This window comes from Bacillus rossius, chromosome 11, assembly GCF_032445375.1.
Source record: "Bacillus rossius redtenbacheri isolate Brsri chromosome 11, Brsri_v3, whole genome shotgun sequence".
Lineage (NCBI taxonomy): Eukaryota > Metazoa > Arthropoda > Insecta > Phasmatodea > Bacillidae > Bacillus > Bacillus rossius.
In genome coordinates this window covers 6,775,256-6,847,344 of record NC_086338.1, presented here as the reverse complement: position 1 = coordinate 6,847,344, position 72,089 = coordinate 6,775,256, and the positions used below count along the sequence as shown (strand labels likewise).

Below are 72,089 nucleotides of genomic sequence, written 5' to 3'. Positions count from 1 at the left end.
CGCAGTGGTAAAATCTCGATTTATCTGCATTAATGGTGTTATGTCTAGCGGTTTGAAATGCTACGATTATATACCTTCTCTGTGGAAAAACTCGATTTCACATTCCAAGAAATTGTTTGAGTGTGTGGTAAACTAGGATATGATTCTATGCTCCATGATCGAAAAGCTAGGTCGATATTTTTTCCCTTCTCCACCAGTCTAAGAAGCCGTGTTCTTTGGGATGGTGAAACAGTGATCTGTGGAACAAGCCATTCGAAGCTATTTAGAGTTAGTGACACTTGTTGTGGTTGGACACTTACATCTACAATGGCATTAGTAAATGTATTTGCCAATACCATTTCACTAAGTCCATTTTCATCACTTGTGCGTGACAAGTAGTTTTTCACGGTAGATACAGTCCCCACATCTCGATACTCATCAATCTAAACACCATTCAGCTCATATGCTATCCGACTCATCATGTGCATTATTCCATTGTTTATAATTTTTGCATTATTCGGTGCTGTACCATCTGCCTTGGTGAAAGTGCCATGTATGCGTAGAATGCTCTTGGAGATTAGAGTGTATATATCAGCATTTTGTATTGAAATTCTTACCTCAGAGCTTGCTTCATAGGGACCATGTAGGAATGGCCTATAAGAATGTTATTCACTTTTGGTAATGTCATCATCGTATTGTATCGACTGTTCAATTTATAAAATACTATCGGCCATTTTGATTAACTTTATACCCCAAATTCTTAAGTAAGCGTACGTTGACACGTGTTAGTCGCTTGAGGTCCCGTGATCTACTGACTCTAGGTTTCGTCACTCCCCTACCTTTATACAGATTAAAGTATTTCACGCCCATATTTCCTCAGATGTAGATGTAAAGTGATTTGTTCGTTTCGAAAGTTAATTAGGTAACCGTCCTGGTCAACAACACACACAATCAGTTCCTGATTCTCTTGACGGTGACTGGAGTATAAATGAGACTTTTTGGTAGTTCCGTTATTTTATATCGAGGTGGTACAAGCGGAGCAAACTCATGTAGTGTGTTGTTTATCTTTCCGTTGAGAAAACTGTTGCCGATTATATTGGTTGTAATATGTATGACGTTCACTGGAAGGATATTCACAGCCAGTGTTGATTCATGTACTATTCCCTCCTTGTAGATTCCAGCTTCAAAGCCAAGCATGCTTCGTAGAGTATCGTTAGCACGGAAATATATTGCTGCATCACTATACATTGCACACTGTAGTGTGTTGGGGTTGCCTCTTAATGTGAAGGAGATATCAGTAGGTAGCATTTGTTTCACATACGCCATTTTCCACTCCCCTCCAGTAAGTTCTAGGGGAGGAAAAAGTGTGGAACATAGTTCCGAACTGTTTCCTGTTAGTATTAAGGTGATCGACATTTCAGGTTATACGATTACGTCTCTCTATGTGGTGCAACTTTCCCTCGTTTTTGAACTGTGAGCCTAAACTCTTACTGTGTTTCTTATATACAGAGAGCAGAAACTTTATGCATAAATGTCCACAGTTCCATGAGTTTATTCTCTGCTGTCTAGTATAGTTGTAGGTTATTTTAGATTATTTCAAATATCGCAGCAATTCTAATGGTGGAGGCAAATCTCCGAAACTATCATAATATGTAACATTCCGTCCCCTCTTACTAAAGGAAACCCAATGACTTCCAGGCCCTTCCGAGGAATCTAAATTAATTATAGCACATTCATTATGCCATGGTTTTCTTGGCAAGTTGTTCCTCATTTCTAAAGTATGGAATTTTTAATTTTTTATTGCTATCTTTAAGTCTACGTTGGTAAGAGGACGTTTCGGTAAGTTATTTATTATTGTTTCATGTTTCCCTTCTTCTTGCTTCTGGGTTCCTGCCTTCCCCTCCTCCCATGACTGGGTTAGGTTGCAAGAAGAGTCCGGACCCGTTTTTTGAATTGCAGGCTAGTGCCAGCATTTTGACTTAGCAATTTCACCTGGTTCTTAGCGGTGTTAACAGACTTGGCTATACCTGCAGCTCCACCAATCAAACTACCTAGCGCAGCCAGCACTGGGAAAATAAAGGGCAATAGTCCACCCTTCTTTGTGGGGGCTTTCCTTTTCTGTTTTTTCTTCATGGGTTTGTGCCTTATACCCGATCCAAGTGCACGTTTAACACGTATGATTTTATTTACACCCCAAGCCTCAACTTTCTCCCCCAATTTTGTCCCTGAATTCTTTGCAATTTGCACAACTGTGTCTGCTAATATACCATCGGTTAGGTGCCTATCACTTGGATTATTGCTTTGTGAATAGCTAATATCATGCTGCTTGCAAGCTTTGTCGAGAGAATTTATGCCTGGGTCACCATGTGCTAGTCGTTTCGATAATTTCGTCCCTGGTCCACACAGTATTGATAGCTTGGCAGGTGTAGTTCAATTGGTAGCTTGTTTATAACAGAATTCATTAACCCTCCACCTTTTAGTACCTTCCTTCTTGCTCGAGCCATAACAACGAACTGATAGTATTCTTTATAAGTATGCCTGTTTTATAGGTTTACACTAGTGTCATGGAGCTCGTAGCACAGAGCGAGTCAATACCAGTGCGCATCACTAATGATGATGAAGTCGATGCTTGTGACTCGCGACATGGGTCGTTATTACCCTCAACTGTTCGATGCATAATCGCAGGCTCATCCAACTGTGGAAAAACGTGTGTACTACTGAGTTTACTAGAGGAACCAAACGGTCTTCGTTTCGAAAACGTGTACCTATACTCGAAATCACTAGAACAACCAAAGTACCAGCGACTGGCTACGATTCTACAATCGGTGGATGGACTGGAGTATTTTCCATTTAGAGATAATACAGATGTCGTGTCTTCTGACAATGCAAGGGCAAATCAAATTCGGTGATTATTTTCGACGATGTTGCGTGCGAGAAGCAAGGCATAATTAAAAAGTACTTTTCCATGGGCAGACATGCCAAGGTAGACTGCATATACCTGTGTCAGACATATAGCCGTATACCCAAACATTTGCTCCGCGATAACGCGAATTTTATAGTACTTTTCCACATGGACGAACTTAATTTACGTCACGCTTATGATGATCATGTAAACACCGACATGTCATTTCAGAAATTTAAAGATATGTGTTCCTTATGCTGGAGCATTAAGCACGGATTTCTCGTCATTGTAAAGGCCTTTACAAAAAGGCAGATATCGCAGCGGTTTCGACCACTTCATAGTTGTGCATCATTGAAGAATGAACTATAGTGTCTCCAAGTTTGCTGGTGGGAGTCTTAAACAGGGTGTCCACCCAAATCCAATTCTGAAATTCCCTGACTTTTCCCTGTTTTCCCTGACCATTCATAAAATTTTCCCTGACTATTTAGAAATGCCAAAATTACCTAGATTACTCTGCCTGTAAACAGCTTAGTTAAAATCACTTGGAATTATCACAGAACTATGAGATTGGAGAACAGCTTTCTTTTTATGTATTATTAAAATGCCCAGCAGTTAACTTAAAACTTACCAATTTTACCAAACTTACCACAATATCCTAATGGCAAAGTAAGTACTTAAGATGTGTCAACAAATTATGCCCCTGAAAAACATTTATCCAGAAAAGTAATGTGAAATATCACACAACACATTACACAGCAGTAGCAAAAAAATTATGCCTACATTACATGATTAAGCAATGTCAGTGTATCCCCTTACGAACAGTCATTCCACACTGTCCAGAGTGAACAAAAGGATAATTTTTTAATAGGCAAATTATACAAGCATGTAATAAAATTATAGGTAAAATACTTGACACAGTTTTTGTTTCACTTGTTTAGAGCAAGGTAATGTATTTAAATATTTTTCTTTGCACAAATAATTTTAAAAAATTACACATCTGTACACTAATCACATACGTGTTCACTTGAACCAACACTGCATCGTAGACAAGTCTCTGTGCTATAAGCGATTCTTCATGAAGATTTTCTACGAGGATTTCCTTGTTTACGGAAAAACCCCGTTCCAATGCAGCATTTCCGTGAAACAAAATGAAGATCATTTTTAAAAATGATGTAAGTGCTTCAGACATGCCTGATCTTGTAAGCAGAAGACTATACAACCAGAAACTGTCTAGTCTTTCATTATGGGGTGAAAAAGTTTTAGCAACATCTAGAAATGTGTTGCTTGCACATACTTCCCTGAATTCTCTTTGAACCATGTCAGCTTCAGTACCTGAAATCCAATTATTGGAAACAAAAGTTTTTAAGGCAAGATTCAAACGCTTACCTCTAATGGCTGGTATTCTCGCTATTCTGGGTCAAAACAGGAAATTCCTTTGGTGAGCGTGAATTTAATTGGAGACTGTTCTACTAAAAGTTTACAAAAAACAACCATGGCGTTCCGGCAGTCCAAATGAAATTCCAACACCTCTTTTTCGTTAACTCCATGTGTATTACGAAGTGCTGCAGTAGTAGAATATCCTAGATCAATGTTTTTAGCAAAAATCAAGTTTTCTTTTTCTCGAATTCCACTGATGCTATGCTTTTGGCACGTTCAATCACATCTGATTTCACGAACCTTGATAAAACACATTTCATTGTGACTAATATTGCTTCATACAAGAGTGGTGCGAGAGGAGCATCTGACTGGAATTTTGTCAAGAAAGGTTCCAAGTCTGCTGCAAGTAACTGAAAAAAGCAAAGCTTTGCCTTCAGTAGCTTATCCTGAATACCCTTCGACACAATTTTAAAACTATTACATGATGGGGTTTTCCTGTCTTCACACCCTCAACATACTTTTCAACGTATGGAAGAATCTGCAATGCCCTAGCAGCTACACTGAAATTCTCAACCCAACGGATGGCACAATATTTCATTGGGAACAATTGTGAACCTGAATAGAAGTAATAATCAGCTCTATGAGCAGGTACATGCTGAAATAAAAAATGAAGAGCTCTGAGAAATTCTATAATGCACCAACCAGCTTTTTTTATTGCAGTTTTGTAAGCATTGTGGAGTGTATGCAATCCACATGTTCCTACAGATAGTAACATGGGAAAATCTGGATCACTGTTAAGTTAGGATTTCAAATCTATTAAGAATTTCATATTAACGTTAGGCCCGTCCATAGAAACATGAAGCATTTTTTTAAGATCAAGACCTTTCAATGCCTGTAAGAAACCATTAAGTAGGTCAAGAGAAGTGGAATGACCCAAAAACACTGACCCAAAATAACGTGTCGACACTGAGTTAGTGTTTGAGTTCCAAAAACGTATTACAATGTCCATCTGATTCTTTTGTAACACTTTATTCGACGATTCGTCGAAACCCACACAAAAATGTGTACATCTCTTGCACTCATCCAGAAGTTTGTCTTTGAAAAATGGAGCTATACCATGCAAAATTACATAAGCATTTTTTGTTTTGTGCAACTGCATCTTGGAAGCAACTTTGGAGTCTGGAAATAAAAGAGGAAACAATGTCACACTTTCCTCACTTGCCCGTAAAGAGAAATGTTGCATTACACTGTGCATGCACCACAGAACTTCTGCTTTCACCACACTCTCTTTGAAAATAAAACCTTCTAACCCTTTGCCTGAGTCCACTGATACAGTTTTACATTCTTGTAAAGTTGATAATGTAGCCTCCTTAGAAATGTCATTGGAAATATTTTGTTCTGAAGAACACGGTAGTGATGTTTGCATTGATGGCTGTTCTAAGAAGTAGCTCCGGAATTTTGTTTTAAAAAAAATGTACCTTGAATGACTGCAAGACTGAGTTAATGGCAACCTGATGTTTCCTTCCCTCCATGTGGCTTGTAACTGCCCGCCTTCCCATATTGCTGAGTGCAAAACTGGTTTTGCACACTGTGCAAAAGGCTCTCCATGGATCTTTTGGCATAGGTTGCAACCATGAAGAATATTTTTCATTCAGCATCCATTCAGAATTAAAGGAACATTTTTTTGATTTCGAAAGTGACATTTCTGTAAAGAAAATAACCACTGATGTAGACTTAATGTTAATATTTTCACTATTTCAAAAATAAAAAAAAATTAAACCCAGTTTAATTTAACACCCTTTCATTACTTTTTATATAACTGACGCAAGCAAACCACACTTTTATTTAACTATTTTCACGTACGATTACTTAAGGTAACATAACTAAGTCTTAAACCTATTTAAGTAATGTTATGCACAGCAACTTGAAAGTAGTTTACATTATTACATGTGACTGAGCACTATCACTTGTTTCATTCATACGACTTTGGTTAGGCATACCTGTAAATAAATATTTTTCCTTCCGAAATTGGTGTTTTCCTATGTAAAATGAACATACTTTCAGAAAATCATGGGAGCTTTAATGTATCTTAATAACTTTTTTTACAATTTAGGCTTTGACTTGGAACATAGCAAGCATTCCGGCGGTTTTTACGTGCAGAAAAACTTATTTTATTTGGAAATTTAACTGTATTTCAACGTAAAATTAAATGCATCTTTCGAAAATAATGTGTTCGATAATATATTTCCGTTAATTTTTACAAATTTACTCTTCACCGCGCGGCGGCCATTACCAGGTAATGTAAACACGTTGCCATCCGAGATCTTAATTTGGAGCATATGTTTTATGTTCAATAAAACCCTTTTTAATCTTTCTGTTTGGTTAGGTATGTTGTGTTAATTTTTTCTGTTAGTAAGACTGCTTTTTAGAATGCATTCCACTTAATTTTACGTTTACATTTGCAATATAGTTAGACTTAATGTAATATCAGCATATTTGTTACCTACGTTGCATTGTTTTCTGCGCCGCGTATGTCTTATGTTTAAGTGTAATTAAGAAATGGCCTAAGTTTATTAATGATAATATAAGATCGCAAACTAACTTGACCTAACCTGACTGTATTTATTGTTTCCATTGCCATATATAACATACATACGGACACGTCACGGGTCTAAGTTTCAAGAGATGAAGAGTAAATCGTAAAAACTACTAATACACGTAAACGGTCCCATGATTTTTTTTCGAAAAAGTACATTTAATTTTAAGCAGGAAAACACCAATTTCGGAAGGAAAAAACGTTATTTACACGCAAGCCCAAAAACTCGTAATTAACCATTCAAAACAGTCAAAAGTGTGATTCACTTAAGAACATTTACTGAAAAAATGCAGATTTCAGACATGTGAAATTTATTTACACTGCAAATTTTTTACACCCGAAATACAACCAGCTTGTCAATCCTAGGTAACTGTTTACGAGAGCAGCTGCTTTTCGAGTGACAAAAATACCTCATATTATTCTGTATAAACTTAACTAGTTTTCATTTCAAAGGCCGTATGTAACCTATTTTCAAATCGGAGTCTTTCCTATTTTACACTTAGCTCTTGCGGCAAAAATACTTCATCTACAGGTTAAATATATTTCTTGCAAATGTCTAAACCAGCGTGCAACACATCAATTCACTACTCCCGTATGCTACAGAATATGTTTAACAGACTCACAAAATATGCATACCTGCGGCTAGTAATGCGTGCTTGTATTTTCACGCAAATACACCAACATTATATATTCCAAGTTGTTCAAGTGCGATCATGATATATTTCACGTACCTCACACATGTAATGTATTTAATTCTACGCCATATTGCTTTGCTGCGCTGCTTTCCTCTGCGACCGTGCGACTTATCAAAAATTCATTCGAAATCGACTATTAAATTCGATCCATCAACAAACACTTCAGTACACGTTATCGGTCAACTAGTAGTGCCAATAACGTGCAATAAAGTATGTTTTATTACTTGTAACATTAAATTTTTTCATTAAAGTATGTAGATTATGTCTTAATGCTATAATCACTCATGTTTCAAGTAAACACACAAGTAATAAGTAATGTACAGTAAACTAAATTATTCAAAAATTTCCCAGACTTAATTAAAATTTCCTGACTTTTCCCTGACTGATGAAATTCCCTGACATTTCCCGGTATTCCCGGTGGGTGGACACCCTGTTAAACGTCAGTATGAGTCGTGTTTGATTCCTACATATGATGGACAATGCAGTGCGGATGGTAAACATTTGAAACGCGTGGCCACAACTAGAGATCCTGATAATGCTGTTAATAAAGGGAAGCCTACGACTCACGTAGTTTCGGTTCCCTGCAAGAATTTCCGAAGATTTCCGAAGTTTTCCATTTTTTTTTTTTTTTTTTTTGTGAAAAAGCACGGTTAAATTTGTGCGTGTAATGTTTACATAACTCATGACACAGTATAATGTCGTCATTGTTGGAATTTTGAAAAGACAATTTACAGAATTTCTTTAAATCAAGTAGATAAATCATTTTCTGTATATCTGGACACTCAAGGAAAATATGACAATTTTTCATTAGCTTTAAAAAATTTAGGATATTCATTTTCAGTTCGTGAAAGTAGGATTCATGAGACAGCATGTAGGTTCTTTTATGTAAAAAATGTAAAACTAACTCTAAAAACTTATGAAGCTTAAATTAATAGGTATTCATATTACCTAGCAAAAACAAATGTAGTTCACTTTGACTTTTATATCCGTACCTACACAGTGTAGATACACATAAAACTAATAAAAATATGGTTCAAACCACAGTGTTTTATTTTTAGTGTAGATGGGTCAAGAAAAGTAAAACTGTTAAGTACAGTACTGAATTTAATATTATTGTTACAAGACAAAGTGGCATTGAAGTAAGATGAATTTAGGATGCATTTAGGATTATCTGGGTTTGGTATTGATCCTTTCAACCCTTTATCTGTTTTTAACATGCATGTCTGAAATCACCCTAGCCAAGTGCTGGAACGGTATCTTATTGTAGGCCATGGCTAATTGCCTCTAATTTTCCCTGACTTGAAATGTATCTCTATTGACCTCAATGATTCATCAATGTAGCATAAACAGAATAAATAATGTTATCAGAATACCCCAAGAACATTCACTGAGCACTGCAGTCAGTCTCATATCCTACTTCCAAAAAGCAGGGTTAGGCCTCACCAGGAATAGAACACAAAACACCTTAGTAGCAGGGGTATTTATGGAGTTGAGTGGCACATCTAACAAAAAATTTTAAAAATTTCAAAATACTTTCAAATAACAGGGCTTCTTCTGAGATATTTTGGTTTGGATCTTTGTTATTAATTCTAAGAACAGCTGATAGGAATCCTCCTCACGAATATAATACATATAATTTTTTTACTGTTTATATATTTCAGATGAAGAGCAAACAAATAAAAGGATATTTTTCCAGTACAACTATGGGAACCATGGACCTGCCATTGGATATTTTGGGGAACCTTTCACAATAGAAAAAAAGACATACATGCAATGTTCACAAGGCCCCAAATATTTCAATTCGAAACAGAATGTTGAACAATTGGTAAGTTATGTGATTTTTTGTTATTTAATTGATAATTAACAGATCATCTTAAATGGTTAAATAATATGTTAAGTTTTAATCTCTCAAGAAAAAGGTTTTAACAAGAAACTACTTAATTTGATCTTGTTGAAAATGTAGCATACATAGGTCTACAGTGTGTACTATAAGTTTAATTATGAGCAGTAATTTCTTTACTGCAAAATAAATTCATAGTTTTGTTCATTGCAGTACTAAGTATCAAGGAAATGTATTTAAATTTGTTGGTTTTCTAATAATTGTTACTATATTTCATCAATTTCAATTCTGTTGGTGGTAACCACAATATCAATTTAAAATACTTATTAATTATATTCATATAATATGAAAATGTCTCTGCTGCAGTGGCGCACCCAGGGGGTTGTTTTGGAGGTTTAAACACCCCCCCGAAAATTTTAAATGTGGTCTGTACTACAAATTACTCATACTTGCTAATTAGAGACAAAACAGCTTAAATAGCATCATTTTGCACGCCTATAAATTCAAATTTTCCCGGGGAACGACCCCGGGGTCCCCGCTTTATTTGTGAAACCAGTGTTCATACAATTCCAAACTTCGAACACCCCCAAAAAAAATTCCTGGGTGCACCTCTGCTCTGCTGAAACACATTTTCAGTTAATCTGGGTCACTTGTGAATTGCTCAAATTTGTTGCTCAGCTTGCATAAAAATTACAAAATTTATTGTAAAAGTGTCAAAGCTGTTATAATTAATAGATATAAACATATATTTCCAACTAACTATGGGTGTAGGTGGCAAGGAGGTAGGGTGAAATTGTGGGAACCTGCATAATCTGGAAAAATCATATACTTTGGGCACATTTGGCGCCCTTCTCCCACTTCCTCAGAATCTTGCATACTTACTTGTGCACCTGTTTACAATATGATTATAGCATATTGAATTTCTTAAGATTGGGGATGATTAGGTACTTAATATGTAAAGCTGAACTTAATAAATTGCAGTACAAAATTTGCATTTGGTTTTCTTTTCCCAGCCTGACCACCCAAACACAACAAAGAAGAAATTCTTGATTCAAAACTCAAAGAAAATTGACTGCCCAGCAGTTATGACTGTCAAATGTGTAAGGGTCTACCCAGATTTTTCTTCACCAAACGTGAAGAAGAAGAAAGTTGCAGTAAGTTGAAATTATGTTAAAAATTCTTGGCTTCCATCCTAATTCTTTAAACCAAATGTGTTCTTTCATAAAGTCAAAACACACAACCTATATTATGTAATGTAATAAAAGAAAAATACAAATTTGCATATATTTGCATTTATTTTTCTTATGATATTTAAGAGATATTATGCAACATAACTGGTATATTCAACAATTTGTGTTACATCAGTTAAATTTTAATCATATTATCCCCTGTATGGGATAGAGGTTGAAATATTTTTACATTTGTAATAACATGACACATTAGAATAAACAAACTATCTTACGAAATGCAATTACCTACATCAATATTAAATTATATTGTACATGATAATGTTCGCAGGCTTTCGCAGCCCTTGTTTGAAGTAGCTTGGGTTCTGGGTTGTAGCCTCATCCTTGGCGAATAATTCATTTACGTTTTGGTTAACATTGCAGTCGCCATCATCAGGAAGCAGCTACCTACAATCCAGAAGTAAAGCTTCTTTACATTATGTTTTCCATCACTTCCATTCTTCCTAATAGGATCTCAATGATTAAGTGCTTATAGCTAAAGAATGCCATATTGATATTAACACCTAACCCAGCCAGTGTGTTTAAACTTGATCATATAGGTTTATGTCATTTTAAAAATTCAAACAGTTTATGGCATTTTATGACTCATAAGGGTATGCTAAAGGCACTATATTTATGCCCCATGCCTTACCTGGAATTTGAATGCAGAACCTCAAGTAGGGGAGTTTGCGCTCCATCCAACTACGCTACTAGGGTCAACATGCTAAATGAGACGCTTAACAGCCCTGCTGTACAATGTAAACTGATTATAGCTTGAATGCACACTTGTTCATATAATCTTACTAAATCCAGCTGCATCCAGAAATATTTGCATAAATTTGTATTACTTGTGTGTTTTTAGATAGTTTGGAAATTGTGCATGCACATACAATTATATTCAGTACATCTACGAGCATGGGCGTAGATTCGGGTGGAAGGGGCACAGGGGCCTATCCTTCCTGGAATCAAGAATTCTCTCTAAGGGGATCCACATGTGCTTGCCAGATTGTAACTGTAAAACGGGATTGATAGAAGTTATCCTGCAGGAATAATACAGATTTTCTGTCATGTGTACAAGTTACTGTATAGCACACCATTGAACAGTTTTATTTTGTATACTATACCAACTATGTGCAATCACTAATGTTATTTTTTTGGTAGATTACTGTGAATTCATTTGAATGTTGTACAATGTGTGTAACTTATGTAATAACACTGATTTCAGATGATGAAAAAACTGAAGGAAGAACTGCAGAAAAAATCTATCTTAAATAGTTATCTTCGTTATTATGTAAAAGTTAGTTGTGCAGAGGTGCATACTCATTCCACTACATGCCCGCATCTCTGCCAACTAACTCATTCTGATTTGGTAAGTGAAATAAAAAGAATAGTAGATGATGGAATCACTGCCACTAGAAGTTTATATGTATGTATTTTGTATTAAATATTTAATGCAACTTCCAGTTTATGAGAGATTGGAGGTATAGCCACAATGTCATCAATAAATGCAATGTGTTTAAAGTACATTATTTTCTTCTAAAGCTGTCACGTCTGTACCCAATTCCATGTGCACTTTAAAAAATACATATTCACTTGTATTTTTTTATAAAAACAATAAAATATATAGGTTAAAAATTTGTAATATTTATTAGTTTGCCACATCTGTTTTAAAACTAATGTTCTATGAATCATAAAAATGATAATATTGCACCCTGTTATAATGTTCCCGCTTATAGTGTTTTCATTCTTATAATGTTCAACATTTTCCCCATAAGAAAAATGTATTTATTTCCTGCATATAATGTTCCACAAATGGTGCATTTCCTGCTTATAATGTTTTCTTTCTGAAATTCATAAAGGTAAAATAAATAAAGTATATATATTTAAAAATCAAACAAAAATGTTTTATATGGCTGACAGAGTTTAATTTATTTCATTTTTAGGTAGGAATTTCATAATTACACATTTTCAATGGAAAAAGAAATTCTAAATAGGCATTCCCACTCTTAACGTCATTGCTATGTATTGTGAGATATTTTACAGAAATGTGGCAGTGTGTACTCAAAGACAAATAAAATATAAGCTGGAAGCACAACAAAGTTTAAAAATTGGTTAATCAAATTTCAGTATTGAATGCACACATCAGTGATTTTAACATTATATATATTGATTTACACAATTTTATGTGGCTGTTGACGAAAATAAAACACTTACAAATGCTAGATTGACATTTCCTGCTTATAACGTTTTCCTGCTTATAATGTTCATTCCTCATGGTCCCTTGAAAAACATTAATACAGGTTCTACTGTATATGATTAGAAACCTGCCCAGAATTTTCTTCACCAGATATCATGAAAGAAACCTGCCAAATACCAAGAGGAAATTTTAACAATTTTTTCATCTGCAAAACAGCATCAGTTTCCTTAAATTAATGTGTAACACTTAGGTCAATCTACAGTATATTTGACAAGGTTTCCTCACTGATAGCATCAGAGAAATTAATATTGACACTAATGTTGCTCAAAAACAAAAATACCTTGTAGAAAAACACCTTAATAATTTTTTATTTTCAATATTTTTTATTTAAATAGCAATTCTTTTCCTCTTACATGAAATGGTTTATAAATAATACACTTAGAGCAGTTAAAATGAGGATTAAATCACTGACAGTTTACATCTCCCGTCCAAGGAGATGATCGAAATCTACTGTTATTTTCTTCATGTGCCTGCAACAATGAAACAAATTACAACATATGTATTGACCATGATTAAGTTTTTTATGAGGTACTAGAGAGAAACTGATCAATAACCAGTCACATTCCAAGTCAGTTCCATCAGGCAACTCACAATAGCAACTATGCAAGACTTTCTTGAAGATTTTGTACAGTTGACGTAAATAAAAAAAGGTTTACTAACATTTGTAAGTTACTTCTTTATCATTGGTTACTGTCGAGTTATTAATTAAAGAAAAATAAATATATGAGCATTTGCAGCTTTTTATAACAATTTTATATCTGACCAATTTTTTGAAGATGAACATTAAATATGCCTTGAATTCCCCAACTTCACTGTAGCAGGTAAAACCCAGGGCACAAGGCCAGCTGAGGTCATCACTGCACAAACATTTGTGGTCGTTGTAGGTCAAATGTGGACACTATTGGTCAACAAATATTTTTAAATTACATATTCCAAAAGAGATTTATTTGCAGGTAATTCATACCAGCAAGCGTTTAATTGTCTTTCCTGTAACTACCGCAAATAATTGTATTTGATAAGTTGCAGCGAGACCCTACTGGTTAAGAAATAATCTGACAGAAAAGTGGGACAATGCAGCTACCTTCCTTTTCCAAAATATAAATATAAAAGAGGGAGGCAGCTCCATGTGAGCCAACCAACAAATCAAAACAAACATTATAAAGGAAATATACTAAGCCAACAAGGCCAGTTCCCTTAAGTTAACTAACAAAATCATTGTTCTGTAAGGTTCTGGAGCAACACTTTACACCAGGGTGGAGTAGTTTGTCCTGCTCGGCAGCTCAAAGTAACTTACATTGAACATGTGACCAACCGACCAATCACAGCATAGAATTCAGAACATGACCATAAAAGGAATTTCTCAAAATCAGTAAGGTTGAAACTGCAAAAGCGTAATTAATTACAAATGTAAAAATTTAAGTGTAAACATCACTAAGAAAATAAAATTGTAATAAAAAATTACTATTGGTGCCTATGCTTAATAGAAGAAACATGAGTATATATATTCATTATGAAACCTTGACACAACATGAGCAACACATCACAGTCTCAGTTAAAGTAAGTAGGTGGGGAAAGGAATTATGCTATATTACAACCTGATCCGGTGGTACGTGATGCTTTTTTTTTAGCAGTGAGGAGGTGCGGAAGCCTCACAATGCGTACCCACCAAAAAAAAAGCAGCATGTACCACCGGATCATGCAAACAGGATCAACGGTATAACATTCAACATAACATTTTAAACGTTCAAAACTCACGTCTTTGGGTAACATACTTCTTGACAACAGCAATACTTTTTCTGTGGCATATGTTGCTGGCAGTATTGCTGGAAATATTTTGGCACCGTCATCATGTGGGGATTGTAAAGAAGTTTTGGCAGTAGAAACACCTGATGTTGTTTTACACAAAATGCTCCGGACTTACTTATCCATCTGAACAACTCATAAAGTGTGTTAACTTGGGAGCACAGCTAAATGATAAAACACTTTCAAAGATTGCGCACCTTCAGGGCATTCAAGTTGCAGTTACAGCAGTATTATTGAAAGAGATCGACTTCAGTTGGTTACGTGGCTGTTCTCTTCATGGTGAACAACTTCATAGTGGAATTATTAGTGGTATGTGTCGTGTAACAATTCCATGGTGGTGCACAAGGTGAAATAGGGAATTATCAAAGTCCACCAAAGTAAAATCTCAGCTGAAGAAACTTAAAATTCTGCAACACCAGTAATAGTATTTTTGTTATAGGTAATTGCATTATGTGCCATCCGTGTTCACTCTATTTTATTAATGGCTTCATTGGATAACTGCAGGGTATATGTTTTTGCACAGATCAGGCTTTTTGTTCAACTTTTGTTAGTTTCATACTATAATGAAATCTATCAACATTTTACAGTTTGTAAATTTCAAAGATTTTTGGTGTAGACCAACTTTATTTCTTGAAGTTGGAACACGTTTCAAATAACCGTAACGAATAATATCACCATAGTAACTCAATGTTCTTTCATATTGACAGAGTGAAGTGAAACAGGTTGTTTCAAAGGAAAGAACCATTATCAGAAATACTAAAGGATGATTACCTTTATTAGGCATATTGTACGTTATTATTATTATTATTGATATTATTGACACAATGCACTTGTGGTAGAATATATAATTCCTAAATTTAACATTGACTTTTAGGTCAATCTGTGTAACACAATGTACCAAACGAACAGTCGTGTGTTGTAAAAATACCCTAGCTCCCAATTACTAATTAAGACCAATACAGTACTTTAAACATTAACAGAGGAAAAAGTGAATATGTGTTAAAACTATCTTCAGCAGGTCGTAGAAATGTTCAAGTTTATGTTAACCCACTATCCCTAACTCATGGTATGATGAGGAGGGTACATTTCTGCTTGTTCTCCATTTTTAATCCAAATTTCAAGTTTTTATATTAGCAAACTTTTTTAGATTTTGTGTCTTAAAAAAGCAAATTAAAATAGGTCTCATCAGATACAATATAATTGTTATTGTGTTCCTTTTGGTTTAAAAAGTGGTGTTATATCAGTTGGAACAGTTTCCCAGTGTGTTAATCTGTTTGTTGTTTGGTATTTGTGGATATTTCCTGTGTATAAAATTTATCAATTCCCTATATTAGGACATGCAATCACAGTATTGTAAAACACAGGTCATGTTTTTGTTATTGTATGAAACTGTAGTGTGTGTTTCCAAATAGGCTTTGTACATTGGTTAGCTGTATTTATTTGTACTAAGCACTAAATGGTGAATAATAAATATCATTTTTGCTTTTTCAGAACTGACAGTAGGTCAGAGATGGGTATTTTTTGAATATCAGTAATAGTGTGGTACAATGCAATGTATATGTTTCTACATGTTGAATCACTTCTGTACATTCTTGTTGTAACACATTTAGGAGAGTAATTTAACAGGCCAGTGTTTTGTTTTGCACTGCTTACGCTATATATATTTGCTTTAGAGAAAAATTAATACACTCACAAATTTGAAAGAACTGTTATTATATGAGTTCCATGAGTAAGTTACCAATGTTAATAGGAAAGACCAAGTGATACACAATGCAAAAAAATTTGTCTTCTATAAATATAATGATAAAAACTAATGATAATTGTGTTTACTATATTATCTTATGATTTAATTGAAACAGTACCATTGTGATGAGTGAGTAGCTATGTGTAAGAGGTGCACTTTAATTAGCACATTCTTTTCAATACAGTAAATGCAGAAACCAGGCGACATGAAATACTGAAGGGTTTTCTTCTGCTTCCTATTTTTTTGTTTTCTATTGAAGTAATTTCATTGCTGCAGATAGAGTGGGTACAGATATTTGCAAGGTGCTTGAAAACTAAGCCTTCTGTTGACATAAAGAATTACCTTGAAATAAATTAAACCTGGTGTGACCATCATAACTAGTGACTGATACTTGCAAAAAAATTATTTTGTTACAAATGCAATTATCTTTAAAAAATTTCAGTTCAGTGCTGCTGAGAAAATGTAAGTGACTAAACTGCCTTTCACTTAACCAAAAACTGCAAAAATACATCACATACAGGACAGCAATAAGAATTATATGAAAGGTAATAACTATAAAAAATTAACGTCTTATTGAAATAATGGGACGACTTGAAATACAAGAGGTTGGTAGTGTAGACAGGGAAGGGTTCAGGGCAGAGAGTGAACGAGAGAATGAATGCTGCGTTGATGAGGGTAAAGGTGATATTACACGGACCCGGATTCTGCAACTGCTTGTGCAAGGTCTGCCATAACAGCTGATATACCTGCCAAGGATGTGACCATCGTGGCATTTATCGCCAGGTATGGCAGAAACCATCACTGGTTTGGCAATTGGGCACATCCTATTTTCTGTTGCAAGGTCTCAACACAGATTTCGTACCTGGCCAATCATATTGCAGTATCCTAGCGCGGAGCGCTCTTAGTGATATTCAGTGGAACCAACAGTAGTAAACAATGGTAGAGGACAGGTGAACGCAAAAATGACGACGAAAATGTGGACAACCGAACACGTAATTGCACTGTGCGAAAATTATAGCCAACACCCTTGCCTGTTTAATTCGAAGCTGCCGAACTATCACAATAAAACTATAAGAACGCGGGCGTTGGACGCTGTAGCGCATAGCGTGTTTGTGTTACGTCCTGGAACGACAGTTGCCGACGTAAAAACAAAACTTGCGTCTCTGCGAAGCCAGTATGTGTGCGAACACAATAAGGTGACGGCTTCGAGAAAAAGTGGTGCCTCTACAGACCAGGTAACCTTAATCATATTTAAATGTATGTATTATTATAATATGTTCACGTGGCTTTCTAAGTTTCTCAGTCTATTGTTCAAATGTTTGCATTTTTGTACTATATTTTAGATCTGAAAAAATAGGTACCTACACCTATTCACTTAATTGTACTTTATATAATATTTTATTATCACAGTTTTAGATTAAAGAAAGTAAATACGTACGGTAAACTGTTTAATTTGAGGGTGTTTTGTGCAAATCGAGGTATTTTACAGTGCTAATAGTAAAAAAATCACTGACGGCCAAAGTTCCGTATCACGTATCCTATTTTATCAAACTATGTTTTATTCAACACAAGGTAATAATTAATTGTTATAATAAACGTATAATGTGCACGATATTTCGTTGTACTAAATTAAAACAGGATCTGTTTACAGGATAATGCCATCAGGATCAAGGGCTGAACTTGGATACGTGATACGGAACAATTACGTCACTGACAGATACGGAATAGTAGTTCAAACATTGTCGGCTATGTTTTGGTTATAGTTTATGAAGTGGTAATGGTAAGAGTTAGCAAAACTTAAATTTAAAGGTGCAATAATAAATATGTTGTGTACAAATGTCTTGAATCTTAACAATACATATAAATAAGTGGCCTAAATTATAAAATTTTGGAGACAAATATTTCGTAGATAGTTTGGTTTTATAGGGTGGAGGAAATTTATAATCTCTTCCTACACCTTCAGTGCTTGTGTCACTGCTCTCCTTTGAACATAAAGCCTAAGTAGGGTTTGATTTATGTTTCAGGTTTATGTTCCCAGTCTGTGGTATTACAAATACCTCACTTTCTTGTCTGAACATGTTGTGGCAAGGAAAGCCAAGGAAACTTCAATATGCTCAAATTTGGTAAATATTAATAAATTTTAATTTACAGCTTACTACAGTATGTAATTGATTGTCTCTGTAGAGAGTAAGTTAGGTCCTCTTTATAAAGGCCTACTTACTATTGCAAACCAAACATCTTAAAATATCAGTATTAATTGAATGGAACTGTTAATTAAAGGGGCTTTGAAAAATCTTTTGATAATGATGCAAATACTGATTTTCAAATTCAGGCAGAATACTTACAAAAAGTGTGTTGCAAAGGTGGTTTAATTTTGGTAAGGGATACAAAATCTACACTCCCACAATTTATTTGAGGGTTGACACCAAAGTTTAATAGATATATACTATTGCCAATTATACACAAATAAAGTTTTTTCTAGGTATTAATAACTTTAGATGTATTATTGTATGTATTATTTGTATGTAATTACACAATACTTAGGTAGTGTCTCATAATGCATCTTTTGATATCCACACTATTTCTGTCACACTGAAAAATGAAAACAACATGACAACTATTCCTGTGAAAAATATTTATTAATATTATTTCTCAGTAATATCATTAGTAGGGGTTTTGCACACTGGGAAGACATAAGTAATTGAGTGTAGCAAAAATGAGCTGCTTTTGTTGTTTGTCTATGACAGATATACATACTTTGATAACAGAAGAAAGGTTTGTAATGCTGTAAATTGATAGAATAAACATATACCATATTATGCATAATACTGTAGGTACTTGGCAAATTTATAGCAGATAAAAAATATTGATGTAGCAATGACTAATATGTAGATAGTGCTTACAACTATTTGGATTTTTAAACTGATGTACACTATACAGATATATTTATATAAAAGCATTATAAGGTTATTCATGTTACAGTAAAGTTATTTTGTATGCCATTAAAAAGGACATGTTTTGTTAATATGTATGTAAAATATTACATATTTTTAATACAATTATTTTTTTTCCATATTGTCATGCACAAAACCTCATTTCGAATAGAAGCCATAAAACCAGATCTTAGGCATAACTTGTAATGTTACATTAGCCGGAGTGTAGTATGCCTTTATATTTACAGTACATGTGCCCCAAACATCTGCGAACAACACAAATATGTTGTTTTTAAATAAAATGTGATTAAATAATTTTTAATGAAGGACACTGACTATATATATTTCTGTCACTAGATGTATTACATTTAACCAAGAACATGCAGAATACTTGGAGAGATAAATTTGTCAATACTTTAGAAATGAATAGCCATTAAAAGCAGGGAATGATAAAATAGGCCCCATGGCTAATGCTTTACATGTGTTTGCACTACTCAATAATTAAATATGGGAATAGCTATGTATAGGCTACTATATACTAACATGTTTATTTACAAATTATTATGCAATACATACGAAAATAAATTTTAAAGAATTATGAGCTTCAATTTAAAAAAAGTATATATTTCCTCCTTTATTGCTGTAGTGAGTAAATGGCATATAACAAAAAGTAGAAATTTTCAACTGTTAAAAAATATCTGTTAATGTTTCTTTTGTTCTAATAGAGCCTGTTATTGAAAACATTTGTTAACAGTTGAACAGGTAGTGTTTACTGTCTACAGGTAGACCAAACACCTTCGTACAGAAGCTGCACAGACGGGGAAGTACATTCACCGTCATTGCTCGAGGGAGAGGATCAGGGTGTATCCCTTCTACCTGAACTAGGGGGCAGTGATGATACGTTTTATGAAGGTGGCTGCATTCCGCTTCAAGTTTATGTGGAGCCTTTGACATTCAATCACCCTGAGTCCTGCAACTCAACACCACAAATGCCACAATCCACACCAAAAAGGAATGCTACAAATCCAGAAAAAGAAGATACCATACCAGCAATGAAGCATTTCAGAGGAAATGTCAAAAGAAAAACCTGTGATAAAACTTAAACACCATCGCAGGAAGCCTTAAAATCTATTGCAAAGGCTCTGGAAGCACCTGTAATTAATTCACCTCCCACACCTTCACAAAGCTTGGCATCATATATTTGTGGTGTATTAGATAACTTGAAAGATCCTGTGGTAAAAATTCAAACCACTAAGAAACTGTTGGATGTATTGACAGATGCTCAGCTGCAGGACCTGAGTACCAATAACAGTTTACAGCAACAATAAAACTGTAGTATTACATTTTCTTGTACATTTGTGGTATGTATTTTAAAATATAGAAAAGCTGTATAGGTTTTAAAATGCTTTCCAACTGAGTTTTCCCTAAATATATTAAAAAATTTGTTATTATGTAGGTTTGGTTTTCTCAGGACTGAATTTGCATAGCAAAAGGGAATATAATTTGCAATTTCATAATTTTGTGACATATGACACAAGTTATAGAGGAAAATTGTCCATATGATGTGATGTAAATTTAATCCAAATGTGATAGTGTAGATCAGATCTCACTAAACAGTATAAACTTACCAAAATGGTCAGTTGGCAATAAATTTGATTGAATGTTTTTATATGTATCAAAAATCTGCTCCTTCATTATACGCTATTTAATCAAGTTTGCTAAACGTAGAGCCGTTTGTAGAAACATTTGTTTTGAATTATTGTAGAATTTTACACAGTTCTGAATCACAGACAAAATGAAGCTACTATATTGAAATATTGACAAAACATTTGAGAAAAACTGCAAATATCACTGTTATCATTTGCAGGATTTGAGATTCTCTTCAGCATTTAAGTTATCCATTGAATGGCTGTTAAGCTGGTAATATGACCATTGTGTGTTATGTCTAGAGCCACGATTATATGGTAATGCGCGATAAAACGAAATAACACAGAAAACCGCTTGAAAACACGAAATAAAACGAAATTGTGCGAAATCCGCGATATGTCACGAAAGTTCGTCTATCCTGATTATTTACGGTTTTTTTCCCATTCTGTAAGGACAATTCACTACCTTCAGCACAATCAAATATTTCTTACAGTAACTAGCAGCCATATATATTATATGCGACGGTGATTCATTATAGATTTTAAAATGAAGTCTCGGAATTAACGTAATATTTTCTTTAAACGGTAATCATGTGTACCATAATAATTTAAGATGTTGATAACTATGATGCAATGGCCGCCGTTCACTTTCTGTAAATACAAAAATAACAAACGTCCAAAATATGTTTTTCTAAGATTACGTTTTTAATAATTAAAATATTACACACTAAAGCGCATTGCTTTTACTGTTTATTTAAAATAAAGTACGTAGGCTACGAAAATAAAATTAACCCTGCTTAACTTAACGATTGTAAATAATAAATCATGTTTATGTCGGTATTAATTTTCACGTACGTATGTTGGTATTCGGTATGCGTTTGTATTCGCAACTATTCTCCATTGTTTTGATCTTTCCAGCACGGCAAGTTTTTGCGTATTGAGAGGTTAAATTCTTCCTATGTGATTAAATTTTTTTGATAATGCCTAAAACTAAGGTTTCTGCCAGTGACCGATCGAAAGAATTTTCCAGTGAAGGATTTTATATCAGTGATAAAATTTTAATGTGCAAATTCTGTAACTGCAGGCTAGACTACGAGAGACGCGATACGCTTGTGAAACATGTCGCGAGTGAGAAACATAAGCGTTTGAGGCAAAACTCATCTGTTAAACGACATCCTTGTCTAAGAGTCTTTAATGCCATTAATTTGCGGTTCAACCCAAGAAATGTGAGTAGGGTTAGCATAGAAGATGCAAACCTACAGAAGTCTCTGCATAACTTGCCTTCTGTTTCCCATCTTCCCATTGATACATTCATACATGGCTATGTTGCTTTCAAAAAAATAATTGAGGATGAACTTTCATTGACAGAAACAAGCCAAATTGATGTTGCAAAGGTACTTTGCTCCCTTAAAGAGGACTACAGTGAATTTGCTCAAGCCAGTTTAAGGGCAATCTGGTTCCCAACATCAAATGTTGGTGCAAAACGTTCATTTTCCAGGTACTCACTGGTAGTTAGTGACAGAAGACAACGTCTCACTCCAGAAAATGCAGAAAATTTAACTATGATAGCATTTCAATAAAACCGTCTTAATAGTAACTTTGGAAGTGCTTAATTGTGTAATTTTGTAGTGTATGTGATTGTAATTAAGTCGTGAAATTTTTAGTAGTTATTTAAAAGTTTGAATTTATGAATTTGCAAATGAACTTAATTATCTATGAATTTGCAAATGAACTTAATTGTAATTAGATCATGAGGTTTTAGTGTTTATTAATATTTGTTTTAATAAATTTGCATGTCGTACAGAAAAGCAAGAAAATTTTGCCGTGGGTATTTTGAGCAAAAAAAATAAAACCATATAACACCGAAATCTTTATTTCTTTACACCGAAATTTGTCTTAAAATAACACCACAAAATCTTGACTCTAGTTATGCCACATTCACAATCAGGAATATTTTAGTAAATACAGTACCAACTTGTGACTTTAGTGCTAAGTATGGAAATATTTAGCATTAACAAAATTGCATCATTAAATTTTTGGGCTCGCATGTCATAAATAGCTAAGGTGGAATTCTACACATAAGAAAATTCACAGTACAAGAATTAATTCAGCAGGTTTATTGCTGTGAAAGTTATTGATAACATTTCTTATTTATTGAAAATCGGTTTTTCTCTTCATACTTTCACTTTGTAATTAGATTTTAAATGATTTTCAGCATTATAACAGTAAATTTTTGTGATCTAAACAAAACCAATAAGTTCTAAACAGAGTGAATAAAGTATATTTTGCTTAAATAAATCTTATGGTCATCTTGGTTTCACAGGTGTATACTCTATAGGTACTCATAAAATAAAAATACTTTTTTAAACATCAATTTATTATAAGTAAATAGTGAAATAGGCTCTATTTACCAGAATGTATGTTAGACATAATCACATATTTATATACCACGAAGGTGCTTAAAATTATAATATTAAACCTGTGTAATATGTTGCGAGCGAGGGTAAAATAAGTAACTAATTCTAATCATAAATAATTAAAATGTTCTACAAACAAATGCATTTTAAGAAATTAATTTAGTATACTGTTATGAATAGTTTGTTCATTAATATAATTACCACTGTCAAATTTGTCACCGGTAATAATTATAGTTATACTTATGCCCCTCTAGTCTATGAAATAAAATTTATGTATATACATTGTAGCACTGAAATTTTAATTTGTGTCTGTAAGGTTGTGAAATATTTTGGAAGCACTCATAAGCCATCACATTGTATGTACTTTCCCGTTTCTTATAAAATAATATAGAATTGCACTTAACAGGTATATCATCTGTTATGGCAGATCTTGCACTGCACATGTGTGTTTTCATTAAACTTTACTTAAAAATACTCGTATGGTTATTTTCCAATTGTTATGTTTACCAGTGCTACATTTTGTAAAAATGATTGGATTGGATTGTATATGTGTTTTGACAGTAATAAAGAAATTATGATCTTACTTCTCTACATATCATCTTTTATGTGATTATTGCTGGTTTAAGGTTATTTTATTTCTATATTTGGTAAACATGGGTAACACATTTGCCATGTAGGTCCTGTTAACTTGTGGCCTGGTGAAGATTTCACCAAATCATTAAGGGATGTAAGTTATACACATTACTCATTACAGATCACTGCCTGTGAAGCTGCTGTTGTAAATTAAAAATGAACTTGGACAAATTTCTCATTTAGGTAATGATATATCTTTTTTGTAAAACATATTATATAAGTGATTTAAACAAAATAATCTGTAAACCCAATTGCAATTCCAATCTAATGTGTTTCAGGAAACCACTTATAATCTGTTATATTGTTCTTTGGTTACCTAATATAACTGACATAAAACATAATTATACATTATTTACTTAAATTTCGGCGCGTGGGGTCTTTATTACGTGTTTAACTCGGTTTGCGTGCGCATCGCCTTTTCTGCTTCGAGCTAGTAAACCAGCTTCTGTCGTGAAATAGGAAAACTCTATACCGGCTTACATGGCAGCCAGTTCAACTGCTGTCATACTGGCCTTTGTAGGAGCTTGTGGCAGAACCCTGTACGGCAGCAGGGGTGCCGCAGGGAAGTGTGTTCGATCCTATATTGTTCACCATAATGTTAAAATTACATATGTTTGGAGGTAACCAGCAGGATAAGGTTGTTTTATGATGATTGTGTGCTACATTCAGTGGTTGGAGAAAGAGAAAGATGCAGGAAGATATTGAGTGGATAAGGTTTTGGACAGTTGTAAAACGATGAAGTTAAATTTTTTGAAAAACAGAAGTGGTACAGTTTTTGAGCAAAAGGTTGAATAGTATGAGGGAGGGGAGGAAATAAGTAAAACATCAGAGTAAAAGTTAGGAGTGGATATGCTGCAGCAGAGTGCAATAGATGGAGTAGGAGCAGTTTGAAGAGAATGGGGGTAATTCCATGCCATCAGTGATGGTGAAGGATGTGGTGGCATTGAACATTTAAGAACAGGAGATGATTGGGAAGACTGGCACAAGCCAGTAATGGGTGGGGTAACATCTGGAAAAGGGTTTGTAAGAAACAACAGTAGAATAATACTGTGAGTCTGGTGGAGAACAATGTTAAATGCTTAAAATTTTTATCAACGCTAACATAACTTAGAAGTTTGAAATTGGTATATTAACCTAAATATGTATCTACAAATTGGGTACGGTATTATATTGTATGCCACAAGTAAATAAAACTTAGTTGTGAAAAATGAAATTCTCATATCCAACAAAACATAGAGATTTATTAAGAATGCCAGGACTTCTCATTGTATGTTGTGTGTATAACACAGACAATGTCAACAATATGGGGATCAGATTGTAAATAGAACCATCTTAAAGTACCTATTGGAGCTATGAAGGGAAAGGACTTATTCAAAAACCACTTTTATAAATTACTACTAAATAGCTTTTACTATTGTGTTTTAGAATACATGTTTCACCAATCTTGAGCATATTATATGCTGTATACCTATCTACAATCATGTGCAAAATTTAGTTGTTACCTTTATGATGTATGTGTAAGTTTATTTTATTTTATTTTAGCCGTCACATTTTTTTTATGTAAATATGTAAAAAATTATTTTAACTTATGATGTCATAACTTATCTTGTATGCGAATAAGTTTAAACTGTTCATCAGTGGGATATGCTGTGTGCATGCAAACAACTTTACATTGACAGTGTTAGTGGGAATGTTTTGAACACCAAACAATTTGTCGATGGCACTGAAAAAACATTTAGCAGTTATCTTCGTCCTTCAGACTTTGAAGTTTTGTAAGACACTTCCAGCCTAGGCTCTTGAGGTCTTCCTTCACAGCACACTGTTTAACTTGTGTTGGGAGTTTATCAATTGCAGCAGAGGTATTTTCTCTGAATATGCCTCTGCTAACCAACAAAAAGTTGTTCTCCAAGTCGGCCAACATTGAGTACAATTTGTGACTGAGCAAATAATGGGATTCTTCAAGTTCCACAATGTTCTCAACAAGTGTGGAGCTGTGTTCTACGAGGAACTGTGCACAGCATATCACAGTGTCACGCATGGTGATACTCATGTTACTGAAGTATTCTGCAGCACTACCACTATCATCTATCTGCTTGAAGAACTCAATCAAGTCTTCAAGGTACTCTGCAATGTACTCAACCGAATGGAACCATGAGTTCCACCTCATCATTACTGGTAATGGGAAGAGAGTAGCTTTCTTTTCACCGCCTGGATACTTATTCTTAAGGAATGATGTGTATCTGTGTTTTTTTTTGCGTGCATTAAGAAATGCATGCTTTGCATTTTGGACACACATATTCAATTCGGGCAGTGATGTGCTCCACAAACTAGCAATGATATTAAGTTTGTGTGCCCAGCACTGAACATGAACCATACCATCTGAGAATATTACCCGTAACAAGTCCATGCACTTAGTCATGTAGCGGGCAGTCACTAACAACAGCTACAACATTTTCATACTTAATTTCGTACTGTGCTACTACAGACAAAATTGCTCATGAACAATCCATTCCATTTGCATTTTCTAATTCTTTAACTGCTCCTACAAATATACGCTGTGTACCGATGTCCGCAAGAATACGTATCAATACAATGAACAAACAACACCCCATTCTGTTTGTTGTTTCATCACTCATAATGACTATCTTCTGATTTGCTACAGCTTGCTTTACCTGTAGCGAGAGCTCCTCACTGATTTTTGGTACATAAGTTTCTCTTAAAACTTGGGCAGATGGTATGTCACCTGAACCTGAAATTAAAGTACTGAATATGGACATTGTTGACATAAATAAGTAACTATAAGTAAACATGTCTTGACATCATCCCTTCATATAATTTTAAATACAACAACCTAATTTATATTTTCGCAAATATACTAGTCCTAACATCAAAATAACAAACCAATTGACATATCATTATTTGTAAGTGCAAAATTTAAACATACCTGGAACATATTAAATAAATGTTATGAAGCCAGTTTTGCAGGCACTTGTTACCTGCCTTTTCAATTGGAATATTGGTTTCCAGCAACATGTTGGTGAAATCAACAATAAATTCCTGTTCATTTTGTTTTAATGTCTGACCTTTATCAATTGAGCTGACAATGCTCAGCTGTTTAGGAGTAGTATTGTTTTTGAGATGATATTCTTTTTTTTTTTGTGAGAGTCACCATGTACATGCTTTTTGCATGTGTCTTTGCGATGCCAATCAACACGACTGTCACAATACTTACACATAATTATTTGGTTTCGTTCATCAAAAATGAAGAAACCATCACTTTCGAATTTCTGTGCTCTTTCATGTAATGAAAGGAATTTCAGCATTTTGTAAAACTTTTCACCATAAAAAAAGTCAACATATAACAACTGCACAGATTAAAAAAATGCCAACTTGCGAGATATTACAGTTTGTAAGATTATCTGGTTGATACTACCAGGCTGATCCAACTATATGACAGCGCCCCCGGCTGACGTGGTATGGCCACTCACGTAAGGCTGTTCCAAACACCGTTCGCCCAATCATCTGCTTGCTTTTGTATTTATCTGGTGTCACTGTTCCAAGCTAACGTCAGTGCCCCGAGCGGTGTGTGTAGGCTTTAAAACTTCGCCTGTTTGTCTTATCTATCCAAACATTAAGCCAGAAAGGAAAATAAACGCCGTAGTTTTGTGTATTTTTACAGTATATATTTTTGGGTTTGATATTATAACGTGAGCGTGTGTAAGCTTTTGTTTGCTTTAGTGCATTTATGACTAATGTTCAGTGGCGGCCATGTTGCGGTGTTTGTTTACCAGTGACGAGAGAAGTCTTTTACCGAGTATTTAAATTTCGCGTAAAAACACTGTGATTTCGCGTTTTAATACTAAATTTTGTGTAAAAACGCTGTGTTATGGCGATTTCGCGTAAAAACTGTATTTTACTGTGATTTCGCGTTTATCGTCATTTAATCGCGATAGCGAAATGAACAGACCCCTGCATATGACATTCCATAAATTTTCTATTTGGTTTAAATCCGGACTTCTAGCAGGCCAGTCCGACAGTGAAATCCATTGTTGCTGCAGATATGTGACATGGAGCATTATCTTGATTAGGCAGATGGAATCATATTCTCCTGCATAGTTTCTATGTATTTTTGCGAATCCATTGTCCCATCAATGAATCTTAACATTCCAGTACCTTCTGATGACATGCAACCCCAGATCATGACTGAACCACCTCCTCCCTGGACAGCTGGTACAAGACAGTTAGGATTTAACTTTTCTGTGGCGGTTCTCTGAACTTTCATCTTTCGGGAACTGTAGAGTTCAAATCTCAATTCATCGCTGAATATAACTTTTCCCCAATGTTCCATGTACTAGTTCCTCTTCCCTTTGCACCAGTTTCTACGGTTCATCTTGTGAGTATTATTTAACAGTGTTTTTTTTAACGGAACATAGGAATACAGTCCTTTTTCCCTCAGTCGACGAGAAATTGTCATTGTTGATACTTTAATGTTTGTACTATCTTCAAATTCCCTTTTAATTGTACGTAGCGACGACTTACGGTTCATTTTAGCCGCTTTACAGATGACTCTGTCTTCACGCACAGTTGTTGCTCTAGGCCAGCCACTGCGTGGTTTATCCGTCACCTCACCCTCCTCTGTAAATTTTTTTATTGTGTTCGTTACACAGGTCTTACTCACACCTAACTCTAAGGCGATCGTTCTGTGAAACTTAGCGCATTACTCATACCAATTATTTGCCATTTCAAAGACTCAGATACAGATTTTTTTCCCCATTTTAACAATAATTAACACACTCACAACCTTTACCCATAACCCATACGAACGAAGCTATTCTGGTGAAACAGGTGTTCTTAACAAAAAGGTGTCTGTGCTGCTATCTTTCGAGGAAAATATAAACTACTGAATGGCATTCATATAGTCTCGCTAGTTCACTCGATAATATTGTTTTAAAATATATTAACATGCTAATACACTTCATTTCTTTATCCCTATATTTTTCAAAAAGTAAAAAAAAATAATAATTCTTGTATAAAATATTTTTTATTATGTTTTTTTTCCTTAAAATAATCTCACACTTATCTAAATGGTAGTAAAAAATTGAATTAGATATTAACCAAATGGTTTAATATTTACAAAATATTTTATAATTAAAAATGTAGATTTTTTACAACTATTATTGTAAGCAAAAAAAAATTGTATCTCGAAAATTAAATGTCGTATCCCAATGTTTTTTGGTTGAATAGATATCTCAAGGTCTGCACTGTTTACAAAATATTCATGAGATTATAACTTTAAAAAATTGAAAACTATGGTAATTTTATATGAAATAAGTATGTGGTCTTAAACTTTTGTTAGGGACTGTAAGTCTTAGTATTAGGTAATTCTATGCAATGGCAATCAATGAAGACTTTTTAATGTTTATTGATGCCTATAAAGCAACGGACGAAATTCTTCAACAAATGGTAGGAGAAGACAAGGAACTTGGCTCTGATTGTGAACAGGGGGGATATTCTTGAACCACGTCTGACAGGCAAATCTTTAGGAAAAATTGTCGTACAGATGCTTTTGGATAATGATCTAGATCCAAGTCTTTGTGTTGGTATTTCTACAGACAGTTGCAGTGTAATGGTTTCTGAAAGTTCTGGTACAGTTACAGAAATAATGGGAGCTACGAAAAATGCCAGCAGATGTCCATGTCAGAACCACTGCCTTAACAACTCTATTTCCCAATCATCCTAAGTGCCATCAATTCGCAATACTGTTTCTATAATAAAAACATGCATTTCTTTCTTCAACCAATCTGCCAAAAGACAGAAGGTGTTAAGAAAGTTTTCGTCTTCAAATATTCCTAGCTTATGTGAGACTAGGTGGGTTGAAAGACACACTTCGGTGCTCAAGTTTCGCGAGCATTTGCCTAGTATCGTAAAGGCACTCTTTGCTATATCATGGCAAGATTGGAAATCGGCCTCAAAATCAGTGACACTGCTGAATTATTTACAAACCAGTGAATTTCTTGTTGCAATGCTCTCTCTCCTAGATGTTTTGAAGATCACACTTCCATTGAGTACCCTCCTGCCAGCACAAACACTTGATATGCATGAAGCTTCGAATGCTGTCAAAGATACTTTATCGGTTCTTAAGGATAGGAGAGAAAACAGTGACGATACTTTTCATGTAGTCTTTTCTGGTGCAAAATCATTGACTTCAAAACTCGATGTAGAAATAAGAAAACCTCGAACAACTACAAGGCAGATCCACAGAGAGAATTACGATACTGATGATGCTGAATGCTATTACAAGCTAATCTATAATTCCATGTTGGATTTTATACTCGTGGATATGAAATCTCATTTATCAGAGGAATGTTTGACATTCGTTTGTTGGTACCAGATATTCTTCTCAAGAGAAGTAAGGATGCTGATTTCAGAGAGTGACTGAAAACTATTGTTTCTCGTTTTTCTTTTATTCAGGAAAATAAAAACAGTGTTATGTTTGCAAAGCTTGAAGGAGAAGTCTGTGTATGGGAGGCTAAGTGGTTTTGTGAACTTAAAGCATCAAATGAAGTAGAATCCCCGAAAACTGCAATTGAAGCTATTTTGAAGTGTGAAGAGGAAATGTATCCTACTATATTTAAGTTAATTAAAAATTTTAGTGACATTACCAATTAGTGTAGCCACTGCAGAAAGGTCATTCTCCACACTTCGAAGATCAAAAACATGGCTGAGATCTAGAATTCTTGAAGAAAGACTTAATGGACTATGCCTTATGCATATACACAGAGACATTTCGATAAATATTGATAGTATTATTGAGAGATTTGCCAAAAAAAGTAAAAGAAGATTAGATTTTGCTGTCTAAAATTAATGCATTAATTATTTTGTTTCCTTATTGCTTCAATGTAATAGGTATTTGTAAATGTGTATCTTTATAAATTTTATATTCATTGTTTTAGGATTTTTGTAATATAACTCATATTTATATTCATGTTTTCTGTGTTACATTTTCCTGCTTGAAAATATTGTGTAAAAGTATGTTAAGTTAAATATTTGGGTACTATAAATTTGTAAATACTCAATGTCCAAAAAACACTCCTGGAGCCGCCCCTGACCAAGTGACGAAAATCAAGATAAGTGATGAGTGATAGTAACAGAAGTAATATTGCAGTGTCTTTTCCAAACAGTGTTATACTGTGAGATCAAAATTTTCTAATTTATGTTCAGTGGCGTAGCGTGGGTGGGGCGGAGGGGGCGGGTCGCCGGTGAAGCGGGTTGAGATATGATCTATGATTCATTCATTACATGTGTCAGACACTCAATAATGTTCCATTTTTATCTAAAATTTTGGGCACCAACTATTTTTTAATATTTATTTAAAAGAAAAACTGCGAAATCACTGACAGAGCTCTTTATAACGTTTGTTTGTTTACATACGAACGGCAACATCGCATCACGCCGCGCCGCCCGGCGCGCGCGAGCCGAGTTGAGCGGCACTCCTTATTATGTTAATTACTCATACAAAATCTTTTGTTTCACGCGTCGGCCCGTGTCGAAGCCTCTCTTTCGCACTCATTGAATTTAGTACTACGCATTGTACTGTAAAGTTTGACCTTAACCCAGGGCAAACCAAACAACTTCCGCAAACCGGGACAGAATCTGGCCTTCAGAGGACATCAAGAAGACATTCGAGGAGATGATAGTGGCAATCGCGGGAACTTTCTGGAGTTAGTGCACCTCCTAGCTAAATACGACCCTCTTCTAATAGAACACCTGACAAAGATATAGCTGGGAGCAAGAGTCTCAGTTTCGTATCTACCTCCAGAAACCCAGAATGAATTTATAAACTTACTGGGACAGCAAGTTCAATCCACCATCATCCGTCGTATTCAAGAAGCTAAATATTATTGCGTAATCTTCGACAGTACACCAGACATCTCCCACAATGACCAAATGAGCCAAGTTCTGCGATACGTACATATCGAAGGAGAAAAAGTTGCCGTGGTAGAATCTTTCATTGACTTCTTCGAACCAAAAGGAAAAAATGCAGAAGATCTCAGCAACGATATAATCGCGAAGATAACATCAGACGGACTGGACATACAGAATCTGAGAGGACAGGCTTATGACAATGCTGCCACAATGTCAGGGATCCACAATGGAGTTCAAGCCCGGATTAAAGCACTGAATCCGAAAGCTATATTCGTTGCATGCACAAACCACTCACTAAACTTGGCTGGGGTACACGCTGCTTCTGAATCAGTGGATTCCGTGACGTTTTTTGGAACTCTGGAGAAGCTGTTTGCCTTCTTTTTCGCATCAACTGTTCGATGGAACGCTTTGGTTGCCATCACAGGTCAAGCAGTAAAACGAGTCACTGAAACGCGCTGGAGCGCTAGACATGTAGCTGTCAAGATGCTTAAAAATAAGTTTGAGGTAGTTCTTGAGGTACTGGAACAATTAACAGATTCATCTCAAACTTCCGAAACAAGATCGGGAGCCAGTCTTCTCCTGACAGCCATGCAGTCATTTAACTTCCTAACTTTTCTTGGCTTTTGGGCTGCAGTGCTACCTGAAGTAGATGACGCACAGATTTACCTGCAGCAACGAGGACTAAGTGTGGATAAGTGTGCTCAGAAACTCTGCGCTTTGAAAACCCTCTTAGTGGAAAGTAGAGACCGTTTCGTGCAAGAAGCAATTGACTTTGCTAAGACTCTCTGCGAAAAACTCGGAATCGAACTCAAAACGAGAAGAATTCGCAGGGAAAAACGCATGCATGGCGATGAATCTTCTGAAGATGCAGCTTTGTCTCACGAACAGGAAATCCGTCGAGAGATTATCGCATCATTCGACAAGATCATTCAAGAAATGACGACTCGATTCCAGAAAATTCAAGAAATATCGGACAAGTTCGGATTTTTTATGCCAGCGAAACTTTTGGACAGCAAGTTCGAGTGTGATCTTTCCCATGTATTAGAAGACATCGACAAGGACGAGTTTCAGATGGAGCGGAAGCGTCTTCAGCAGTTTGTTGTTGTTGCCTGTTCTGAATCAGAGGAAGATATAAGTGGTAAAGGACCACTGGAGCTCCTCCAGTTCATTCAAAAACTGAATCTCGGAATTTCGGTTCCAAATATAGTCATCTTGATTCGTATATATTTGACTTTGGCGATTAGTGTTGCAAGTTGTGAGTGAAGTTTTTCGAAGTTGAAGCTAATAAAAAATTACCTCAGATCTACTATGAGCTCCGCTAGACTATCAAACTTGGCTATATTGTCGATTGAACAAGAATTGGCTGCTAATATTGATTTTGACAAAGTTATTTCTGACTTCGCTGCTCATAAGGCCCGTAGAATCCGCTTGTAAAACCGCTCATCCTATTTTAACTTCAATAAAAGGTACCTCATTGCATGTGAAATTTAATTTTAACTAAGCACCTATAGAATGGGGGCGGCAAAATGGGTCTCCCGCCCCAGGCGCCGAGATGGCACGCTACGCCACTGTTTATGTTTCATACACTATACAAACGATTTTTTGTTTTTTCTGTATGTAAAGTCTGTATATGGGCGATTCCAGAAAAAGTGGTCCTCAGTACATAAGAATGAAAAAGTATCTAATATTAATCATTCCATAGTCAAATTGTAGCTAAAGGCTGATACTTTTTGGCATTAGCAATTCATTTTGAGAAAACCATGATTATAGTTGTGTTTTTAACAAATTAAAGAGTGATTTCATATGTGTGTAACATTTCTTGACTTTAAAATCCTTCAAACATTGGCTTAATACAATTAAATATGAATTTTTCACTTGTGAGTCACAAACATTATCCTATGCTTGATCATAATAATATGGTTTGCAAAATTTGTGTACTGAAAAAAAAAATGATAATTGTGAAGTAGAAAGCAAAGTTAGTGTAAATACTGCGTCACACACGTAACAAAAAAGTATAAAAATATATATAATAGAAATATATGAAAAAACAATTTGCAATCCTATATTTATAGCTAGTTACACATAAAGATAATAATCCAAAAATACAATTATTATAAGGGGAAACCTTTGTTTATGATATAAATTAAACTGTCACACACGTAACAAATATTGTTACGCGTGTGACGTTACATGTGTGACACGAGAACAATTTATTTTATGTAATTTTCATAACACTTTGATGTACTTTTAAATGTCAAGTTGGCAGTTGAGATGCAGAGTATTAAAAAAAAAAACAGTATATAAAATTTTTACACATTTATAATTAATAGCCTTAACAATAATACTCCTATTATTTAAATTATAGGTGGTTATAATTATTTCAACCAGTCATTCACAATTTGCTAACAATAAATTATAATTATAAGAAATCTAATGGTTAATTCCTTAAACACACAATTGTTCATTTTGGAGGGAAACAACCAATTATTTTATTTATTGTGTTATGAGTGGGGAAGAGCTAAAAACTATGACAATGTTATAATTTCATATAGAAATTGTAACTGTTGTTAATATGAATCCTGAAGTATCAGAAAAACTAATATAGAATGTACTCTTACACCCGCTCAATGAGCAGTGCTCATACTAATTCTTTAGTGAAGAAACAAGTGACTGTTTTCTTCACAAGACCTGACATTGTGTATACTATGCCGGGAATGAAAGATGAAATAGTAATTTGGGAAAATGGCAAGAAAGAACATGTCAGAAAAATGTATTTAACTATGTATCTTAGGGAAGCTTATGCTATTTTCTGAAATGAACATGAAGACGATGATATCATTTTCAACATTTTGTTCACTAAGGCCAAAAAATGTATTGCTTTTGAAGGACACTCCAGCTGACCAGTGCAAATGCAAGCATCGTGAAAACTTCAGGCTACAACTTAAAGGGTTGAAAATTGAATTATGATGGTTCCTTTCGGGATAAAATAATTTGCAACTCTGACACTTTAACGGGTCCATGTTGGAATGGATTATGTAGTGATTGTTGTGATGGTAAGAAGCTGTCAATTATGTTTGAAGCCATTGATAAATCAGTCCTGGTTTCATGGAGATATTGGGAAAAAATGATAATGGCCACATAGTAAAGGCAGTGAAAGTGGGTTGTGCAGGTGAACTAATAGAGGAAATTTTGGAAGTTCTGCCTAGGTTTCGAGAACATGTCAAAATCAAGCGCATACAAAGTGAAGCGTTTGAAAATGATAAGAAAACATGTAGAGTTCTACAAGTTGATTTTTCAATGGCATATTCGTGTAAGTACCAAAATGAGATTCAGTCTGCTTTATGGTCGCGTGAAAGTGTGCAACTGTTCACTGCTGCTTTATTTGAGGGAAACAAATGTACAAAAACTTTCCTGATCTACTCTGACACCAAAGATAAAGGAAAAAATACTGTGTATTACTTTATAAATGAGTTGTACGACTTAATTTTTGCAACTCCAAACACAATTAATGAATTTGAAGAGATTATATTTAGTGAAGGGCCATCATCTGAGTTTAGAAATAAATTTATGGTAAAGTTACTAACAGATTTAACACATAAGTTTGCCAAAAACTTTACATGGAAATATTTTGGTACTAGCCATGGAAAAGGAGTTGTGGATGGAGTCGGAGGAAGAGCTAAATCGCTAGTATGGCAAAAATCCATGAGTAAAGCTGAAAATTTTGTAATACAGAGTTCTTCAGAATTTGCCAGCGCTGCTTCTCAACTTATGCCTTCAACAAAAGTGCTTCATATTAGCCAAAGTGAGATAGACAGTTTAATCAAAACCGTCACACCATGGTCAGCAGTCGGTGCAGTTCACTGTATCCAGAAGATTCATGTTGTTAAAAGTGATGTTGATGGTATAGTTTCCTTTTTCCATTCAAACTCAGATAAGCATCCTAGTTTTGTTGTAAATAATGACATTCATGATGTGAATGATGGAATGTTAAGCTTAAATAAAGGAGATTGGTGTAAAGTAATTTACGATAACAATTATTTCCCAGGCGAAATGCTCAACATCTCTCATTCTGAGATTCAAGTTAGTGTAATGATTCCTTCAGGTAACTACTGGAAGTGGCCTTCGAAACCAGACATTTTATAAAATGGCCAATGTGAAGAAGAGTCTGGCTCCACCAGAAGTAACTGGCTAACGAGGACAATTTAAATTTATTGATTTTTGAAGTACTGTACCATATGTCTTAATATTGTGAAATGCTTATGATAGATTATTTGTATGTTTGCTGTTTATGTAGTGTATATATAGAATTTATATAAATAAATTGTTCTAGGAATTGTTCCAGGTAAATAAGTATGAGACATCCTGCATATGTTAAAACATTTCATAAACCTTCTAAATGAATGTATGATTCATCTAAAGTATTTGGTTTTAATAAGGGAATGAAATTATGCTGAGTGACTTTGGTCACATACGTAACAGATGTTCGTAACACACGTAACATCAATACATGAGTTCATTGTGAAAGTACTAGGAAAACAATATGTTTTATGTTAGTGTATATTATTAGTCCATACAGTGGAATACATCACTATAATTTTTATTTTATGCAATAAGATTCACAGTAAAAATGTAACTTTCATAGAGTGCAAGATATTTCAAAATCTCTGAGTCACACATGTAACAAAAAAGTAAAATCCTTTAAAAAATACTTAGAAATTTAATTAATCTGTTCCAAGCATCAAGTTTTATTAACAAATGTCTAAAGTGTCCATAAATCATGTTTTGAACAAGAAAGCAACAATCTTAAATGTAAAAAGACAAGATCAAACACAAAAAAATTTCCTCCAAAAGTCACACACATAACACTGGTTTGGTCCACATATAAGCATATGTATTTCATTAAAATCTCTTTTTTTTCCACTGTATCTTTGCTTGTTTTACATTTACTGCTGAGTAAATTTAGATGTGCTTTGACATGAACACAATGTAGTATTTAAATTGAATGGTGTTATGCAGAAGGAGACCAACCCTCAAAAATAAAAAAAATGGGTTACAACAATGTCTTGAAAGTGAAATTTTTATTCTGTATTCTGCAAAAAACACCCAACCCATATCTGCATTGTGCTGCCTTCTGTGTTCGATAAAACTAACCCACATTGATATCATTCGTAGAGTAATATTCTGCATAAACCATCCATGTTCCTTGGTCAACTAATTACTTATACTACTTTCACATGCCATTCTGCAGAAAGAATCCATGTGGTTTGGTTGATTAAATTCCATGTTTATTTTATCTTCAGAATTTTTCAGAAACTATCCAAGTGGGTTGGTCTGTTACTGCAGATCATTCTTTCGCCTTGTTATTTATCTTTGGAATTTTTCAGATTCCATCCAAGTGGTTTGGTTAGTTTCTTCTAAACACACTGGCCTATTTAAGTACACCTACACCCATTTTATCTATGTTTATTATTTCCATAATTTAATTAATATTGTAATATAAATGAATTATGTGCTATGGAATTTCTTGTGGGCTCATGTAAATGTTGCCAGCACTGCTAATGTTGCTAGCACTTTTTTACTTTTGGTGGGAAAGTTTGTTTACTGTATAGTCTAAACCGGTCTGTTATAATGGATGCACAAAGTAGAGGAAAATTTCTTGTACAGCTTGCCTTAAAAACATTTGCTGAGCAAAGTAATTACAGTCCTGAGCAAAGTAATGACAGTCCTGAAGATATTTCACCAGAAAATTTAATAATACAGGTAAGCATAACTTACTAAACATGATGGGATTGTGTTGTTTTAATTTTTTTATTAATTTTATTTTCAATGTGGTAACTAAACTTCATTAAACCTCATTGTGTACAATAGCTTTAAACAGTTACAATTGAAATAAGAATTTTGTTTTTTAATGAAAATAAAAATTTGGTTATTAACGGTTTGTTTCGTTGTACAGGAAGTACCAGACAAGGAGTCACATGAGTCACATATAGTAGGCCAACATTTTGAAAATGTGCTTGAAGAAGAGGAGATACTTTTTTCTGGTGTTGTAAATGAAGAAGGTATTCTAATCACTCACGAGGAAGAAGTGTATACCTCATTGCCACCAACAGAAGAATTTCAAGAGGTTAATTTATTTTCTTAGTTTCTATGTACTTTGGTTTCGGGAATTATATTATCCGGTAATTTAGTTGAACTGAATGCATTCGCTGTCTTAAAAGACCCAGAATGGTCTCTAAAAAACTCACAAAAGTTTTAAACTTAAAAAAGGACATAACTTCATAACTTACGAAGTAATAATTTTGTAATCTATTACAAGCATACGTCATGTACAGTTAAACAGATTATCGTAGGCTCAGTACTCTTCTGTGATTATTCAATAGCACACATTTTCTTTATGTTACAGAACACTGAGACCATTCCCGTATCTGCTGAACATGTAGAAGATGCGTTTCCTGTACATGTGTCAGATTCCATTGCTGATGAAAATGGAGAGGTATATTTATTTCCAAACCTACTAAAGTTATTAATTACTGATTGTATTTTATTTACACCATTTTGGTGTTACTATATGTACAGCCAATATTGATTTAAGTTTTGCAGCCCCTTTAAATTATATAAGCTTTGCAATTCACATTTTTATGCTAAACAAAATTTCTGTGTATCGTTTAGGATATGTTATAGTTTTTACATTAAATAAAATATAACAGGTGGTGCAAAGTTACAAAAGGTCATGCTAAAGTACCTCAGTTTATGTTGTCACAAGTAATATTAATGCATACCTTACTTATGTGTTTCAGAAAAATGATACTGAGTCTAATGTCAGTCATGATGTTGATTATAATAAAAGTCATCTACATCATTTTCCTGGTGACTCATCATTTGATTCCAGTGGTGGGGAAAACCCAGAGGTAGGTTGGCACTATTTTCTAATAATGAGATGCTTTACTGTCATGAGACTAATATTTAAAAATAATAATTTTCTGTTATTTTGTGTGTTTATAGGAAAACTGCAAAACAGGGCGAAAGTCAAGAGGAAGAAAAAGGAAAATTGAAGATCAGTCTAGGAGTGAAAGGAAGAGGAAACGAAATAGCAACCAATCCTACTACAACTACAAGTACAAGCATGTAGCACATAAAGTGTTTGAAGATTATGAATGTCACTGCCCTCTCCAGTGCAATCAGAAAGTGGGTCTTGAAGAGAGGAAGATGGAATTTGACAGATTCTGGAAGTTGGGTGATTACACAGCACAAAATACATATATAGGGAGCCTTGTAACAGAATACCCTAAAAAGCGACAGTATGGACGTGATCCGAAAAAGAAGCAGTTTTCGAGAATTTTTCGTTTATCATCAGTACGAGTATGTAGAAATATGTTCTGCAAGACAATAGCTATCTCTCCATGCAGGGTTAACACGGCACTTAAAAAAGTGAATGGTCGCCTACCTTTAAATGATCAAAGAGGAGTTCAGCAAGGAGGCTGGAACAAAACATCTGACATCAAATTGGAGAAAGTTATAGCCCATATTAAAAGTGTACCAACATACACCTCACACTATTGTAGGGACAGTGTTTCTTCTAAATATTTGCCACGAGACATGACACTGGAGAAGATGTACAGTGCTTACAAAAGTGAAACAGAATACCCTGTGAGCCTTGCCACCTACAAAAGAGTATTTTACGATAAATTTGACTTAAAAATCAAACCTCTAAAAAAAGACACGTGTAACAAATGTGATACATTACATAACCAGATTCAGTGTGGCAACGAAAACAGTGCCGAAGTTAAAGAAGAGCGCCAAAATCATCTTCAAATTGCTACTGATGCACAAACCATGTTGAAAAGTGACATGAAACTTGCAAAGGACTGTGCTGATATTGAATGTCTCACTTATGATATGGAGAAAACATTACCATTACCTCGTATCCCAACCAGTATAATGTTTTATAAACGACAGTTATGGTTATACAATTTGGGAATACATAGTGGCAAAGATGAAAATGGTTACTGTTATGTATGGCTAGAAGGAGAAGCAGGTAGAGGAGCGCAGGAAATTGGTTCTTGTCTCCGCAAGCACATCACCAGTACATTAAATTCTGATGTTGAAACACTAATCCTGTGGTCAGATTCTTGCGGTGGACAAAACCGTAATATCAAGATGGTTCTTATGATGAAAGAAATTTTACACAATCATCCACGATTGAAAAAGATAATACTTAGGTACTTGGTTTCTGGGCATAGCTTTCTCCCTAATGATAGGGATTTCGCAGATATTGTGAGAGCACTCAAGTACCAACAAAGGCTCTACACACCTGCAGATTACATCGATGTTATGAAGACATGCAGAAAAAAGAAACCTCTCATTGTTTCCAAAATGAACCCTGGAGACTTTCTTGGAACCAAAAGGATTGAAGGTTCTATTACTAATAGGAAAATGTCTGAAGACAATCGGAAAGTCAGTTGGCTTAATGCCAGACAAATTACACTAAAGCGCGAAGAACCATTCCTTCTGTACATCACTACAGATTTCAAAAGTGAAGATGAACTTGTAATCAATATTAAAAAAAGTACTAGGGGAAGGCCTAAAGCTGATGATATTTGGAAGCTGATTCCACTGTGGCCAAATGGAAAACCCATAACAGCTGCAAAATCAGCTGACATCGAATCCATTAAACATCTCATTCCAGCTGATGCAGTAGATTTTTATAGAAATCTTACGGCCGCCAATGATGCTCAGGAAGATGATGTAGATGGATTCAACAATACATTGGATTTTGACATTCAGGAGTGAAATGTTAGCTAACATGTATTTCGTGTTATAATTTTGATGTTCTCTAGCTTAATGTGTATTTATATTCCTTAGACTATTCAATGTCAAGAGATCAGTATTTTTAAAAAAATATATTATGTCCAAATAATTTTTGTTGTAAACCAAATTATTTTGTGAATATATTTGCTTAATACTATAAAAATTAAACAGGAATAAAATAATTCCAACTGCCAAGTTTTGGTTTACTTTGCAGTATTATAAAAATATGCATTTACTAAAGATCTTCAACCCGTATTTAAATGTTTAAACTGTGTATTATGTAAGATTCGGCATTTATAAAATTATATGTGATGGTTCAGGAAACATGTACACAAATTACATAGGTACTATTTTCTGCAGAACATATTTTACTGGGATTCAGCAAATTTGCAGAAAAAGACCAACCCACATTTACTTGTAATAAAATATTAAGGACTATTTTTTTTTAATTAAATAATTTTGAGAACAAGATATATACTCATCCTAATAATCTAATTTAAATTTCATATTCATTGTTGAGTCTCAAAATATTTCAAAGAGCAGTGACTTTAAAGCTAGTGTTCTCTCTTTTGAAATTTTGTGGCATGGATGGCTTCTGCATAACACCATTCAATTGTTAATACTTAAAACAGTTACAGGACTAGAAGGTCTTCCAAAACTGCAGTTGCTTCAATTGTTATATGATTTTTTTTTGCATTTGTAAAAAAATTAATTATTTTTTAATTGTTTTGCATATATTTATATTCATTATTGAAAACTTAGTCCCGAAATTAGTTTCTGTACAAGATATTTTATCATGTATCTCACAGATACAGTGCGAGCACATTTGTCTAACAGTGGACGCGAGTAATGGAGTGCTAACATGGAAATATTCATATTTGCTGTTGGTCGTATTGAATTTTTACTATACTATTTATTGTGGGTAGGTGTATCATTGTTGTGATAGCGAATTTATGGACAACTTTCTGTTGTGATATTTCACGCTCAAAGCTGCTTGTAAACATTAACGAATCTATTTTTCATTTCTATAATAACAGGTCAATATATAGGCTGATTTTTATGTTATTACTGACATTGGTAATTGTTTCATTACAAAAAAAATGTTAGTGGACTAACAAGTACCGTTAGGCAGATAGATGAACTTCAGTGCAATATGGTAAGCTAGTTATTTTGTGCTACAGTTTGTAAACAAACATTTTAACTTCTGCAGAACTATTTTTCTGATGCTGAACTATTGGTTTTTGGTGAACGTTTTATAAATCATGCCTCCACTGATTAGCAAGTTGAGAAAAAAACGTACAACACATAGAAAACATTCCAGAAGATAGTTTATTGACAGATATCGAAAATGACTTCGACGAGGACTTCGACATATCTACTAATGATGACAATATTTTTAATTCTATTTTTAGTAGGGAAATAGAAAATATGGGAATAGGAAAACAATTCTCCCAGATGACAGTGAAAATGAAGACGCTGACGACAATGTTGTTCCTGGCACTGGAGAAGACAACATTTTTTCAGACAATTGTTCACTTTCCCAACCAACCACTTCAAAAGATAACAGTGAAAAAAGTAAAACCTTGCCAGAGTCGCAGCGCAATCGTAGATGGAACAAGCTACATACACATGAAACTGTTGTACCTGAATACGATTTAGATGAAGGTGTTGCAGAAGGTGTTTTTGAAGGCTGTGAGTTGGCTACAGATGTTTTTATAAAACTCGTGGAGGGTATGATAAATGATATAGTCTATCAAAGCAATTTGTATGCCACCCAAAACAACAAAACTTTGAACCTCAAGCCCCAAGAACTGTACGCCTTTAAAGGAATCAACTTTTTATGGGCTACCATAGATTGCCGAACTGGAGGCACTATTGGTCCACAGCCAATGACTTAGGAGTGGCATTAGTGTCAGAAACCATGAGCCGAAATAGATTTGATGCTATTTTGAGCTCACTGCATGTCAACGACAATTTAAGCATTCCACAAGGAAACAAAAACAAACTATACAAGCTAGAGCTAATGATACGTTACCTGAATCAAAGATTTAGGGAAGTGTATCATGGCACACGTAAACTGTCAATTGATGAGTCAACAATTTTATTCAAGGGACATTCTGGTATGAAACAATATGACCCCATGAAGCCCATCAAAAGGGGATATAAGATATGGTGCTTGGCCGACAGTAGAGGGTATATAAAAATATTCAGTATTTACCGAGGGAAAGACAAAGAATTACAGGAAGAGTTTGGCTACGGGTTAGGAGAACGGGTTGTTCTGTCACTATGTAAAGAAGAGTTGAACAAGAAGAAAATAGTCTTCTTTGATAATTATTTTACATCCATCCCTCTCCTTGAGAAGCTTCAAGTGGAAGGGACATCAGCATGTGGGACAATCCATTCCAATCGAAAAGGACTCCCATCACTTGTCTAAGACAAGGCGTTGCAGCGGGGAGAATTTGATTGTAGCTTCTCTACCACTGGAATTGGCTATTTCAAGTGGAAAGACACGAAGGCTGTACATCTGGCTTCGAACTTTCATAGAACAGAGGATGCAGAAGTTAAGCGCAGAAAGAAAGATGGAACAAGAGAAATGGTGAAGTGCCCAAAAGCTGTTGTTGACTATAACAAATATATGGGTGGCGTGGATCATACGGACTGTCTCAGAGTTACATATTATTTATTATTTATTTATTTATTATTTATTATTTATTATTTATTAAAATTTGTGACATGCACACCAACAGCCGAAGCTTTAGAGGTGTGCACAGAACAAGTAATACAAACACGACACATACAAGCGAATAAATACAACATAAACAGGATAATAAAAGACGACACATACAAGCGAATAAATACAACCTACACAGGAAAATAAAGGACGACACAATAACAAACAAAACAAAACAGCAACTGAGATAATTTTAACTAATTGATCTAAAATTGGAAGAATAAACAGGATTATAAAATTACTCAGAATATTAGGGTAATCATAAAAATTAAAATTTGAAGTTTTTAATAAAATTTTCATATTTATTGAAATTTGAGATAAGTCTGTAAATTAAATCATTATTATTGTGTAAGGAACATAATAGGGATCGAAGGCGGCTTTTGAACTGCGGGACTCGAATACCAGAGTTATCAAGTAAGTATAAGCAATTAATTTTTGAACTATAGCACTTAAACACAAACAGGGCATCCAGATGGATGCGACGATTTGAAAGAGATTCTAATTTGGGTAATTGATGGTGTCTAGAACTAATTATTTTGAAAAATTTATTTTGTATGGATTCAATTTTGTCACTGTCGGTGGTGTTAATACTGTTCCAGATAACTGAGCAATATTCGAGTTTACTTCTAACTAAGGACAAATAAAGAGTAAGAATGGATTCAATATTAGATGCATAGTAAGTTATATAATTTATTAAATATAAGGTTCTACGGGAAAAGGATACTAAAGAATTAACATGTTGATGAAAGAATAGTTTGGAATCAAGAATAACACCAAGATCTTTTATACTAAGAGATTTGGAAATTTTTGAGTTGTCAAGAAAATAATCATATTTAACTGGATGAATTTTCCTTGTGAAAGAAATAATTTTTGTTTTATCTTTGTTAAGTGAAACTAAATTCATTTTGCACCAATTATCAATTTCAGTAATATCAGATTGAAGAAGCAGACAGTCATTTAAGGAGGAAATTTCTCTGGATATTTTAAGATCATCAGCAAACAGAAAACCAGTAGTATGATGAAGAACTTTAAAAATATCATTGATATAAATATTGAATAATAAGGGAGATAAAGTACCCCCTTGAGGCACACCAGAAGTAGCATGATATAAAGTAGAAGTTTTTTTATTAAGTGAAACAAAGAAACATCTATCTTTAAGGTAACTAGTAAACCAGGTTATATAATTATTACAGAGACCGAAGTTAGAAAGTTTAGCTAGTAAAATGGAGTGATTGACAGTATCAAAGGCTTTAGCCAGATCAAAATAACATGCATCAACCTGCCCCCTTGTTGTAACTTTATTGTATATAGGATTAATAAATGAGAGAAGATTAGTAGAAGTTGTCATACTATTTCTAAAGCCATGCTGATTAGGAGCTAATCTGTTGTTTATTGGAAAGTTAATATGTTTAAATATTATTTTTTCAAAGATTTTAGTAAAGCCATTTAATAATGATATAGGCCTATAATTAAATACACTGAGTTTACTACCCTTTTTATGTATGGGAATAACCTTAGCTATTTTCCATTTAGTGGGAAATACTTGTGATTTTAGACTTGTATTAAATAGATGCAACAATAGAGGCATTAGAATAAAAGAGCAGCCTTTAATAATGAAATTTGGTATACCGTCAGGACCAGTAGACATAGTTGGTTTTAATGATTTAATTCCCCATAAGACCTGGCTTTCTGATAAGAATGATACAGGAATTGAATCGTGAATAATATCGGGATCAATGATACGAGGGTGGTTGGTGGATGGTACATATACACTAGCAAAGTACTTAGCAAAGACATTAGAAAGAATACCAGGATCATTACAGATATCACCATTGACATTAAGAGAATGGGATTCACTATAACCATTTTTCATAACATTGACATATCTCCAGAATTTTTTAGGGTTATTCTTAACCTTATTATTGATACTACGATTCCAATTAGTTTTATCACGCTTAATAAGATTTTTAACTATTGCTCTATATTTAGAGAAAAGAAGGTAATACTGAGTATTATTGTTTCTTTTATAGAGTTTATGAAAGTGTTTTTTAGATTTTAAGGCATGAATTAATTCACCAGAGAACCAATAAGGATGTTTAGAGGCCTTACGTGTGGATAATGGAATGTGAGTATTGATTTTATCACAGATACAAGATGTAAGTTGATCTACAAGAGCATCTACATCAGTGGTGTTATAATATTCATCCCAATTGTGGGTTTTTAGAGAGTTATAAAGGCTTAAGTAATCACCAGCTTTGTAGTTTCTGAAAATAGAATCTGGAGTAAAATTGTGTGAGGTCGCCTCAATAAGTAGTTTAATAAGTAGGGTAGGATGATAGATATCCTCTTTGACCAGAGATTCAACAGCTTTTTCAACCACACAATGGGATAGATTAGAAATACAAAGATCTAGAAGATTATTGGAAGATTGTATTAGGTTGTGCTGAAATAAATCCAAATTAGATATGAAATCAAGCAGGCACTGAGCCTTGGATCTGACATGTGCACGGGCAATATTGAAATAGTGATTTCCTTTCCAATCTATCCCAGGTACATTGAAGTCACCTAAGATAATCACATTATCATGAGAATTAATGAGTTTTTGTTCAAGAGCTTCAAAATACAATGTGAATAGATTAGGTGATGTAGTTGGAGGAAGATAAATATTACCCAATGTTAAGTACTTATTAAAGGCAATTTTAATATTAATCCATACGGCTTCTACTCCACGATAGTCATATAATTGAATTAGCTGAACAGAAGGGAATTTATGTTTGTTCACTGCGATCAACACTCCGCCACCACGTTCCATTGATGAGAGTAGCGGATCCCTATCAGTTCTAAAAATAGAATAATTATCGGTGAAATAATGAGCATTGATACATCTTTCGTTGAACCAAGTTTCTGTTAGACAGATTATGTCATACTGAGTATTAATAAGATTATCAAAGAATTCAACTGATTTTGTTCTAAGTCCTCTAACATTCTGATATGCAATTTCCCATTCATTAAGATTGGGCATTCACTGGGAAGTGAGTAGGAAGCACTCCTCCAGGCCCTGGCATAGAAGTTGCTGGCATAAAAGGTGACGATGTACTGCAGGAACTTGGAGGTAATTGGGTAGAATTACCGAGAGCTTCAGGAGATGAATTAGTACTAACAATTTGGTCTTGATGCAGTTTTCCGAAGAAAGGACTGATTAAACAGCCACTGGGCCAAAAAACAATATTATTAATTCTACTAAAATCTTCTTCCAGAACAGATACATGGAAGGAGGCGTAAGAATTATGCTTTGTCCGGAGCTTGGCCACTTTGACTTGCTTGAGATTTAGTTCGTTGGAAATATAATCTACGACTTCTTGTTCCGTGACAGACGGCTCAAAACGCGTGACAAAGAGAGCTTTTGTTTTTTTGTAAATAGGTTTAGCAATTGTTTTTAATGTGGAAACATTCCTGATGCCAATTTGCAAGGGATTTTTCTTACGATCCGTGTTAGATAATTTTCTATCGGAGTTTTCATTATTCGTGGACTTGCGTGAATGTTGTACTACGGTGAAGCCGTCTTCGTCGACGAGCTGTTTACCGTTTTTCCTGATGACGTCGTTGGAGACACGCTGAGTTGTAAGTGGGTCACTGGTGCGCGCACTGTTGCCAGATACACCGGATGACTCGACACAAGCAGGTTTCTTGTTTGAGGAGACTTTTTTAACTACTTGACTGTATGAATTAACAGAATCAGTCTTAGAAGATAAGATCTGTTTAATCTGTTGCAGTTCATTTTTTATCTCTGCAGTTTCACTACGAGAGTCGATAAGAAGGGTTTTTAACACCATATTCTCGCTTTTTAACTCGTCAAATTTCATACTGAGGGATTTCACGGCCGAGATTAAGTCTTCCATGGTGGGATCCAGAAGTTTTACCGTCCAAGCTTCACTAGAAGATTTTTGCTTCGATGAACTTTCACTTGCTTTTTCAGATATTCCCGGCGAATTAGAAATCACTTTTTTAGTAGGCGATCTGAACATTTTAGTAACCGTGTCTGGAACTAATTCAATGATCGAATCATTATTATCGGGTAATGAAAACCCATGAAAGTCGGAAAGATTAAGCAGCGATGAATCAATTATGAGTCGAACTTAACGATAGTGAAGAAATAATAGCACATTAAAGCCGGGGAGCGCGCGCGCACGTCCGTCGGCTATGAACGCTCAGCCGTCACTGAATGGTCTGAATCGCAGATAAAAAAAGTGGTGGCATCAAATTTTTTGGGGATTTTTGGACATTTCATTTGTCAATGGATACGTTATTTTTTTCAAACTTACATGGAAAAACATCTCTTTAGAATTTCGGAGAAATGTTTCCATGGGGTTAATGACATACAAGTTGGGAAGAACGAAGGATTCTCCCGGGAAGAGAAAAGGAACTAACTCTCAGCAGATGCAAGGCCCTTCAAAGAGAAGGCGTGCAGGTCCCTCAGTTATGAAGGATGTTCGGCACAGCAACAAATGTATCCATTGGCCAGAGTTCACGAACCAAAGGGGACGCTGTGAAGTATGCAGCATGAAAAATACTCAATTACGTCCTCATAGCAAATGCTCCCATTGCAACATATTCTTATGTTGCAATGAAAAGAATTGTTTTGTTGAATATCACAATATGTAAATCATGTGCATGATGAGCAGTCTATGTAATCCAGTCAATAGGTTTAGTTTCTGTCCATTATTTGATTGCAGTAATGAATAAAATGTCATAATTTTATAATAAATATGATATGTATTGTATTTCTTAGAATGTAAATTTTAATTTTTATATGTATGTTTGTTTTATGTTTAAAATTTTACTTAGAGTTTTGACAGGGTGGCCACAGAAATATAGAAATGAAATTCCCTGACTTTTCCAAGTTTTCCCTGACTGTGAAAAAATAATACCCTGACTACAATTTTTTTTAATTTACACAACCATGATTGCGATTTTATAAATATATTTTAAAACGAGAAATATAGGATCTCTGTTGTTAGAAGTTTTGTTACGATTCTTTGGCATAAAAATGTCAACAGTAATAAAAATAAAAAATTAATAAGACCATGCAGTATCTCAAAAATTAAACATTTGAAAAGTAAAAATTGTTACAACCAAGCAATGCAAATATTTAAGCCTAATATCACTCACTAATTGTCTTCTTAAAGACTGTATTTCCTCATCAAGAAGAGCTGTTCCATTTACAATTCCATCTTTAACAAACCTTGACAGTACATTTTTCAAAATTTTGCTCAACGATTCATATAGGAAGGGTGCCAAAGGAGTGTTTGTCTGGAATTCTGTAAGAAATTGTTCTACTTCAGATGCCACAGATAAAAAGAAAGCCAGCTTGCAAGTCAGAAGATTGTCTTTTAATGCTGAAAATACAGTGTTAAAGATCTTGCACTTTGGTGTCAGTTTGGAATCTCTGGAAACAGCATCAACGTATTTTTGAACCATCGGAAGAATCTGAATAGCCCTTTTTGCCACTCTACAGTTTTCTATCCAGCAAATACTACAAAACTTGAGAGGAAAAATCTTTTAACCTGAGAAATGAGTGAAATCCCCTCGCTGGTACATTCCTGAAAAGTGTATAAAGTGACCACAAAAAATCGACTATGTCCCAATCAGTGGCTTTAATCCGTTTTGCAAGCCCCATGAATACTGTGAAGGCCACAGGTACCAATGTCGAGCAACTGACGAGCCTCTGGATCTGACGACAAAGAAGCACAAAGATCATGGTAAAACTTTAGGTTGACACTGGGACCATCCATAGAGATTTGCAGAATTTTGCACAAATATTTTTCTGACAGTGTCTCAGTGAATGCTTTCAGCAGATCTTCAGCTGTGGCATGATTCAAACATGCTGAGTTGAAGTACCTAGTTGAAACCTGGCAGCTCTGTTCTCTCCAAAATCTCACCACTATATCCATTTGGCCAAGTTGGGAAGTCTTATTTAGTGATTCATCAAACCCCACAACTATTTCAGTACACTGGAATATGTCTTTCACTAATTCATTATGGAAATAAGGGGCTATGCCATGTAATATAATGTACCCAATTTTTGTTCCTTGCAGTTGCATTTTTTTTGGCAAGTGATAAGTCTGGGAACATAATTTGCATCACAGTCACATCACTTGCTGCACAACGCAAAGACTTATGTGATAAAAACTGTTTGCATGCACCAAAAAACCTTCAACCCTAGTCACCTCCTCATTTAAAACAAACGTGTTTATCCCAGACAGTGGCATTTTGCAAAGAGCTGTAGATTCCACAACTGACAGTTCAAATTTTTCTCAGGTTGCATTTTACTGACAACCCCCGACTGGTCACCAAGAACAGTACCATCATAAACAATAGTAGTAGTATACAACATGGAGGATGACTGTGAATCAGAATTAAGGTGGAATCACAATTCCCCGACGAACCCAACACGACGAAAAATTTTCAACAGCCAATAAGAACCTGGTTCATCCCGACGAAACTTTCGTCCTGACATCCCGACAAATGTAGATTCTATTTCTAAGTTATGTCGTGTCGGATTGCGTGGGAATCTCCTGCGCATGCGCAACCTGTGCATTGGGCTGCAAAAACCATCAAGCCAACATGACAAAACAAATGTATCTCAAATCTCTATTATCTCCGAATTTCCCTAACTTGCCAAAAGTCATTATTATTGTCTGTGTTCTATTCAAACATACTTATTTACTTTATTGGGAAAATGGAAACTTTTTGCGAGGAACAGCTTATCTATAAAGTTGAACATTGCAAAGAACTGTACAATGTTCGTTCGAAAGATTTTAAAAATCAGCAGAAAAAAGATAAAGCGTGGGTTGAAATAGCTTGCCAGTTTGCTGGTGAAGATCTTAATGGTAAGTGTTAAAACTTCAAGCAAAACTGTTGTTATAGTAAAAACGTGCAAACTAGTTAACAATTTTGTCGAGTATTCATGCTGCATGTAAGATATGTTATGTCTTTTAGTAATACTGAAGGGTAGTGAAGGGGGAGGGGGGGGGGGCTGGGGCTTGCTGGGAAGTAGGTTGTGTAAAGGGAAGTATAGAGGTAGGAGGGACCATAAGTGGAAGATCCAGAGGGAGTGGAGGAGGACGGAAAGAGGGAAGCAGGTGTGTTTGGTGAGGACGGGAAGAGAGTGGAATGGGCTAGAGAGGTGTTTGTTGAATGTGCGAGGGGCAAAGGACCTAAGGAGGAGACTGCAGGAAACGGGAGAGCTAGGGTAGAGAGGGGAAAACCTCCTTGACACCGGACAGAAGCCCAGCTGCAAGTAAATTGAATTGAAATTGAATACAGTATATGTGGTTTTGCGAATACCATGGGCTGTGTTAACTAAGGCAATTTAGTTAATGTACATACAGTATAGATACTCACATAATTAGAACTTCACTTACATTTATATATATATTATCAATTAAGTGGGGCCTACACAATATATATTTTTTATGTTATAGCCATGTTCTGCAAAACAAAATGGAGGCATTTGAGGGATTCGTACCTCAGAGAAAAGAGGTCGATGAAAACAAAAAGTGGGCAAGGTGCCAAGTCCAAGAGGAAATGGAAGCACACAGGTGCTATGCGCTTATTAGATGATACATTGGTGGAAGAGGAGACCATTACAAATATGGTCGAACATGAACAAGAGTCACCAAACTTGGAGGTAGGTGAAGATTCTGTGTTTGAAGAAGCACTGCAACATCCATTAATAATAATGGATAGTGGTGCTTGTGTTAGTGGCTGTTGTAGTCGTAGTGCTTCGCCCCCTACTGCTTCGAGTGTGGCAAGTGCATCATCTTCAGGAGGAAGAAGAGGAGACAATCATCAAAAACCCCAGATGATTTTGAAAAATACATCGTACAAGAGCTCAAACCGAAAGATGCTATTGATCTGTTTTGGGAAAGTTTGGGTGCAAGTATTCGCAAATTGCCTGACAAAATAGCTAGAGCCACAAAAATTTGGTTAATGCAGGTTAATGCAGGTTGTTGCAGATGCTGAAGAAGAGGCCAAGGAAAGTAGTGATATGTAGGCCACGACAGTGTTATTTTTAATGTTTAATAATTGAAAATACAAAGGAACTTTGCTTCATAAATATTATGTAAGTTATTTTATGTCATATTAATATCACTTCAAAGCTTTAATTTTATTTTATTCTGCTACACAAACATTATGTGCATTTCATGGTATTTTATATTGTACATGACTTAGAACTTCCTTTCTATCAATACTCATGTTGGATGTATATTTTTACTACTACTGTTAGTAATGCAGAAATAACGTGATTAAATGAGATTTGTATATGCTTATTTATTCCCGCATAATTATTTACCAAAATGTATCTTCCATTAGATTAGTACACAATAAATTGTTAGAATACATTTTTAGTACTTTAGCACATTTTACATTATTGTGAAATACTATTGTTAAAACATTGGTATATACCAACAATTTTCTCTGTACCAGTCACATTTTCCACAAAATATTATTTTATGAAATAGTAGAAAGAGTATAAAATGTGTTTGTGTGTACTAAGAAACAATCTATATTTACATGAGTTAGTTATACATATAGGTATAAGCAACCATTGCCAGGCCAGACATTAAATTTAATCGTCTCAGGAAACGGATAATTTGTACAATTAGTGAAATAAACATAACTGAAATAATATGTGCTGTAAAAATATTTCTGTTTGAGTTAAGTGTTTGATACCACAAGTTATAAGATCATAATTAAGCATACCAAAATTAACTTATAGTGATCATACACTTTTTGTGATATTTTATTGCTATATTCACCCTGTAATAAAAACAATATTACTGCAATAACATGGGCACATTTTCACTAACTTGAAACCTTAATTAATTTACCACATGAATTCTATTCCACTGGCGTTCTATTTGCCCTGGCCCACAGTGCGGCCGAAGGCCACATTATGCGGCCAAAAGTCGAAAAGTTAAGGGAACGATCTGAAATTTTGTATTAGGGGGTTTTTCGTGTCACTGATTACGAATCCGTTATCAGAATTAAAAAATTTAAATGGCAGAATATAATATGGCGATACAAAAAAATATTAAAATTAAACATAGTAATATACATATTAAGAGTTTTCAACCGTAATATAATATGCATAAATAGACTACATAAGATACACTGCTATTCTATGTTTACAATATATATATTCTATGTAAAAAATATATGGCTTTGAAAAAAAAATTACAAGAAAAAGTTTTCACTGTCATCGTAATATACACATTAAGAGTTTTCAACTGTTATGTAATATGCATAAATAGACTAAATAAGATACACTGAAATACTACATTTAACATCTGCGCAACAGTTGTTTAGAACGTTAAGCTTTGTTTTTCTGTATATATTGTCACGATCCACCTTCAGAGGGGGGGGGCGAGAATCGTAGCTCTTTACATAGAAACAACTCGCTTGGCATCAACTAGTCTTAACTTCATAAAATACTTTACTGTACCTAGGATCATAGGTTCGTCATCCCGTACAGGATGTCTGGTGAGAGCTGAACTAAGGAGATTTTGCAAAATAACATAATACTAAATTAAAATGATTTTATTCTTAAAGTCAAATAATCAACATCATTTTAAAGAACATTTAAATAGCGGGATTACAATTTAAAACAATAATCTCTTTACTTCCTTAACGATTGAACGACCTTACAAGAGAGAGAATGAGAGAACTTCACTAAACACATCCCTAGTCCTTCCGAATACCTCAAATCATAATTAATACTTAAAATTAAAACAAAGATAAGTCCATACTCACATTTTCCGAAAAGCCTTTCTTGATCGATTACTTAAAACTAACGTAGGGGCCTCTCCTGCCCTTAAAATCCGAACGAACATTACATTTTAAAAATTATAACTAAACGACTAGTGACGAAGGCCATTGCCTCCGCCCGAAAGCTTGAAGATGACTACATTATGACCTAACTTAAATTAAACGACTCGTGGCCTCTGGCGTCGGCCATAGCTTCCGCCCGAGAGCCTGAATTCCTACATCACGAACGAACTAACAACTCGTGACCACAGGTGAGACGCATAGCCTCCGCCTGAGTGAGCCCCGAGTCACCACTCACTTGCGCTTAAATTCGCGCGCCCTGCCGCGCCTACCATAACAAAAGCTCGTTATTGAAGTCAAATTTACTAAACAACTAACTAGAACATCTGGGAAGACTACCCCCCCTCTACCCCAATGTGCAGGCCACACCGCGCGGCTTGTTACGACAGCGCGCCCCAGTAACTGCGGCCCGTGGCTGCGCCAGCGCGCGGCCAAACAAACAAACAAAATTCTGCAAGCCCGCAGCGCGCCGCGCCGGCCCCGTGCCCCAATTACATGGTCATGCCACTTGCGCTGACGAGTGAACAGAGCAGCCAGCCCAGAGTCCCGTCAGTAAAGTCCCTAAATTTGATTTCAACAACCCTGCAAAATTTCAACCCGCGACATAACCCTCCCCTCACAGAGCTCGAGCCCCATCGAGCTACCTCAAAATTACAAATTGTCTTTTTCCATTAAACCATAACTATAAATTCCTCATTTCACAAAAATAATAATTTTCTTAGTTCCTTGCTGTCTGAACATACATCTAGATTCTGCATAAGATTTATTTTAAAACAACAAGTATTCATAAAATTAAATGTAAAACTTTTATCTGGTTTGTTCTCACAGGAACCTTCAGAGGCTCGAGTTCTCAATTCTAAAAAAATTGTTCTGTTAGTGAAGCTCTCTTTACAAATTAAATTACTGTTCTTAGTTTCTCAGTATTCGTTAAACAATGTGCAAATTCTTGATAATTATTATTATTTTTTTTTTTTCGGTTTCCGTTTATTACCATACTTCTTTCGTTCTTCAAAAAAAATTAAGTGTCCTTACAGTGTTTCAATTAATTAAACTCTTATCTCGTGAAGGTTGGTGCAACTCCTCGAAGTCAGTGTTGTCGAGAAGAGTAGCTCCCTGGGCTGGCCATCAGCAAACACCACTCAACTCCAACAGCTACTGGACTGGCTTCCAGGGCAGCTCACAACTTCTCCCCACATCTGCTTCGGAGTTGTGCCATCCTCATCACGAACAGATTACAATTCTGAAACATCATCAACAGGCATTACCATCACGCCTGACAAATACAAAACTAACTACTAAACTGCAATCGATGGGCAAGGATGCAAACACACAAAAAAATAAAATTAATTAATTCAACTGCTAACATAAAGTATCCCACCCTTAGCATAATCTAATCAGGCAAATAATTTGATAGGAAAAACTTAAGGAAGGGAAACATGACCTCCAATGATTTTCCCTAACTCTTGAGTCTTGATCTTCTCTATACAGCAAATAGTCCCCACGAAGTAACTGGGTTGAAGGTCAGTTCACATGACCCACCCATAACCTCTTCTACTCTTCTTTTCTTCTGGGGGCAACCACAATGCCCACCAATCTCTCTCCATGGTGCCGAACCAGCTATCCCATGAGAGTAAACAACGTAGTCAATAGAAGCGCAGAGGGGAAACACCAATCTCTGGCTTGTCGAGTCATAAAACTGCTTTATCTTCTTCTTCTTCTGAGTAAAAATATCTGACTAACCTTGCTTCTATTCTTCCAAACAGTAAAAGTTCATCAGGTATCTTCATGAAAGAAACATTCTAACTAATAATTCTTCATTTTTCTTCTTCTTTATTTCTGTTAGTTGTAATAGAAGGCCATGTTAGGGAGGTTATAGGGAAAAAGAGTGGCCAATTCCCACCCCATCACCCACCTAGATCATGACTAATTAACTTTTAAACTTTCTATTTCAAACAAATAAAAAAAAAACATTTTTTTTTATTCAAACTTTTAAACTATAATTACTTTTACTTCATAACCTCAAAAGCTAATCAATAATTCTAAATGAAATTGTGATTTACTGCATCCTTGTTCCATCCGATCTGTTTGTTTATAACCTTTCTTGTAAAGTATAAAATTTTCAAACATTACTAATTCAAAAAAAAATTAAATTCTGGTGTCCTTTGAGTTACAATTAACTTTACTATTTCTTAGCTTGAAATAATTTAAGTTTTCAGAACTATTTCATTGTCTAATTCACAACACTTAAAAATCAACTCAAAACAACAAATCATCAAAATCAATAAGATCATCTGACCTACCTATCAGTACTTTGAACTTGAACTGTTCGTACACATTTATAATAAGCTATTGTATTTAAATTCCAACCTAAATAAGGTTTAAAAAAAACTACTAATCCCTCTGTAAATTAAGAAAATTAACTTTAAAAATTAAACTTAAGGTATTAGTTCTTTTTGACAGCTACCACAACTCACTAGTTCCATTACATTACTATAACCTAAAAAGTTCTGTAAATAATGTTTATAACAAAAAAAAACTCCAGTTACTGTCTTCCATAAAAAAAAATAAAACTTTACATGACCTTATTAATCTCCACTTGTAAGTCCATGGCTGCCAGCTTTCTCTTCTCTTGAATCTTCAGTCTTGGCTCTTGTTTCAGTGATCTTGTATCTTGTCTCTCGAACTCTTGTCATCTTGTAAACTGGACTGCTGCTCAGCTCATCTTAAGGAATCTGTAACAGTTTCAAAAATACATGTTAATTTAAATTACATAATTCCTGTTCTTTGGTCCTAAAAAAAATTGTATTATTAGTACACATTACCCTGAAACAACATTATTATTCATTGTTTATTACTTAAAAAAAATGCTTTACCATAAAATCCTTTTTTGTTCTTTTCATTAGGCCTATTTATTTTCCTTCTTCTTAATTAAATTCTGCTTCAAATGTTAATCCTAACTTAAGACCTACCATCTATTTATTATTCATTACCTACATTATTTATGTTACCCTAAAATTCCCATAAGTTTCTAATACTTCCTATCAAAGACATTCTCTCTAAAAAAAAATTTACTTGTGACTCTTAACTTAACAAACTTAAAAAAAACTTTTACACTAGACTTAACTTATTATTCATTCTTAGTTACTAAATTTCTATATGTAAACTTTAGTACTTACAAACAAAAACTGCCTATTTCTCTCTACCTCTTAATCTCTTTCAATTATTACAATAATAATGTTACCTTGCATCTTTAAACTTTCTTCTTTTCAATTAAATTAGACATCTCATAACAATAAAAATTCTGCCTATACTCTTCTTATGGGTGTACAAACCAACAACAAAATTTCAAATTCTCAAGTTTCCTTATATTTAAATTATGCAATGCACATAACCTCTGTGGTGCCTGTACCCTTTTAGGCCTACCACCTTCTCCTCTCACAGCATGACAACTCTTATTCCTCGGGGTCTGTATTCACTGTTACAAATCAAATATCTCAAAAAAATTAAAAACAAATTTATTATTTTAAGAAAACAAAAATTTACATTGAATTTACTATGGAGCCTGGAAATCTTAATGTCTCACAGCAGCTAACATGACTAAATCCCATGGAACCCCAGGTTTACATAACCTGTGCCCAAAAATTTAAGCATACCAGGCTTTCTCTGCACTGGTTTTACAGCATCACACACTATTTAGGGCCCCTGATCTGCCATCAGTCCCAAGGAGTTTTCCCACAACCCCTCTCTACACAAGCGCCTACCGCATTCCTCTCAATTGGCTATCGGTTTTACGGCATTCTTTTGGGATCCGACCATCAAGTTAGGGCTAATCGAACACTAAACCTCCATACTTCCAAACTAATGTAAATCAATTAAATTTTCTCTGTAAATTCTAAAAATCAAAAAAAATTATTCCAACATGCCAAAGAAACTTCCAAAAAAAATTCATAATCTTATCTTCAAACCATTAAAATAAAAATAAATAGATTACTCTGTTTTCTCCTTAATAACTGTAAACTGTCAACAAATATCATGTCGTAAATTTTAACTATGCTTACTGACTCTTAATCATAAAATCTCATTTGTCCTAATTAATAAACAACCGATTTCCTTAAAATCTCACTGTATCTCTCACACTCAAACTTCACTGGCTGAATATCTCAATAAATTCAAAAACAATTATCTAAACTCTTAAAGAAACTCCTCCCCAATTATTCAAATTACTTCACCTTATTTTATTTCATTACTTAAAACACCTTACTCAAAAAAAAATTAATTAATTATCTAGCTATCTTCCATTATTATTTATTTACCGAACAAAACTTTCTCCTAAATTAATTTAGTAAAATTCAATTTCACATTAGGCAAGTACACTAACTCTCTACAGCAATGTTTCTCATTTCCCTCCTTCCTAACTGAATCCAATCTTACTTAACCTCCAGGGAATTTACCTCACAAAATAACCAAAAATTTCACTGTAGTGCCTATCTGCTATAGGCCCACTACACAGGGGGCTCTAACCCCACCAACAAACTTCATTGAAATGGTACCCTATCCCATACAGGATAGCCACTTCGGTACTACCATGGGGAACTCCTGCCCCAAACTACTCACAACTCTCAGGATTCTCCTGACCCTTAATTCCGTAGTCAGCCCATCTCCTATGGTCTGCGCTACAATTCCCTTTCTTCCCAGGGACACAACGCCTCACCTTAGGGTCCCTCGCCCTAATGAAAACATTAATTTTGTCTCTCTGTTCCCTTGGAGTAAATTCCCTCTACACACAAAAACTATCCTTCCCACTTTTCTCAATGCTTATCGATTTTATAGTGTACCTCCTTAATAATGTTTACAAATCCCAAAAAAATATTTTTAAAACCGAGGTAGGATTTAACTAACAAAACATAAACAACTTACAACGAAACACTTCTAGCCTATACATCATACCATTCTTAAAATAAATTACTTACATACTGAAAGTTCCTCTTCTCCTAAAACACACTTAAATTTAAATTTATTAAACCAATAGTCTATTTTCTTATCGCTAAATTAATGTACAGCTGATCAAAACAAGGTCACGGCCTGTCCACGTCTCCGTATGAGCCCGTGACGTCACCGAATTCCATCAGGTGCGCCAACCCTCGCTTGCGGTTCCTCCGTTCTCCGCTAGGTTTCAGCACCTCCCCGTCACGTGTTCATTCTGCCACGTCCACTGACGTGTCGTTCTGAAACAACTCTCAACATTTTTCTAATTAAAACAAAACATCACTATAAATTCTATAACTCTCTTTTAAATAAACTCTCGTTTTCTCTTTAATTCCTTTCTAACGTTTATCCTTCCCTCGACTGATTTAATTCGTACGTCTCGTCTCCTACGCGCACGAAAACAAAACAAACTTCTCTTGAAAATAATTCCTATTTACGACAAAAAACTTTATTTTAAATTATAATTCTCTTAACCTACAATCTTAAAATGAACTTCAATTAAATTAAACCACTTGCATTATCTCTAATAAGCATTTAACTTATAACGTATTCTCCTCACGTAATAATCCCCGATATAAATCTACAATAAATTCAACGACTTAAAACAACTTATCACTATAAACTTTATCCTTACAAGTATCCTCAAATAAACATCTGTTACGTCAAAAAAAAAATCTCAAAGACTTCCTCCACTATAGACTAAAATTCCGTAATCCTCTCAAGTAAACTCTTAATAACCTGCTATCAGAAGCTGAAACTAACTTAATAATAAACATAAAAATCTACCTCTCTCTCTCTCCAGAAATAGAACCTACCCGGCGCCTCCACCATTTCTGTCACGATCCACCTTCAGAGGGGGGGGGCGAGAATCGTAGCTCTTTACATAGAAACAACTCGCTTGGCATCAACTAGTCTTAACTTCATAAAATACTTTACTGTACCTAGGATCATAGGTTCGTCATCCCGTACAGGATGTCTGGTGAGAGCTGAACTAAGGAGATTTTGCAAAATAACATAATACTAAATTAAAATGATTTTATTCTTAAAGTCAAATAATCAACATCATTTTAAAGAACATTTAAATAGCGGGATTACAATTTAAAACAATAATCTCTTTACTTCCTTAACGATTGAACGACCTTACAAGAGAGAGAATGAGAGAACTTCACTAAACACATCCCTAGTCCTTCCGAATACCTCAAATCATAATTAATACTTAAAATTAAAACAAAGATAAGTCCATACTCACATTTTCCGAAAAGCCTTTCTTGATCGATTACTTAAAACTAACGTAGGGGCCTCTCCTGCCCTTAAAATCCGAACGAACATTACATTTTAAAAATTATAACTAAACGACTAGTGACGAAGGCCATTGCCTCCGCCCGAAAGCTTGAAGATGACTACATTATGACCTAACTTAAATTAAACGACTCGTGGCCTCTGGCGTCGGCCATAGCTTCCGCCCGAGAGCCTGAATTCCTACATCACGAACGAACTAACAACTCGTGACCACAGGTGAGACGCATAGCCTCCGCCTGAGTGAGCCCCGAGTCACCACTCACTTGCGCTTAAATTCGCGCGCCCTGCCGCGCCTACCATAACAAAAGCTCGTTATTGAAGTCAAATTTACTAAACAACTAACTAGAACATCTGGGAAGACTACCCCCCCTCTACCCCAATGTGCAGGCCACACCGCGCGGCTTGTTACGACAGCGCGCCCCAGTAACTGCGGCCCGTGGCTGCGCCAGCGCGCGGCCAAACAAACAAACAAAATTCTGCAAGCCCGCAGCGCGCCGCGCCGGCCCCGTGCCCCAATTACATGGTCACGCCACTTGCGCTGACGAGTGAACAGAGCAGCCAGCCCAGAGTCCCGTCAGTAAAGTCCCTAAATTTGATTTCAACAACCCTGCAAAATTTCAACCCGCGACAATATTGTCCGAGATTTGTAAATCTACGGAACAATAAGCTTTTATAGGCATGGCCAAAGAGGACGATGCCATAGCTACTTCAGATGACGTAGGATATTGTTTTAATTTATGTTTGGAGACAAAACCATCATTTATGTAACTCTCCGAACTCCCCGTGTCTATTAGCCCTTCAGCTGGAAAACCATTTACTTTCAGTTTGACAATGGTTTTGGAAAGGCTAGTTGGAGAAGCAGCTGATGTTTTGGAAGATGTTGGTTTGGTCTTACGATTACGATTAGATTGGTTAGTAGGGAAAACCAGAGACTTAGCAGGAGAGCAAGCAACAGTTGAGAAGTCATCTGTGTCTTGAGGAGAGTCAGGTAAGGCGGCAGTACGATCTTTGGGCTTAATTGACCTACAGACTTTTGCATAATGGCCTTTCTTACCACAGAGTTTGCATGTAGCTTCTCGCGCTGGACAGGAAGAACGAGGATGACGAGGGAACCCACAGAAGAAACATTTCTGACTACTGCTGGCTGCGGTTACAGGAGAATTTGGTTGCTGAACCGGCTCAGTTGAGGCTAAAGGTGTCTGGCTAGGAATATAGGATTCAGAAATTATATGAGCTGATTCTAATGATCGTGCTTTTGCAAATGCTTCATCCAGGCTAAGAGTTGCGTTTTCTAACAAACGTTGTTGGATACTGTTCGATGAGAGACCGTTTATAAATGCATCTCTAATGTATTCGTCCCTATAAGCCGCTGCTTTAACATCTTTGAACTCGCAGTCAGAGCTAAGGAGACGCAAAGATTGTAAGAATTGATTTACATTTTCATCAGGTTGCTGGTGTCGGCTCATTAGTTTATGCCTTGAAAATATTTCATTCTTAGGTTTAATAAAGAGTGAAAATAAATTGACATAATAAACCTTATCTTCAGAAACTAAGGCTTTATTAAGCACAAAACATGACTTAGATATTTACATGAATTAATACATAGATTTGAATAAGAGGTAATATTGAAGGTTAAACAATGTTCATGCTAAGAGGTTGCTAAGAGGTTAAAACCAATATCACCACACTATACTTGAATTACAAGCTAATTTTAAGTTTAATTTTCCATCATAATATCGAGATGTATGTAAAATAATAATAATTAGTAAATAAAATATAATTAATAAGAGTAGAAAAATCAACAACTCTCATTTGTTTGCTTGATTTGTTGTTTTTTACCTTAAAGATTTGTTCGTTTTTTTCCCTCTAAAATTTAACCAAAAAAAAAGATGTTTGTCAAAAGTGTAAATTGATTGGTATAAAAATTTTATATGCAAAACATGCCAATAAAGTAAAAAAAAAATCCATAGCGAAGCCATGAGATATAAGCTAATACATGTATATTTCTGTCTGTTTTCTCTAAATGTTTTTATCTGTATGCTTTATTTCTTTCATTTATTATTATAACACTTGAACCGAATATCCTACTTCATTTATGAAAAAAAAATGCATACAAATTCAATAGGCAGGTAAAGGCAGCTGAATTTTGTTTCATTCAGTAGATAATACTTTTATGTATAACCTCCAATAAAAATTAAAACAGCATTTTACGGCAATCTATTACTTTTTTATCTAACAATTCAAAATATCTTAATAAAAAAAATAATAAACCTGCACTTATATTTCTATTTTTTATAAATTTCTATTTAACAGTTGAATCTAGAATTTTTTCTACACATTTGACTAACCTTCAGATGTTGACTCCATTTTGTTACGCTTGATTTGCTTTATCTCAAAAACTTTCACACACACAAATAAAGAAAGCGTCCACTGCCCCTCTGTATCCACCACAACGTAGCGCTCGGACGAAGGCCACATTCCGACTGGCATTGTGGAGGGGATTTTGGGAAAGGGTCGTTGCTGGGAACGGTTTCCGTTTCTTAGGGGATCCCTTTAGCCAACACAATGATGAAAAAAACCCTAACTAGAAACTTTTTTTTCTACTTTTGGCCGCATATTGGGCCATCGGCCGCACTGTGTGGCCCCAGAAAGTAGTCCGTGAACTTCTCGCGTATTGCGCCAGCAGTGGCAGAATATCTGTTACTGCCTAAACGCATTGATGGCTGGAATCTGCGCAAGCCATCATCATCAGAGGCCTGGTCTCTCCACTGGCCAGGTACCAACTGACCATCTTCATCGTACCTGCCTAGATGTTGTGGTGTACAATACTGCCTACCTCCGGGAGGGTGCAGTTCCTCCTCCATCAGAAGCCAGTTGTAAAGGCAAACAGTTGCTTTGATTATGGCTTTAACCAGTTTATTTTTACCCAGAATTGGACGTCTATATATTCGCCATTTCACAGTGTGACGCCTTATTTCATTAAATATTACCAGTTATTATCATTAACAACCATATCTAAGGTAAATTTATTAATAAGCCAGACGGTACAACCTTTAACTTGTTAATGTCCTGGATTTACGTTGGACATGGCTTACTCAAGAGTCCTTAGGTTTGTGACATGGTATGTTTGAATAATAGTAATAAATAATATTTTTATTTTTTCAATGTCCAGTTTTTTTTCTAGCTCAGGGAGAAAATTTTGAAACTACTTACTCAACCTCTGGGTGTGAGACGATTTATATTGTGATTATTATTGATAAAAAAAAATATTAATAACTTCAATTCATTTGCGTCAATAATACGTATGCTATTACCTTATAGTATATAAATTTAACTCTCATTATAATAAAAAAACAAATCATATCTGTACACTTACTTAAAATCCATCCAATCGTCCTATATTGATCAAGCATTATTCACAAAAACAAATTAAATATACATGGCCTTCCAAAAAACCTTTCCTTCTCTTTTTTTAAACCATTATAGTCTCTCTTTTCCATAGAGGTACTTAGCTTATAACACAGCAACAACGATCAAAAAAAATTAAATGCTGAGAGAAATAAGACAAAGATAAAATAAATAAATGAAGTAATCACAAACTGCACAGATATGCAGTAACGACTGTGATGGTGACGTCACAGACTGCCGCTTCTTTGAAAGGAAATGAAAACAAACATAACACTTGTACATTCTGGAGATTATTGTTCTGTTTTCAGTTTTTATTCGAACTCCTGGTCAATGTCGGCACTGCCTATTTTTAACTCTGTTGCTAAGTCTCAACAAAAAAATAACCTTCATTCTGCGCACGCGCGCCACTTTTAGCACATAACACTGCACAGTTGATGAGTTGATTTGGAACAGCGCACACTTGCGCTTATCCTTTGTAGAATTTTAACTCGTGGAACCTTGATAGCTGATTAAAGCTGCTTCCACTGCAACGTTCTTGTAGAAGTGACAGTAACACAGGCACCTTGGTAAGTAGATTTACCGGGAATGCTGAGGCGAGAGATGTGATGGGGTTCGGGCCTGTACTCAACAATAGGCAGGGGTGCGCAGGACCCACTGCAACGACGACCGTCACTCGGACAACATCACGGCCTCTGACGATCCATGCCGGTGCCGACCTCGTGAGGATCCCGAAAACCAGCCGCTTCACCTCCTGAACCAGCAGACTGGTCTGCCGCTACTACAGCCCAGGTCGCGTCAACGCCCTGCCATGACTGCAGTTGGATGTGGTGTCACCAAGTCGTGTCGCAATGCAGGATTCGCCGGATAATTTCCACTCTTACACACCACACCATCCGTCGTCTTCTCACTATCGCATCACTTAATAAGTCCCAGCTTTCATTCACTACCTTCGTCGCACACCTAACATAGTGTGTCCAAACCGCGATTAGCCACGCCAATTACACTCTTGACGGTGTAACTTTCTGCTTACATTTAACCTTCGGTACTTCAAGTTGGTCGTACAGTCTGGCTTATACCCTCTAACTTAATAATACTCACTTAAGACTATAAAAATTTGATACTATACTTGCATTACTGATAAAACATAACACTAATATATATCTTAAAATTCACAATAATTATGCGTAAGAATATTTAAAGTATAAAATTACATTTACAGAAAGATTACTCGTATTTGTTTGTTTAGTACAATGCGAAATGTGGCATTCTGCCTTGCTTATCTCCAAACAACTTAAATCAACTACATTAATTGGAAAATCATAATTAAATTCACCTCATCTTACAAATTATTATTTACAATAGCAATTAAAATGTTTTTCATAACAGGCTGGTACGAGATAAAATTTAAAAAAATATATATAAACACACATTTTAGTGAACGGCTCACAGCCTGCGACTACATATCTTTCGTGAGTGTGCTTTAACACGTACGTTTTTGCGGTCTTCAGTAATAACAATACCTATTCTACTAATTTTTTTTTTCATAATCTATCTTTGAATATAGTCTTACACACGAAAAGAAAGTGTGCTTTCCTAGTTTGCAGTCCTATGAGGACGCCATCCTAATAGCTTTCACAATCCTACTGAAAATTAAGAAGAAAAATAATGGCGTTGTGAAGTGTAAATAAAATTTAAAATTACATGTGATCTTTTAATTTTTTTTTTTCCATTGTCAAAGAATAATGTATGGAATTTCTAAACATGGAAAGTTTACGCACTAAGTAAAATCTAATGTTACTAACGTACGCATGTCGGCTTGTAGTTGTATCTTACTAAGCTTGAATGCAGTGTTGTGTTTTCACATCCATTCATGACGTGGTACATCTTGACAGAATATAGGCATTCCTAATTTTTCATTGCAGGCATGCTGGCTAATTTATTGTTTTCGTACACAATACAGCTGTTTTAAAGGTTATTTATATAACAAAAATCTTGCCAAAATTAAACAACAGCTTTTGTGTACACATATTGACTTCGTTGTTACCGAATAGTTTCATGTTGTAGGTGCTGCCATGTTATGTCTAAACCCCTTGGGTTGACATTCAAAACGCAGTAATAGCATCGCGGCTATATAAACATGTATAGGTCCTCTGACCTTCGACGAACTGCGCACAAATTCCTGACGTAGATGACGATGCATTCTTACGCCGGACATCGACGGGGCTCGGCCTCGTCGAAACAAACACTGACAGTTACCTCTTCACGCGACTCCTCGGTGATTACAAACAAGGCAATAACAGTTCCCACGATACAGCTGAATAAAATGTCCGAACTCGAGACTATCGTTTCGATACAATTTAATTCCACCAGCTGTATATTGCATTTTCTTCACAATAAACTTTCGCATATCAGCGTGTCGAAACTTAGTTGTTTATAATAATAGCTGCCTTATACTCTCTTAACTGCGTTAGATTGTACCTGCCTACGACACGTTTCGTAACAGGATCTGCAAGTGTGTAACAATTTTCGTGGTTAACCTCAGTAATAACAAAAGGACCCGTAAATAATAAAAATAATTTGCGTGTTACAAATTCCCATTTACGGCTTATTACAGATGTTTTCCTTAGAACCCATTCTCCAACTTTAAATCCTTTTCTTTTTGACGCAGGCCTCTTCCTCTGTCTTGCCGCTGTTTCGGATGCTAATTTCTGTTGAACGAATTGCTGAACCTCCTCTTTAGTAGGTAAATCATCACATTCTGTGTTCGTTGCGTATTTCGGCAGGTAATCGGGGTTAATTGCTAGGGACCTATCCAGGCAAAGGATTTCATGCGGAGTTCGCCCTGTTGATGTGTGCACAGTGTGATTGAGTACACACTCTATATATGGTAGCTTGTCTCGCCACGACTGTTGTGAGTTATGACAGTATGTGCGTAACAAATTGCCGAGATTCTTCATTTGTCTCTCCACTGGATTCGACTGTGGGTGTCTTACGGAAATAGTTGTAGGTACTGATCCTAGTTTCCGTACACCCTGTTGCCAAATTTCACTAAGAAATTGAGTGGCCCTGTCAGATAGTACACACTTCGGTACTTGACATTCGTCACAAAATGACTTAAATTTTTGTAGTAAGATTTTTGCAGTTGCGTTAACTATTGCATAGAGCCTCGTGTACTTGGAAAACACATCTAAAATAACGAAGATATGCTTTACTCCTCCCTTTGACTGAGGCAATGGTCCAAATAGATCCAGCGAAACTAGTTCAAGTGGTTTACTAGGCAGGATAGATTGCAACTCACCATATAATTTCTCTGGAATTTGTTTGGTTTTCTGGTACAAATCACACGACCTTGTAATTTGTGTGATGTTGCTGGGCATAGTGGGCCAAAATAACTGACGACTAATAGCATCATACAGTTTCCTACTTCCTGCGTGTCCTAAGCTTACATGTGTTTCCCAGATAATTTCATTTCGTAACGTAACTGGTATAATAGTTTTCCAATAATCCTCGTAGGGACTTCTCTTGCGAGTGTGTGCAAATAATATGTTTTCCGGTGACACACAAAAATGTTGGTGTATTTTGTGCTGTGTGGGTTTTTCTTGTAACTGTGCTAGTATCTTCTGACAGTAAATATCTTGAATCTGTTTTTCGGCTAAATTGCTAAGCAAATCTTTTAGCTTGGGATTCACTTGGAGCATATCTGCAGCCACTGGAGCTACTAAGAATTCTTTAACTTTGTGACTATTGCTTCCAGGTGTCGTACCAAATTCTTCCTTTCGACTTAGGTAGTCGGCGACAGTATTTTCACTACCTTTTATATATTTAATTTCCAAATCATATTCTTGCAACAATAATACCCAACGGGTTAAACGACTACCCAGCAACTTGCCTGACTTCAAGCATATCAGAGCTTGGTGGTCGGTGAGAAGGATTATCTTTTCACCTAGTAACAAGTCACGAAATTTTTGCAGTGACCACACAATAGCCAACGCTTCTCGCTCAGTCACCGTGTAATTTTTTTCTGCAGAGTTGAGAGTACGACTCGCCATTGCGACTGTTTTCTCTTCCCCGTTGTCGTCACATTGGGCTAGCTTGCAACCCAGTGCTGCATCTGAAGCATCGGTATAAAGTCTAAACTCACGCCCCTGTACCGGGTGGTAAATTACATGTTCATTGAGAAATAATTGTTTCAATTTTACAAAAGCATCTTCTTGTTTTTCAAGCCAGGACCACGATGCATTTTTTTTCAAAAGTTCAAATAATGGTATAGCTATACCAGCCACTTTATTTGAGTAGTTCCGATAGAATCCTACTACTCCCAGAAATGCTCGTAGCTGTCTTACATTCCGTGGGGTAGGGAATTCATGGATGGCTTGAAGTTTATCTGGAGCAGTCTTAATACTGTACAGTGTCAACACATGCCCTAAAAACGGCAACTCTTCCCTGCAGAAAATAGATTTGCGGAGTTTGACAGTCATACCTGCCTGATGTAATTTTTCTAGCACAGTGTGAATATGTGTGATATGCTCCTCGAAACTGTTTGACGTTATTAGTATGTCATCAACATAAGCGCGAGCGTAAGCGCTACACTCTGGTCCTAGAGTGGCATCTAAACAGCGAGTAAACTCAGCAACAGCATTGCAGAGGCCAAAAGGCATGACCCGGAATACGTATTGCTGGTTTCTGAATAGGAATGCGGTATATTGACATGATGCAGGTTCAAGCAGAATTTGCCAATAACCGGATGACAAATCTAATGTAGTCAGAAACTTTGTTCCTTGGTACAGTCTGAGAATTTCCGATGTCTGTACCGGACTTTCGCGGTCCTTCACTGTTATTTTATTCAGTTCGCGGGCGTCCAAACATAAGCGGACAGTCCCGTCTTTCTTTCCCACACAAACTATTGGATTAGAAAATGGACTAGCTTCTCTCCTTACGATGCCCCAATCTAACATCAAGCGCAAATATTCCGTGGCTTCTTGCAGGTATTTCGCTGGTATTGCATAAGATTTCCTGTGATAGCTTGCATTTTCAATAATAGTTATTTTTGCCGAATAAAATTTGTTGAGGCCAGGCTTGTCAGAAAATACTGCCTGATGGAGTGTTAGTAGATTGTAGAGCTGATCTACTTGCGACTGTTTTATTGTGGTAATCCCTTGTAAGGCGTTACACAAATCTTCTAAGGAAGCTAGTAGGCTATTGTCGAGTTGACTGTGCATGATAGTGCGTGTCAAATTACAGGTTTCTAGTAGACCAACTAAATTTTCACCTACTTGCCAGTTGTCTGTCAGCTGTACTGGCGCATCAGAATCGTTTGTTGTGATGGTCCACAAACGAAAATTTATTATCACTCCAAACTGAGTCAGAAAATCTGTGCCTACAATTAGGGATTTTGCAAGCCCCTTAACGACCAGAGCTGTCATAGATTTGGGCTGCCCTATCCCTTCGATCCTGAGTAGAACCTGTTTGTTTACGATTGGACTGGCTCTAGAAGTAACTCCAATTATTTTCAGTGAAGGAACAGGGATAGTAGGTAGCAGCTGTCCTTGTTGCTCTAATGTTTTTACTAACTCTTCACTGACGCATGTTACCTCCGCACCGCTGTCGAGCAAAGCTAATGTGTCTAGTCCATTCACTGTCAGTCTTATTTCCGGACAAATATTGCGCATACGTGGCATATCATCATTGGTCATTTCTTTGAATAGAAAATCTTGTTCGTTGTCACGCAAAATAACTGTGCATAAAAATTTTCTATAACAAACACAGCTATAAACAGGTGCGTTTGCATCGTTGGCACCCACTAAGGCGAACCCCTTGCCTGGATTACGGGTTTCAGTCCGGGGCAAGTTAACCTGAACCCTCTCTAGTTTAACGCTGAATTCTCGGTGTCACGTCCACTAATCGTTGCGGAAGTAGCTGCAGTTGTAGGTACCCAGACACCGCCGTTGGCTGTGTTGTGTACTGTCGGCTGGAAGCTGGCCGCAATCGGGTTAATTGGCTCATTTCTAGCGAAGTAACTGAGCTGCTGCTGTTGCTGCAGTGGTGTGGTGAACGGTGGAGGGAATGAAGTGGAAGGTGATTTATTGACAGAGTTGTTTTCCGCTGAGTGCGTACTGCGCTGTCGGTCTTGCTCAGTAGGGGACTGACTTGGCAGTCGGTACTCTGCACGATAGGATCTCTGCTGCTCGGACGTCTGGAAATACTTGCGATGGTCATCGTATTCGTCTTCCGAGTAGGCGCGCCTCCTTCTGTCGGATTTCCTGGGTGTCCGTAGCTCAGGGGATGGTGAGCGTCTGTTGTTTCCCTTCTTGCTTTCAAATTGATCCCGTCGTTCGCCCTCATGGTCGCTGCTGTGATTCCTGTTGCTGGACCACCATGTTTTTTTTCTGTAAGGCATAGAACGTCTTTTCTGGTGTTTACCTTGATATTGTCCCTTAAAAAATTGTTTGTGATAGGGATTCTCATCTTGGTATTGCCAATTCATGTAGTTTACGGAAGCTCGCCTGTCGTCCTTTGTTTTGACGTCCCGGTTCTGCCATGTATTGTGCATAGGCACATGCTTCTGATAAGCGTTACTGCGCTCTGTTTCCTCCCGTGACGTCTGACTGCGGTTGAGTCTCTCCAATTTATCAAACATCAACAGTTGTTCTCTAAACTCACCGACCTCACCATATGTTCTACCAGCTAGCTGGATTTGGTATTTTAGCGGGAGTTGAGTAAGCACCGTCGCTATAAATTCGTCATCAGACATAACCAAATCTAGATAACGAGTCCTCTCATACATACTAGAAATGTGGGCTTCTAATGACATGCCCTTCTTGGGGTCATATCGCTCAGTGTGTAATTGGGCCCTCAAGTTGCCTTGCGTCCTCAGACTCCAGTATTGTTGCCTGAACATGTCGATGAATTGCTGGTATGACGTGGTAGTTGTCTGTAACATTTCATACCAGTAGAACGCATTTCCTCTGAGCGCAGAGCCTAAACATTTAAGTTTTTCGGTGTCGTTAAGACCGAATGTACGGGCATATTCCTCAAATTTATTTAGGAATCGTATGGGGTTTTCTGTTGCCTTGCCCGTAAAGGTTGGCATAGATTCACTCCACTGCCTAGCTGGGTGGTGTAGTAGTGCAGCCTGATCGATGGTAAGACCGCCCACGGTAGCATTCAGCACGGGTCGCTCAGATGTTTGTGTAACTAGTGACTCTGCTGGTCCGTTAGCGCCCCTGTTGCTGTGTACTGGATTGTCACTCGGTTGTGTGGGTAATCTAGGGAACTGGTCTGTGTCTAATCCCTGAAACCGCCGCTCCAGCTCCTTCACTTGACTTTCCAGGTGTTGTTGAACACTGAACTGGTTATTCAATTGACTTTCGACGCACTGGCACAGCTGTACCGTACGACAGTCAGCCGCCTTCTCTGCTACCTGCGTACACTCGTCACTCAGTGTATCGATCCGACTAGATAAGGTTGCGGTAGCCTCTTCTACTTGTTCGAGACGCAACTGTAACTGTTCAGTCTGTCCGTGCATTTCTTCCCTAAGTACAGTATGATTGCGAACACACTGATCCTGGATTCGTTGACGTTCTTCCCTGGCCGTAACTAGTAAAGCTGTTGTACTAGACTCCAGATCATTTATTCTAGAATGACCTTGTGCTACCTGTTCAGTTAACCGCTCTAGTGCTTCTTTCTGCTCTGACAAACGCATTTCAATACATTCCTGTACGTTATTTACGTTACCCTGCATTTGGTTTATCCTAGCTGAAAGCTCAGCCTGTCCCTGATCTATCTTAGCTGAAAGATCAACCTGTCCCTGATCTATCTTAGCTGAAAGATCAACCTGTCCCTGATCTATCTTAGCTGAAAGATTATTCAGCGTTTGAAGTAATACTTCCATGTCAATGATGGTAGGTGCAGGTACAGATACCGCACTAAAATTAGTGACAGTAGCAGGCTACACTGGCTGCTACATTATCTGATGGCGCTAGACTATGCCAGCCGCCAGTTGTGATATCCATGTCATAAGTGGGTAACTCAACATTAGGTGGTGATGTAGATGGAGATATAGCCGGTTGTGTATCTGTTATGGGCCGCTTCACGCTCTCACTCTCTCCTGCGTGTGTGTCTAACAATTGGGCATGATTTTCAAGTGATCCTGACATACTCAATTCTTCCGAATTTGCGGTCAATGCATCGCTGTTGGATAATTGTGTTCCTCTTTCTACATTCTCGTCAACATCAGTTGATCCTTCGGTTCGATTCCTTAAGCTATAAACAATGGGATTAAGACGTGGCATAGCTCAATAATGTATGAAACAAACTAGGTAATCATAACGACAAAATAAATACAACAAAAAAAAACAATAATAATAATTATTATTATTATTATCGTGTCGTCTCACTACTCGTGCCCCACGTTGGGCGCCACTTCTTCTGTGACGCCTTATTTCATTAAATATTACCAGTTATTATCATTAACAACCATATCTAAGGTAAATTTATTAATAAGCCAGACGGTACAACCTTTAACTTGTTAATGTCCTGGATTTACGTTGGACATGGCTTACTCAAGAGTCCTTAGGTTTGTGACATGGTATGTTTGAATAATAGTAATAAATAATATTTTTATTTTTTCAATGTGCAGTTTTATTTCTAGCTCAGGGAGAAAATTTTGAAACTACTTACTCAACCTCTGGGTGTGAGACGATTTATATTGTGATTATTATTGATAAAAAAAAATATTAATAACTTCAATTCATTTGCGTCAATAATACGTATGCTATTACCTTATAGTATATAAATTTAACTCTCATTATAATAAAAAAACAAATCATATCTGTACACTTACTTAAAATCCATCCAATCGTCCTATATTGATCAAGCATTATTCACAAAAACAAATTAAATATACATGGCCTTCCAAAAAACCTTTCCTTCTCTTTTTTTAAACCATTATAGTCTCTCTTTTCCATAGAGGTACTTAGCTTATAACACAGCA

The 72,089-nt window shown here is 35.7% G+C and overlaps 2 protein-coding genes across 3 annotated transcripts; both read left to right on the top strand.

Moving 5' to 3' along the window:
• Positions 1 to 2,361: 2,361 nt before the first annotated feature.
• On the top strand, positions 2,362 to 29,008 carry LOC134536613 (uncharacterized). Of its 2 annotated transcripts, XM_063376406.1 has the most exons (6): positions 2,362 to 6,644; positions 9,211 to 9,374; positions 10,403 to 10,543; positions 11,841 to 11,984; positions 18,444 to 18,542; positions 20,135 to 29,008. In XM_063376406.1, the coding sequence occupies exons 1-6, from the start codon at positions 6,605 to 6,607 to the stop codon at positions 20,453 to 20,455; spliced, it is 909 nt and encodes a 302-aa protein (XP_063232476.1). In that variant the 5' UTR covers positions 2,362 to 6,604; the 3' UTR covers positions 20,456 to 29,008. The 2 variants fall into 2 exon arrangements, 1 of the variants encoding a protein (XP_063232476.1); XR_010075822.1 differs by having other exon boundaries at positions 2,364 to 6,554; positions 11,841 to 29,008.
• A 6,049-nt stretch (positions 29,009 to 35,057) lies between these two features.
• LOC134536612 (uncharacterized) lies at positions 35,058 to 43,272 on the top strand. Its single transcript, XM_063376405.1, has 5 exons — positions 35,058 to 37,734; positions 37,928 to 38,098; positions 38,378 to 38,467; positions 38,772 to 38,882; positions 38,977 to 43,272. Exons 1-5 carry the CDS (start codon positions 37,603 to 37,605, stop codon positions 40,762 to 40,764), a joined length of 2,292 nt encoding a protein of 763 aa, XP_063232475.1. The 5' UTR covers positions 35,058 to 37,602; the 3' UTR covers positions 40,765 to 43,272.
• The last annotated feature ends 28,817 nt before the right edge of the window (positions 43,273 to 72,089 follow it).

What these genes read in the sequence shown, in the direction of transcription:
- LOC134536612 (XM_063376405.1), top strand. Translation starts at nt 37,603, where the DNA reads ATGGATGCACAAAGTAGAGGAAAATTTCTTGTACAGCTTGCCTTAAAA. An exon ending in CAGAAAATTTAATAATACAG is followed by an intron (nt 37,735 to 37,927) that starts GTAAGCATAACT and finishes TTCGTTGTACAG; the next exon opens with GAAGTACCAGACAAGGAGTC. An exon ending in GTGGTGGGGAAAACCCAGAG is followed by an intron (nt 38,883 to 38,976) that starts GTAGGTTGGCAC and finishes GTGTGTTTATAG; the next exon opens with GAAAACTGCAAAACAGGGCG.
- LOC134536613 (XM_063376406.1), top strand. Translation starts at nt 6,605, where the DNA reads ATGTTCAATAAAACCCTTTTTAATCTTTCTGTTTGGTTAG. An exon ending in AACAGAATGTTGAACAATTG is followed by an intron (nt 9,375 to 10,402) that starts GTAAGTTATGTG and finishes TTCTTTTCCCAG; the next exon opens with CCTGACCACCCAAACACAAC. An exon ending in TGAAGAAGAAGAAAGTTGCA is followed by an intron (nt 10,544 to 11,840) that starts GTAAGTTGAAAT and finishes CACTGATTTCAG; the next exon opens with ATGATGAAAAAACTGAAGGA.